Source organism: Sus scrofa, chromosome 1 (genome assembly GCF_000003025.6).
Source record: "Sus scrofa isolate TJ Tabasco breed Duroc chromosome 1, Sscrofa11.1, whole genome shotgun sequence".
Lineage (NCBI taxonomy): Eukaryota > Metazoa > Chordata > Mammalia > Artiodactyla > Suidae > Sus > Sus scrofa.
Window position 1 is genome coordinate 271,231,911 of NC_010443.5, and position 55,601 is coordinate 271,287,511.

At 57.6% G+C, this 55,601-nt stretch overlaps 2 protein-coding genes and 3 long non-coding RNA genes across 7 annotated transcripts; 3 read left to right on the plus strand and 2 right to left on the minus strand.

Moving 5' to 3' along the window:
• Positions 2,807 to 12,665, plus strand: LOC110256424. 2 transcript variants are annotated; one of them, XR_002337903.1, is made up of 3 exons: positions 2,807 to 6,101; positions 6,511 to 9,808; positions 12,109 to 12,665. It is a non-coding gene; the product is annotated as an uncharacterized LOC110256424 (long non-coding RNA). The 2 variants fall into 2 exon arrangements; XR_002337906.1 differs by having other exon boundaries at positions 2,964 to 6,101; positions 7,707 to 9,808.
• FAM78A (family with sequence similarity 78 member A) lies at positions 10,402 to 25,929 on the minus strand. Its single transcript, XM_013993942.2, has 2 exons — positions 24,698 to 25,929; positions 10,402 to 13,501 (listed from the first exon to the last, which is right to left on the minus strand). The coding sequence occupies exons 1-2, from the start codon at positions 25,018 to 25,020 to the stop codon at positions 12,973 to 12,975; spliced, it is 852 nt and encodes a 283-aa protein (XP_013849396.1). The 5' UTR covers positions 25,021 to 25,929; the 3' UTR covers positions 10,402 to 12,972.
• LOC102166638 lies at positions 28,327 to 39,458 on the minus strand. 2 transcript variants are annotated; one of them, XR_002337907.1, is made up of 3 exons: positions 38,498 to 39,458; positions 29,965 to 30,247; positions 28,327 to 29,877 (listed from the first exon to the last, which is right to left on the minus strand). It is a non-coding gene; the product is annotated as an uncharacterized LOC102166638 (long non-coding RNA). The 2 variants fall into 2 exon arrangements; XR_001306667.2 differs by having other exon boundaries at positions 29,965 to 30,137; positions 38,498 to 39,456.
• PLPP7 (phospholipid phosphatase 7 (inactive)) lies at positions 36,933 to 51,747 on the plus strand. Its single transcript, XM_021070388.1, has 2 exons — positions 36,933 to 37,953; positions 50,451 to 51,747. The coding sequence occupies exons 1-2, from the start codon at positions 37,503 to 37,505 to the stop codon at positions 50,813 to 50,815; spliced, it is 816 nt and encodes a 271-aa protein (XP_020926047.1). The 5' UTR covers positions 36,933 to 37,502; the 3' UTR covers positions 50,816 to 51,747.
• LOC110256425 lies at positions 39,841 to 41,523 on the plus strand. Its single transcript, XR_002337910.1, has 2 exons — positions 39,841 to 40,409; positions 41,250 to 41,523. It is a non-coding gene; the product is annotated as an uncharacterized LOC110256425 (long non-coding RNA).

Sequence of the window (55,601 nt, forward strand, 5' to 3'; positions counted from 1 at the left end):
TTTTTAAGAATACATTAAATTTATTTTTGCGTAGTATGAAAATCCTACAAAGTATAAAATATGGACACCAAACTTGAATTACATGTGGCCTTTTTCAAAACGTTATTTAAATACCATAATTTTTTTAATGGTGTTATGTTACCCACTGTTTATTTTAAAACCAGGTATTTTCAAATTGCCACAACAGGACGTATGATAATATAATCACCAACTATGAGAAAACATTCTGTGATTTGAAGAACTTCAAAGCCTAATTAAAAATTCTGACTGGGTCATTTTACTGTACAGTAGAAATTTGGCAGGACACTGTAAACCAGCTATAATGGAAAAAAATTCATTAAAAAAATTAAAAAAGAGGAGTTCCCGTCGTGGCGCAGTGGTTAACGAATCCGACTAGGAACCATGAGGTTGCAGGTTCGGTCCCTGCCCTTGCTCAGTGGGTTAACGATCTGGCGTTGCCGTGAGCTGTGGTGTAGGTTGCAGATGCAGTTCGGATCCCACGTTGCTGTGGCTCTGGCGTAGGCCGGTGGCTACAGCTCCGATTCGACCCCTAGCTTGGGAACCTCCATATGCCACAGGAGAGGCCCAAAGAAATAGCAAAAAGACAAAAAAAAAAAAAAATTAAAAAAGAAATATAAATCACACTCTGCCACTCCTAAACTTACAACATATTAATAGCTTCTTTTTAAAAAAAAAAAAAAATTCCGGAGTTCCCGTCGTGGCACAGTGGTTAACGAATCCAACTAGGAACCATGAGGCGGTGGGTTCGATCCCTGCCCTTGCTTAGTGGGTTATGGGTCTGGTGTTGCTGTGAGCTGTGGTGTAGGTTGCAGACACGGCTCAGATCCCGCGTTGCTATGGCTCTGGCATAGGCTGGCAGCTACAGCTCTGATTTGACCCCTAGCCTGGGAACCTCCATATGCCTCGGGAGCGGCCCTAGAAATGGCAAAAAGACAAAAATAAATAAATAAATAAATAAAATAAAATAAAAAATTCCTACATATTTTATTTGCAAGTAATGGTAGTTATCCATGCATCAAATTGTGTTTGAAAGATGAAACAGTTACTGGTTTCATCGAATCATACTTTCGTCTATATCCTTTGAATTTTTTTTTTTTGCAAGGAACTTTTTTTTATTAATAAATTTTTTAATACTAATTAATTTTTTTCCCACTGTACAGCAAGGGTATTTCATTTATTTCTGCTCTGATCTTATACTATCATTCCCTCTAATAACCCTGGGTTTTCTTTGCTCCTTTTATTCCTAGTTCTTTCAGGTTAGGTTAAAGTTAGATTTATTTGAGATTTTTCTTGTTTCCTGAGGTAGGCCTTTATTGCAATAAACTTCCCTTGTAAAATTGCTTTTGCCATGTCCTATAGATTTTGGTTTTTTTTTTTTTTTTTTTTTTTCTTTTTAGGCTACTCCTGTGGCATATGGAAGTTCCCAGGCTAGGGGTCAAATCAGAGCTACAGCAGCTGGCCTGCACCACAGCGACAGCAATGCCAGATTCAAGCTGCCTCTGCGACCTACACCACAGCTCACGGCAACACCAGATCCTTAACCCACTGAGCAAGGCCAGGGATTGAACCCGCAACCTCATGGTTCCTGGTCAGATTCGTTTCCACTGAGCCACGACGGGAACTCCTCCCACAGATTTTGGATCACTGTGTTTTCATTTTCATTTGCCTCCAGGTATCTTTTTTATTTCTTCTTCGACTTCTTCAGTAATCCATTGGTTGTTCAGTAGCATATTGTTTAACCTCCACATGTTTGTGTTTTTTGCAGTTTGTTTTTTTTTTTCTTATAGTGATTATAGTCTCAGAGTGTTGTGGTCAGAAAAGATGTTTGGTAGGATTTCAGTCTTCTTAAATTTGTGGAATTTCTTCTTGTTTTGTGGCCCAGCACGTGACCTATCCTGGAAAATATTTCACATGCACTTGAAAAGAAGGTGTATTCTGCTGCTTTGGGATGGAATGTTCTATATACATGTATCTATTAAGTCCATCTGAGCTAACGTGTCGTTTAAGGCCAGTGTTTCCTTATTGATTTTCTGTCTGAATGACCTGTCCGTTGGTGTGTAAGTGGGGAGTTAAGGTTCCCTACGGCTAGTGTGTTACCATCGGTTTCTCCCTTTATGTCTGTAAATATTTGCTTTGTCTTTAGGTGCTCCTTTGTTGGGGGCACATGTGTTTATCATTGTTATTTCTTCTTGGGTTGATCCCTTGGTCATTATGCAATGTCCGTGTCTCTTGTTACAATCTTTGTTTTAAAGTCTATTTTGTCTGATATAAGTATTGCTAACCCCCAACTTTCTTTTGATTCCCATTTGCATGGAATACTTTTTTCTATCCCTTCACTTTCAGTCTGTATGTGTCTTTAGATCTGAAGTAAGTCTCTGTAGGCAGCATATATATATATACATATATATGTGTGTGTGTTGTTTTTGTATCCATTCAGCCACTCTGTCTTCTGATTGGAACATTTAGTCCATCTGCATTTAAAGTAATTATTGATAGGTATGTACTTATTGCTGTTTTGTTCATTGTTTGGGGGTTATTTTCACACTTCTTTTTAATTCCTTTCTTCTTCTTTTGTTTTCTTCCCTTGTGATTTGATGACTATCTTTAGTGTTATGTTTTTATTCCTTCTCTTGTTGTGTGTGTACCTATTTTAGGTTTTTGCTTTGTGGTTACCGGGACGTGTGTGTGTGTGTGTGTGTGTGTGTGTGTGTGTATGTGATTTATTTTTCTTAATAATATATAATATGATTACCTTAAGTTGCTGATCTCTCTCTCTCTCTCTCTCTTTTTTTTTTTTTTTTTTTTTGTCTTTTTGCCTTTTCTAGGGCTGCTCCAGTGGCATGTGGAGGTTCCCAGGCTAGGGGTCTAATCAGAGCTGTAGCCGCCAGCCTACACCACAGCCACAGCAACGCCGGATCGTTAACCCACTGAGCAAGGCCAGGGATCGAACCCGCAACCTCATGGTTCCTAGTCGGATTCATTAACCACTGCGCCACAACGGGAACTCCAAGTTGCTGCTCTCGTAATTACAGATGTCTCTTAACAACCTTGCGTTTGCAGTCCTCTCCCCATGATCACTAATTTTGGCAGCCTATTTTACAAATGTTTTGTGTGTATCCTTTTACTACTTATTGAAGCCATAGATGACTTTATCGCTTTTCTTGACTTTTAACCTTCCTACTAGTTTTGTACCTGGCTGGTTTACTACCTTTACTGTTTACTTGCCTTTACCAGTGAGCTTTTCCATTTCATAATGTTCATATTTCTAGTTGTGGCCTTTTCTTTTTTGCTTAGAAAAGTCCCTTCAACATTTCTTGTAAAGCTGGTTTGGTGATGCTAAACTCTTTTAGCTTTTGCTTTGTCTGTAAAGCTTTTGGTTTCTCTAAGATACCTGAATGAAAAGCTTGCTATATAGAGTATTTTGGGGTTTTAGGTTTTAGCTTTTCATCACTTTCATCACTTTAAATATAGCATGCCACTCCATTCTGGCCTGCAGATTTTCAGCTGAAAAGTTAGCTGTTGGCCTTATGGGAGTTCTTTGGTACGTGACTGGAAGCTTTTCCCCTGCTGCTTTTAGTAGTCTCTCTTTATTTTTTGCCATTTTAACTGCAGTGTCTTGGCGTAGTCCTCTTTGGACTGATCCTTTTTGGGATTCTCTCTGGCTCTTGGACCTAGAGGTCTGTTTCCTTTCCTAGGGTTAGGTAAGTTTTCAGCTGTCAGGTCTTCAAATATTCTCTGCCCTTTCTCTCTCCTCTTTCTGGGACCCCTGCAATGCGGATGTTCTTTTCCCGAGTTCTTTGATCATCTTCACTGGCATCACCTTCAGCTCTCCGTAGGGTCGGTTTTGCCTGTCTCCCCTTCACTTAGTTTTTCTTCTGGGGTTTTATCTTGTTTGTTTGGAACATGTTCCTCTATTGCCTAATTTTTCCTAATTTTCTTTCTTTCTTTGTTTCCTTTTCTAGGGCTGCACCCACGGCATATGGAGGTTCCCAGGCTAGGGGTCCAATTGGAGCTGTAGCCACCGGCCTACACCACAGCCACAGCAATGCCGGATCCTTAACCCACTGAGCGAGGCCGGGGATCCAACCGGCAATCTCATCGTTCCTAGTCGGATTCGTTAACCACTGCGCCACGACAGGAACTCCTATTTCTGTATATCTGATAGCTTGGTTACATGTCCCAACCTTGGAGAAATAGCCTTTTGCAGAAAATGTCCTATGACGTCCCAGCACTGCATTCCCCTCTGGTCACCAGGGCTGCATGTTCCAGGGATGTCCCCTACGTGGGCTGCATGGGTTCTTCTGTTATGGTGGGCTGACTACTTGGAGTGGTCTTGTAGGTCTGGCTGGCCCCAGATCCAGTTGGTATCCAACCTCTGCCTTGTGTGGAGGCTGCCAGCCACTGGTTGGTGTCTAGGTCACAAAGCAGCTGGCTGCAGAACCCTAGGGCTCCTGGAGCTAGTGCTGCTCACTGGTGGGCAGAGCCAGGTTCTGAGGTGGGTAGTTGTAGGGCCAGGGTTCCTGGATCTCTTGTCACTCTCCTGATGGGTAGGGCCAGTTCCAGACATGACTGGCTGCAAGTTCTGGGGAGTCTCAAAGCTGGTACAGGCCCACTGGTGAGTGGGGCTGGTTTCCAGGGTGGCTTGCTGAGGAGTCCTTGGTGTCTCAGAAGTGGTGTTGGCATGCAGGTGGGTGGGGCCCAGGCCTGGAGGGTCCAAGGCTGCTGGTGTGTTGACTGGGTCCTGACAAGGCAGGCTTCAGGGCTGCAGTGGTCCCGGAGCTGGTGACCACCTGTTAGCAGGTAGGTTTGGTGTCCAGGAGATCCAAGGGATAGTGCCAAGCTCCTGGTAGGCAAAGCCAGGTCCCGGGATCTCTGGCTGCAGGACCCAGGGGTCCCAGAGCTTGTATCAGTCTACTGCTGAGTGGGTCTGAATCCCAGGGCAGCTGGCTGAGCGGCCAAGGTGTCTCAGAGCTGGTATTGACCTGCTGGTGGGGGTGCTGGCCTGCCAGTAGGTAGGCTGCATCCTTCTATGGCAGGTTGTGGGTTGTTTGTCTTCAGGCTGGGGTCCTCCTCCCGGTAGGCACACCAGGACTCAGGGTTTCCTGAGCTAGTGCTTGCCCACTTATCTATGAAGCTGGTCCCGAGACTAGATCCGACACACTTATGGGAAGGCCCAGGGCCCAAGGGATTCTGGTGGGTGGACCTGGGTCCCAGGAATCTCTGGCTGCAGGGCCCTAGAAGTCCTAAGTCTAGTGCCTGTCCACTGGTGTGTGGGGCCAAGTCCTGGGCCTTCTGATGGAGAGGGCCATGTCCAGGGATAGCTGTAGGCTCAGGGGGCCTTAAGGCAGCCTGTCCACTGATGGGTGGAGCCGCGTCCCCGCCCAGCTAGTTGCTTGGCCTGAGGTGTCCCAGGACTGGCGCCGGCAGGCTGGCGGGTGGGGGCAGGTCCTGGCCTCATGAGCGCAAGGGAGGATTCCTAAATGGCGCTCGCCAGCACCAGGGTCCACGTGGTAGAAGGAGCGGCCAAAACAGCTGCTGCCGTTGTGTGTGTCCCCAGGGTGAGCTCCAGTTGCCTCCTGCCTCCCCGGGAGACTCTCCAGGATTAGCAGGTGGATCTGACCCGGGCTCCTTTCAAACTGTGGCTTCTACCCTGGGTCTCAGAGTGTGTGCACCTTTTAAGGGCGGCGCTCCTATTTCCCACAGCCCTCTGGGTCCCCCGAACATAAGCACCTCTGGCCTTCAGAGATCGATCTGCTGGGGGCTCATCTTCCCGTTGCGGGACCCCGGGCTGCAGAGCCTGGTGTGGGGCCCAGACACCTTGCTCCTTGGGGGGAACCTCTGCAATTGCAATCATTCTCCCATTTGTGAGTCGCCCCCTCCGGGCTGGGGATGGGTCTTGCCTGTTCCGTGGCTCTGCCTCTCCTTCTCAGAGTCCCTCTTATCTTTAGTGCCAACCTCCTCTGCTGGATTCCAGTCTTTCTCATCCATGGTTGATCTGCTACTAGTTGGAACTTTGGGGTGCCCGTGGGAGGAGGTGAGCTCAGAGCTGTCCATCATCACCACCCTGGACCAGAATCTCGGTAAGCAACCGTTCCTAGCCCCATTCTCCAGACCCGTGTCCCCACACCCTGCGCAACGCAAGGTGGCACAGCCAGCAGGGGTGGGGGGGCGCGGGCCTGCAGCCCCGGGTGAGCTCACCCCGACTCTCTCCTGCCTCTGCGGCCAATTGTGTCAGAAGTAACGGGCACTGCCGTCTCGGAGGCCCGAGAGCTCCTACTGCCAGGCAGGGGCCCCTGTGCGCGGCCTTCCCGGAATCGTCCCTCAGTCATTCACCTGTAACGGGCACCTTCCAGAGATCCGCTGCCCGCCACCGCGCGGCCCCCACACCCCCTCCATCCTTCTCCTCAAAGACCCTCAGCTCCTCCAGCCGCTCGGATCCGCCCCAGACCCCCTCCCTCACTGGCTCAGACTCCCTGGTCTCATCTCCAGGAAAAGGCCTCCTCCTCCGGGAAGCCCTCCCACCCCCACCCCAGCCCCGCGGACCGTCACCGTCGCCCAGGTTCCACCCCACGTCTTCTCCTCAGGGCTCTGTGCCCCTGCTGCTGCCTCTGAGGCACCTGGTGGCCGGGACACGGCAGGTAGGCAGGGTAGGTCTGTGCGGAAGGAAGGCTGGCGCGTCCAGAGACGCGCTCCCTGAGGACCCAGACCCACCAGGCCCCGTGACCCCTGCATCCATTCGCACCAAAGGACCAGAGCAGGGACAGCTGTAGAGACAGAAATTAGCTTCATGGCTGCTGAGGGCTGGGGTGTTGGGTGGGGGTGACAGCTAACAGGTGGAGGGTTTCTTTTTGAGATGAGACGATCCCTGAAACGACTGGCGATGGCAGCGCAGTCCGTCGCCACACCAAAACCAGGGAACTGCACACTAAACGGGTGGACGGCGGTCTGTTAAGCACGTCTCAATAAAGCTGTGAAAAAAATGTCTAACAGGCTTGTCTGGCTGACGGGCCGAAACGCGATGTGTGTTTGCCGAGGATACGCAGAACCCTGCATAACAAGACCCGTGGTCTGGGTGTTGCAGCGACTTTTAGCCGCATGGAAAGAGAAGTCTCTGGTCTCTAGCATAAACCCAACCCAGAGGGGTCGGCCTCAGGCAGCCCCCCATGCACGTTTAACACTGAGCCCAGCCCCTCCCCCTTGGCTGGGTCCGCGCAGGAGAGGACTCGCTCGCTCGGGTGTGTGTCCCTGCTTGCAGACTAGGAAACGCAGGCAGGCGCGAGGTCAGGCGACCGCCACCCTCGCTCAGCAAGACAAGTGGCAGCCAAGAATAGCGCAGGGCTCCTGACTGCGCCTCCTTTGCCGTAAACAGCCAGCCTCGCCCCAACCCCCACCCCCATCTGAGACCATGGACGGACCCCACACACAGGATTTTTAAAGGGACCATCAAGCACGACCCCCGGGCAGTAACACTGAGACCTGTGTTGGGGCCAAGCCGAGGGAGGAACCAGCCCCGTCTCTGCATTCCCGTTTGCAGAGACAAGTCGGGAGGGCCCGCTGGGTCGGGCCGGGCTGGCTCCTGCCAGGACCGATGTCAGCTGTGCGGGTGGGCCTCTCTGGACACAGGCGCAGAGCCCGAGCTGGTCATCAGATGTGTTGTTTTGCATTTAATGATTTCCGTCTTCTAGGGCCAGCGGGACCACTGACGACTCGTGTCAAGCCTCATGCTCGGGGCCTTCTGTGCCCGTTAACGAAGGAACGGTTACGGACGGTGTGGTAGAAGTGGGATGTGGGAAAGCCAGGGACGAGGTAGCCAAAAAGGCAGTGACAGAGCCGGGTCAAAGGGCAGCTATTCGGAACCAGCCCAGGTCTGCAGCTTCCCTGCCAAGCGACCTTCAGCAAGGCCCTGGCTCTTTCCGAGGGTCAGTTTCCTCATCTGTGAAAAGGGGGAGCCGGCTGATGTATAGGGAGAGGCAAGGGCCATGGCAGCACCAAAACGCTCCCTGTTCGGATGCGTGTCATCAGAGGATTTCGCGGCGCTGATGAGCTGACAGGTCGCTAGGGGACGGTGTGTGCGCAGTGGCCTGCGGCTGCCTACAACATTCGCCCTAATTGAGGGCCTGGCCCCCAGCCAGGTGGGAAACAGTTTCCATGGGGCCGCTCAGGCCGGATGGATGAGGACCAAGAGGCAACTCTCAAGCCGGAGGTGAGAGAGGGCACCTGGGCCGTGGGAAGTGGCCAGCGGCCTGAGAGCCCTCGCCTTTCTGCAGTTGCCCGTAGGCTGCCTCCCTCTTGGACCCAAGTGGGTTTTCTCTAGGCCTCAGGGTTTGTCCAGCGCAGAGGTTGGGCTACACCCACAAGTGGCTTAAGAGGTAGAAGGCAGGCTGGGGGCGGGGGTGGGCCCAGGGCACCTGCTTCTCCAAGACATCTTGGGGCAGGTGGGCTTGGCCCAGCCCGGACAGCCGGCTCCCCAGGCCTGGGCTCCTGGGGAGGACCCTGCAGCAGCTGCTAGAGCCTGGGCTCTGTGTCTCGTCCCAGTCTGGGGCTTCTAAATTTAACCTGCCGTCAGCTAGAGGGGCTGGAGGGCTTCCACAGGGTGATCAGATGCCACTCGGAATCCACTTTACTCATGACCCCCTGCCCTCTGCACACATTCCCCTCCAAGCACTACCCCCAAATGCAGGCAGCCGTCCTCGCATCCTTGCATGTCTCCAGGGTAAAGATTGAAGACCCGAGCCGCCCTGGATCCTGATCAGATCCAGCTCACTTTCTTCCTGCCATTGGCCAGGGTTGCACCCTGTTCTCTGTTCACACGCAGACGCACACACACAGACACACACCCACCATGGTCCCAGGGGCAGAGCCCAGGAGCTGACTCCACAATTGAAAGCCAAACCACGACAGAGCTGCACCACCCATAAGCCATCTGGGTGGAGGGCGGCCAGCCGAGCCCATTACACAATTTCCTGCTTTGGTGTCGCAGCCCCAGGAGACAGGATGCAGAATGCCGTTGGGTTGCTGCAATGTGGGAAGCCCAGAGAAGAGACCAAACCTCCCATGCCCAGAGTGGATAAGGCCACCGCCTGCCCAGCAGATGAGCCTACGACCTGCAGCTGCCTGGACAGCCCTTGAAAGGAATGAGCAGGCCCCCCATGGGCCACAGAGAGCTGAGAGCACAAAAACCTTCCTGTAGGCAGAGGAAGGCGTTTCCTGTGGGGGGAACCCAGGATAGAGTGAGCCACAGGCAGGGGGCCGCCTCATCATTAGGCACCATTAATTACTGCGCCGGGAGTTCCCATCATGGCTCAGTGGAAATGAGTCCGACTAGCATTCATGAGACCCCTGGCCTTGCTCAGTGGGTTAAGGATCCAGCACTGCCATGAGCTGTGGCGTAGGTCTCAGATGTGGCTCCGATCTTGCATGGTGGTGGCGGAGGCGGAGGCTGGCAGCTACAGCTCTGATTCGACCCCTAGCCTGGGAACTTCCACACATGAGTGCGGAGCTAAAAAGACAAAAACAATGCAAAAACACTACTGCACTGAATGTGTGACCTTGCGACTGAGAGCACGTGGAGGGAAGGTTTGGGTCCCGGGGCGGCAGTTCCGATCCTGTCTCTGCCTCTCCCCAGACGCATGGCTTTGGGCGGCTTCTCCCCTCTGTGAAGCGGGGATGAGGAAAACCCCTAAACCTCAGGATTCAGCAAGTTAACACCCAGAAGAGTAGAATAGCCGTGTTGTCGCTGCATCAGCCAGGAGGCGGCTGCTCGGAGAAACCCCATCTTCCATACAAGGTAAGTGGCTCGGTGTCTTGCCCAGACTCACAAAAGCGGCCTTGGATCCGTGGTCCACCTTCAGAGGCCCACACCCACTCCAAGACCTCTGGCTGCCCGACCTCCCATCCTTCCATAAGGAAGTTCTGATCCAAGGAGGATGCTTACTCTCAGCGCTCTGACCCCACACAACCCCTTCCAGCAGCCGCAGGCGAGGGCAGGGCCAGGCTCTAGGCTGACGCGGTCCTAGCATCCACATCCATGTCTCCCTGTGAAGACAGGTTTGCAAGTCTCTGGGGAAAGACTCAGTCTACACACCAACCCTCCTTGCCACACCCCTTTCTGCTGTTTGCCACAAAGCCAAGCTGTCCTGGTCCCCCGCCCCTCCTCCCCGCAGGGCCCCAGCCAGGGGGCACTGTGGGTGGGACTGAGGTCCCAGGGCGGGGACCGCAGAGGAGGCATCCTTGAAGGGGCCCGCCTTCGCCTTCCCAGGCCCTCAGCACAGGATCCCCACCCCCAGCTCCCACCACACGCCCACCCCGCCCCCCAAACACATGCATCCTTAGAGCCTTCATCCACCCCCCCCAAGAACCGCCACTCCAGAAACATCCAAATCCTAGCCAGGCCTACTTTAAAATTACACTTTATTTCTCTTTGTGAATATTCCTTGTGGTTTTATTTAAAAAGGTTCATTTTACATTTTTCTTCAAGAGTCTCGCGCCTCCTGGTAAGTGCATTGGTTTGTTTTCACAGTACTCTCCACGACCACGGACGGTCCTTATTGCTGGAGGAGGGTGTCCATGCTGCACAGCAGGACACCAGAGGGCTCGGGGCCCCAGGCGAGGCCTGGGGTCTGTGCTCCTGACATGAGGGAGAGGCCGGGGGACCAGACCCAAGCTAAGCCGAGCATCCTTAGCCAGACCTGCAGCCTCCCCAGGGTCTTCCCAGGCCTGACTTCAGAAAGGCCGGGAGGGGCAGAAAGAAAGGGCCAGGGGTTCGGGGGGGAGGGATGAGCCAGAGAGCAAGGTGAGCTGGGGGCCCAGGCCTGCGGCAGGTGGGGGGGGGAGGCATCCAGAGCAGCGTTGCCCCTCCAAGTGGGCACAGCACTGGGCCCCTGCCGAGGGGACCAGCTCACACGCAGGAGACAGGGCCCCCTGACAGCTCCAGGCCACCCCCCGCTGTTCCTTCCCGCTCCCACCCCGACCCCAGTGAGAACTCCTTAGCTGTGACCCAGCCCGGAACCCCAAGTCCGGATCCTGACCCCTCGCTCAGGGCCCTTTCTCCTTTTTAGTGCAAGAAAAGACCTGAGTTCAGAGAAGGGCCTTGCCATCAAGAGGCCAGGTCCCACCAGGGCAGCCGCTGCCACCCAGCCCCTCCCCAGCCTGTCCCCAGAGGAGGTGCCGGGACCCCTCAGCCCCCTCACTTGAGGCTACAGCCTCTCTGTGGGGTGGGCCTCCAAACACACCCAGGGGGCCTGGCACTTCCCAGGGGGAAGATTCTGGGCCTGACAGGGGTTCCCCCAGCACCAGGCCAGCCGCCGGCCACACCAAGCCCTCTCCTGTCCAGTTGTTCAGGATGGCTGCACGCCTCCCATCAGGAGGGGCTCAGGAGACGGCGGCACGGTAGCACCCCTTGAATAAATACAGTGTCTCATGGGTCAAGGAGCAGAGCAAGGATTTAGTGACCCACACCTGCCCACGCTGTCACTGGGACTCCTACACGTGGCTCATCTGCAGCAGAAATGGAGTTTGTTTCGTATCGGACAGTTTTCTGTGCTTGATTATTCTTAGTTCGAATGGGGGGCCCAGGTGATGTGGCTGTGGGTTTGGCAAGGCTGGAGGGAGGGGCTTCTGTGGGGTGTCACCTCTGCACCTGCAGGCAGCCCTCAAGACAGACACAAAAAGCTCCAGGCTCCGGGGGGCCCAGGCCCTGAAGGAGGGTGTCCGCAAGGACTGGCCCACCGGTCACTGTCTCAGACCAGCCCTGGGCCCTGGCTCACTTCCTTGAGGGCAGGCAGCCGGGTGGGGTGGGTGGGGGTCTGCCTCCCACCTCCCCTGCCTTCCCAGACCCAGAAGTGCCTGCTCTGGGTGTCCTCGCCTCCGGTGCCTGGCACTCAAAGCCTGTCTGTGTCCCCTGAGAAGGTGCATGGAGGGAGGGAACTATGGCTGGTAAAGCAGCTGGCCCTCGGGGTGTCTGGGACCGGTGCGGGGGAGACAGAGAAGCTGCACACTTCGACGTGCCAGTAGACCCCCCGAGGACGGAGGCGGTGGATACTCCCAGGGCTCGAGCTCGAACTCAGGACCTTCCCTCTCTCCTCCTAGACCCACCCGAGGCTAGTTCCAGCTGCAGAGAAGAGACAACAGAAGCCCCTGGCAGACCTGCCCGGACCCGCGCTCACACAGGCAAGGGTAGGGCAGGGCTTCCACCCGGGGTGGAGAGAAGGGGCCTTTTACGCGCCGTCTGTCTGTGGTGCCAGCTCTCTGCTAAGGAAAGAAGGAGCAGCTGGTTTTCGATCGCAATTGGTACCCGGGCCCCCTCGGCAACATGCAGGTGGGGGGCAGGGGCAGAAGCATCTTCCTCTCGTCCCTGACCCGGCCCCCTCCCCCCGCACCTCTGGCAGAAGATGAAAAGTCCAGTAGAAAAGAGATCCTGCTTTCTTTGTTTCGGGTTTTTTGTTTTTGTTTTTCCTTTAAATTCAGCTTAAGGCAAAAGTTTGGCAAAGCAAGTCTACGTAAGGCCGCGTGACGGAGGACGAGGGGAGCTGCCACGGCAGGGGCTGCCGCGCCTGCGGATCAGCCCCCGTGCCAACCAGGCTCATCACCAGCTCCTGCTCGTCCCACCCCTGAACCTCATAAAAAGGCGGTTTAAAAAAAAAAAAGAAAAAGAAAAAAGAAGAGAAAAAGCAGTTGTTTCAGGGAGTCTGTTGCACGTGAATGACTGAAATGATGAGAAAAGGAGAGGGAAGGCGACCCAGGGTGACACCGAGGGCGCACGCGGGGTGGTGGGTCCGCCTGGGTCTCCCCCTCCCCCGGGAAGCAGGTCCTGGGGGGGCGGGGCGTTCGCACAGTGAGATCCGCCCGCTGGAGAAGGTAGAAAGGTTGTATTTTGCTGGATGACCGCAGAGTCCGTGTGGGTGGTCTGAGCAGTGCTCTGGCTTGGACGGAACCTCGAGGGCGCCCCGGCTGTTACCGGTGCTTGGGCGGGATCACCACCAGCGGCTGCCCATACTTGGGCCGCCACATGAGGACCTGAGCGTCGTTGGCGTTGGGCTTGACCAGGGCGCTGGGCGGGATGGGCTCGTTCTTGCTCAGGATTTTGGGCTGGTCCTGGGCGATGGGCTCCCGCAGCCGGGCGCGCTGGCCCAGGGGCCGGGTGGGGTTCACCTCGATGCTGAGCTGCATGCGCCAGTGCAGCGTCTGCAGGACAATCATGTCATTGGTGGAGGTGTTGGTGGCCACCAGCCACGTGGTGAAGCTCTGGTCCCGGTAGATGTTGGTCAGTTTGGCCACGTTGCTCTCGCTGACGGGCACGGCCCACGTGACGCTGGGGTAGAAGTTGTCGTTCATGCTGATGATGAACTTGGAGTCTCTCTTGGTGGGGCCCACAATGGTGCAGGTCTCCGTGGTGTTGCCGTACCAGGGGTAGTTCACCCCGTCCGAGTCGCTGATGGCCTCGATCTTGCCTTCCTGGAGGTCCGGGAGCTCCCAGCTGGACCTGGAGATGGGAAGGCCAGTTTTACTCAGCCAGCCCCCCACAGGCTCCTCTGCGTCCCTTTGTCCCTGGGGTCCAGCGGCATGTGGGGGAATGGGGCTCCCCTAGACACGGTCCCGCTCTCTGCATCAGCTCAAACGGGTCTCCCCCCAAAACCACTGTCCACGGGACTGGACTCCAGGTGGGCTTCAGGCAGTCCCAGAGGCCCTGCCCTGGGGGGGGCGCTGGGAGGGGCCTCATGGTGGTGCACAGAAATGGGGAGCCCTGGCATGCATAGTGCCCCCACCCCGTGTCCCAGCAGCTGATGGCCTGGCCACATACACCTGCAGCCAGGTGACCTTGGTCAGGGTGGAGGCCAGTGGCTCCAAGAGGCTGGGATGGGGGGACTCTCCTGGTCACACATGCGTCCAGGGGGCCTGGATGGGATGCGAGGGGCAGTGAGTCTCCTCCTCTTGGGTGAGGGGCCTACAGGGGGCTTCAGAGCCCAGTGGCCAGTGGGGGCGGCATATGTGGGAATGATTCAGGCCCCGCCATTGATCAGCATGTGCCCTGGGTCAAGGCAAAGGCCCGCCCTCTTGGAGCTTCCGCGTCTGTCCTCACCTGTGATGGGCGCTGCCACCTGCTCCCTCCACACCCCCACCCCACCCCCAGCACTGGAGGCACAGGAACCAATGCCCAGAGTCCCCCCTCAGACTCGGGCCCCTCCCTCCACCTCTCCTCCACCACGCACGGGTCCGGACTCCCTGGCCCTCCATCCAGCCACAGCCAACACCATGGGTGGTGCCCCTTCTCCCTACCACCCACTCTTCCCCTGCTTTCTGCTCACGCCCACCTAGAAGAGGAGGCACAGTGCAGCCAGAATTGCTCCTGCCTGGTTCGCCCTGTTTTTGGAGCAATAGAGCTAGTAAAACCTAACCAGCCCCTGTCTCAATACACTCTACTCCGTCCCAGCCTTGGGACCAGCTTTGTAACTAATGCCTCCTGGCCTTGATGCAGCTGCCAGGGAACCTACCCTTGCAACTTTGGGCTGGTCTGAGTACCAGCAGCGCTTGGTCAGCCTGACTTGCTTTCAGAGGCTCAGCCTTCCTGGGGTAGAAGCAGCATCTGGGCTGTCCAGAGCTTGGACTCGGAAACCTACTGTCCTTGCTACAAATCTCAGCCACCCCTCACTGGTGAGACTCTGGGCAAAATCCCAACCCTCTTGAGACCCCAGACTTACCGCACACATCCCACCCAAGGTCGCAAAAGGACTGGGACAGGAGCATGCCAGCCTAGGGCAGGGCACGAGGCAAATGCCAGTGCCTGCTGGCTGTTAGCGCCATTGTCATCACCACTGTTGCTATAATAGCAACTCTCAGACAGAGGAGGATGCTGGCCTGTCCCAGGTTGCTCTGAGGACACAAGTGGCTGGGGGCACAGCAGCATCTGGGGAGCCCACCCCTTAGAGAGTCGTCAGCAATCACATCCACCCCACTAGACAGATAAGGGAAGCTGCAGGTGGGGGTCTTTTTTTCCCAAAGTGAGTCAGCTAAGCAGTGAGGCCTGGGTACCTGGTGTACTGAAGCTCAGGACGACTTGCCCCCAGAATTCTGCACACCTGCGTGCACTGGCAGTGCGTGCCAGCACATAGTGCTTTACAAAACATGGTCCTGTTCATAGCAGCGTTATTCACAACAGCCAAAAAGTAGAAGCAACCCAACTGGCCATCAACAGATGATGGATAATGTGGTCTCTCCATACAATGGAATAGTATTCAGCCTTGAAAAAGGAAATTCTATAATACCACAACATAAATGAACCCGAAAACATGATGCAAGGTGAAATAAGTCAGACCCAAACGGACAAAAGCTGTATGATTCCAGGCCAATGAAGACCTGAGAGCCGTCCCATTCATAGGGACAGGAAGTAGAATGGTGGGTGCCAGGGGCTGGGAGCGGGGAATGGGGGGTCTGTGTGGAGTGGGTGCAGAGCATCAGCTGGAGAAGGTGCAGAAGTTCTGGAGCTGGATGCACAACAACATGGAGGTACTCGGGGCCACTGAGTTAAAAATGTTAAAAATGGTGAATTTGATGTGTATCTTATCACAGTTTAAAAATGCATCCCCCTGCTGAAATGCAGTGTTTAATGAGAGCAGTTAGCAAATTTGGGGCCCCTACAGGAAGAATGATTAGGAATGTGATTTTGCACATTTTTCTGTTTATCTCCTTAAAAAGGTCACAAATTAGGGTAACCCCTGCCGCGCAGGCCATCTCCTGCCCTGGGGCCTTGCGCTCATCAGACTCCAAGGAAGGAGCGAACAGCTGTGAGCTTGCGGACCCGGCTCCCCCTGGGGGCGGGGCAGGCGCCCTGGACCAGAGAATGGGGTCAGGGTCCCTGTCCTGAATTTCTCAGAAGCCTGGGCCCCACCCGTGCCCAGCGTCTTGCCATGGAAGGTGCCCGCTCTGCTCTCTCTCGGTGGTTACACTCGCTTGTACAAGGGCTTTTTAAGGCGGAAAGCCATCTTGCCAAAGGACTTGGCTTTAGCCGCTTCCCCCCTAAGAGCTGGTTTGTTTGGGGGAGTGGGTCTTGGCACAAGAATGCCCCCCCCAGCCTCTGACCACCAGCTTCGGGTTTCCTTTCTCCCCTCCCAGCCCCCAAATGCCCCAGCCCTGGCTCTGTCACAGACGGATGACAGTCCCCATGAGCTGGCAGACAGCCGTGTCTCATGTGGGGTATTACTCAGAACCAGGGCCCAGGGCGTCTGTTTTCAAATCATCACAGGCCAGCTGGACTGGCTCTGGTCCCCGGTCCGGTCTCTGGGTCGAGGCGATGGGAGGGAGCGCCCTTAAGGGCGCAGCTTCTGAGGGATGGGGCGCAGCACCCGGCTACTAGCTCTGAGCAAGTCAGGAATCTGAGCCCCACTCTCTCATCAGCTCACCATGGTCATCACAGCCACCTTGCAAGGTTTTGTGATGATTAAATGCGTCGATACACACCACCTGGTACGCAGCAAAAAGCAATTATGTGGAAACTTCCAGAGACCATCAGAGGCAGGTGTGCCTCTAACACAAATGGATTTGCCAGCCCTGATGTGACCTGACGCCTTTCTGACCTCATTTACGTTTTCAGGATTCCATACAGTTCCTGCCTCTAAGACTTCCTGTTTGTTCTGGAATGACCTTGGGCTGACGTCAAGGCAGACCCTCAGTTTTCAGCTCCCAGGGTGGAGGGGCGAGCTCGGACCCCCGCCCCGCACACCCTGAGCCTCCTTGTTTGCACAGTGGGGACAGTACAGGCTCTGATGGGCAGATCCCACCAAAGGGTGTCGGCGAGGCTCCCAGCTCCGTGCCCGGGACACGGTGCTCACACACCAGATCGGGGTGCAGGAGGGGGGCTTTGCGAACATACGCAAATGCCCGTCCCTTTTTTTTTTTTTTTTTTTTTTGTATTTTTGCCTTTTTTAGGGCCGCTCCCTCAGCATATGGAGGTTCCCGGGCTAGGGGTCTAATCGGAGCTGTAGCCGCCAGCCTGCACCAGAGCCACAGCAACACCAGATCCTTAACCCACTGAGCAAGACCAGGGATCGAACCCGCAACCTCATGGTTCCTAGTCAGATTTGTTAACCACTGCACCACAACGGGAACTCCGGCAAATGCCCGTTCCTGCTCCAGCATCTTCTCTCCAGACCTCAGGCGTGGTCGTGTCAGGCCCCCCCACAGGCGAGCAAGAGGCACTGGTCTCCCCCTTTGCTCGCTGGCTTGCGCTGGGCTTCGGGGCAGCACTGGCTACAGAAATTGTGGCCAAAATGCAAAGTGAAAACGTGAGGCACCTTGTTCAAAAATTAAGAACTTTAGGAGTTCCCATCATGGCGCAGTGGAAACGATTGCAACGAGGAACCATGAGGTTGTGGGTTCGATCCCTGGCCTTGCTCAGTGGGTTAAGGATCTGGCATCGCCATGGGCTGTGGTGTAGGTTGCAGACGTGGCTTGGATCTCACGTTGCTGTGGCTGTGGTGTAGGCTGAAGCTATAGTTCCAATTAGACCCCTAGCCTGGGAACCTCCATGTGTGGCGGGTGTGGCCCTAAAAAGACCATGGAACAAAGAGCATGGAACCACGCAAGGGGCCCCTCTGACCACAGGACCCAGTGGGACCACCACTGGCCTCTTCCGTGTGCCCTGGACACTGCCGCCCTTGTCCCAGAGGTATAGAAACCCATAAGACAGCAGGCAAGGCCAGGCTTGAAGCTGGACCTCAGAAAGCTTGCTGGGCCCCCACAGCATGTCTGAAACAGACTCCTCCACGTCCCTCAAGGCCCGTCCTTCTGCAGCCTCAGCAGACGGCTGCGGGGACCTGCCATTGACACTGGCCATGGCACCGTGGAAGGGATTGTCAGAGCTGCTGACCTGGTTGTCAGGGATGCTGGGAGTGGGGGTGGGTGGGCAGCACTCTCAGGGCACCCAACACCAGCCCTGACTCTCCCTCTCGCCTCGAGACCACCCCCTCACCCCTCCCAGGTCTCTCAGCCGCCTGCAAGCTTCTCCCTAAAGCCTGAGTTATCTTTCCCCAAATCTGATGGCGCTGTTCCTCCCTCCAACCCGTTAAGCCTTCCGTGGCTCCCCATCACCCTGAAAGGTGGCTGCAGATGAAGCCAAGGGCCCTGCGTGTGCATGCAGAGGCCAGAGGGGGACAGAGGCTATGCTGAGGGCATCCACAGGGCTGGGGAGGGTCACCCTGGGGCTCCAGGCCCAGCCACCAGCCAGAAATGGCCCCACTCACAGGCCTCCCAGCGGAGGGGGAGGAAACCAGGGAAGCCCACTGGCCAGAGGTGTGTCTGGGGGGGAGGCAGGGGGCTTGCCCTCTTCGTGACCTTGGACCTTCAGGAACGCACCGTTCCCGGCGGCCTTGTGCCAGGCCAGGTGGCAAGCCTGGGCCTGGGCTCTCCTGGGCATGGAGGGGCCCTCGTGCCTCTCCCAGGCCCTCTGACTGCATTTTGAGTTCTGGACAACAGCGCTGGGCCATGCCAGCCCGCCCGGTCCCAGAACAGAGCTCCCAAACCTCACACGACTTTCCTCATTTTGGTTCTGGTCTACGTATCTCCTGTGGTTATTATCCACTTACTGCTATTCCTTAAAATTAACCACTTTAAAAAAAAAAAAAACAACTCAACTAAGTGTTTCCTAAGAAACACCTTTGAAATAATGAGTTGGACATGCTCATATATATGTATATAGCGCATATATGTTTCTAATATACATTAGAATAAATGTTGCTTTAAATTGCAATTCCACTTAAGCTGAAACAAGGTCACCTAAATATTAGTTCATGTCCCACACGTGGCCCCCTCGGGCACTCTGAGAAACATGTTTACAGATGGCGACTTGGGGCTCGAGGGCTGCCCGGGGCACAAAACTCTTCTGCCCGGAGCAGGTTTCAGTGTCCTTGCATCGGCCAGATGGCACTTAGGGGTTATCTTACCTGGTCCCCAATTTTACAGAGTTTACTGTTCTTTTACCACCTGCAAAAAGTTCAAATTCGGTAAAATTGTGCAGTTCTGCAGGAAATGAACCCAAGAGCCCCCTTCCAAACCCGACTGGGCCCCTCGTGTCCTGACTCCCGCCCCAGACGGCCGCCCCCGGGGCTTGGCCCAATCCCACCGGACAGGTCACTGGGCACCCATTCCCCCAGGGAGAGGCTGGAGGTGTCCCCTCCGTGTCTGCTCCTGGGGTGCCCCCCAAACAACATACACCTCTTTTTCCTCCCACCTCATCCACCCTCACCCAGGCCACAGCCCTGGGGCCTGACACCCCAGGGGGGGAAGAACCAATAGCGCCTGTTTCAGCTTTGAGTCATAAAAGCTGTGTTTTTGTTTAAAAAAGAAAAAAAGGCAAGCCATAGAGAAGTACATAAAGTGAGAAACGAAAGTCCTGTCTTCCTGCCTCCCCCTCCCTTGCCGACGTTACTCACTCTGGTAAACATCCTTCTAGAGCTTTCTCCCTGCACAAACACTCAGTGTCTGTTCCGGTTTTAGCGTTTTCTCTTCACCGAAAATGCGTCCCCCCGCCACCTGTTTTACCCCTTTGTTTAATGCAGCGATGAGAAAATGATCTAGAATCTCTAGGTCCTCCTCCTCGTGTGGAGCAGCCACGTCACACACGGCCCTAAACACAGACGGGAGTTTCACCCCCTATGATGGGCGCTTGGGTTGTTCACGGCTCTTTGCGACGGTGAACAGCACTGGCTTCTGTCCCCACGCTGCCATCCATCCTTCTGCTTCTCCCATTCATGGATCCGTCAATTCATTCGTTCCGTCAGTTATTTTTTGTGTGCCTACTATAAGCCAGGCACCGGGCCAGGGGCTCCCTTGCTGCAAGACAGACTCTAGAAGCAGAATGGTAGCCTTGGAAGGTGTCTGGACTTGAAGTTGCAGTGGATGCAGCCACGCTCACCTTCCAGAAGCTGCCCAGATTGTACCCCCACCCCCAAACAGTGTGGGAGGCTGTCCTACCGCCTCCACCCAACGCCGGGCATTATTGGTCTTTTTCATGTTTATCCTGATCTGATCAGAAAAAAAAAAAGCAGCAGCCGCCGCCTGTCCGTATTTAATTTGCCGTTTCCCCGGTCACTGCAGCTGTCTGTGCTTCCCTCAACATCTCGGGGGGCCGCCAGCTTCTGTTTTCCGTCCCTCGGAAGGTGAGGGCAGGCGGGATGGCTTGGCCGGGGCGGCCCAGGGGGAGTTCTTTGGGGACTGGGCTACCCCTCTCCCCCACCCCCACCCCGTACTTCCTCCCACCCCAAAGCCTGGAAGCGAGGACTTCCCTCTCCTGCCTCCTCCAGGGCCCCGCGGGTGGGGGAGGCCGCCTTCCGGGCACAGAGAGGAAGCGCCATCCTCAATTGTTCTGCTCAGCCCGCCTCAGGCCCAGGTGCAGGAAGAGGCCACGTGGTCACCAGGGCCATTCCTCCTGGCCCGGCCCCAGATCCGCTGGAGCAGAGCAAGCGGGGCAAAGCGGCCTCTGGTCTCAGTGGCCGTGGCTTCATCATAAAATGAGGACCTCATGGGTCCTTGGGAGGCGAGAGCGTGGACGGGAGCCGGGGCAGCCACGCAGCTGTGCCCATCACCCCAGCTCCAGCATCCCTGGGCCAGAGGCCTCAGCCCCTCCACCCCTGCCTGGCCCCCTCTCCCCAGCCTCCTAGTCCTGTGACGGCAGATGTCACCGCAAGTTCTGGCTGGAAAGACCCCCGGAGGTCTCATGCTGTGGACGGGAACATGAAACCCAACCCGGGAGAAGAAAGAACAGCAGCTATTCCAACACAGCCATCTCATGCCCGCTCGGCCGGGTGCTGGGCAATTCGTGATGGATTATTTCAAGTTATGACATGGACAGTGACCACACACCCAAGGTTTCTTGCGCATCAGGCTCTGTGCTGAGTTCCCGCCATGGAATATCTCATTTAATCCTCCCAACAACCCCGGGAGAAGGCACTGTTCTGCCCCATTTCACAGATGGGAACAGTGAGGCTCAGAAGAGTTGAGAGCCCGGCACAAGCTCACCACACCAGCATATGATGGAGCTGGGCTCCATGCCCCGCTGGATGAGGGCACAGGGAGGCCGCCCCGTCAACTCAGAGAGACCCCGTCGTTTGAGCTGCTCTCCTTCCCTCACCCTGCGCCTGCCCTTTGGCAGAACCCTGAGCCAGAAGCTGGCCTTGGCCTTGGCCTTGGCCATGGGCCAGATTCCCTGGGGGCTCCAGGGAAGGGCAAACCGGGGATAAGGTGAAGCGTCTCCCACACAGGCGAGAAATTGTGACTTGTCACTTGGAAGACTGTGCCAGCTGACAGGTGGCGGCTGAGGATTGCGGAGGATGGGGGTGTGGGGGCAGGCATCTCCAACAGTTTTGGGGGGGTGCCTTTTACAGCGATGTGGGTTGGCCCCCAAGCCATATAGAACCCTCTCAAGCTGGCACAAGAAACTCACCATTTTCTAGCTCTCGTCTAAGTTGGGGCATGACTGAGGTGGCGTGTGGCATTGTTCCACTTCAGATCATTCAAACCCAGAATGTCATTCAGAAGAGTTCTCCTCCTGGATTAGAGATTAATTTCAAGCCGGGATAACGTTCCGGGGTATTATGGGTTTGGGTTAAGTATCTGGAATTAATATTTTTAATACAAGCCCGTTAGTCAAGAACGGAAGCCCTAACCTAACCTTTGCCACCTGGCCGTTCCCTTCCCAGGCCACTAAAGCCCAGTGTGTGGGTTTCATTTTAAGGGTTCAAATCGTTTGGGTCTCAAGCAGGGGTGACTTCACACCCCTCCTGGGGACCTCGGGCAATGGCTACAGATAGTTTTGGTTGTCAGGCCTGGGGGAGGGAGGCTTCTGGGGCTGAGTAGGAGGAGACCAGCGACGCTGCTCCATGTCCTGCAGTGCACAGGACAGCCCCGGCCCCAGCCAAGTTAGGGGACAGTTGCAGGCAGCCTGAGGTCACTGGTCAGGCCCACTGCCCACCGTCCCTCACATTCTTACACATCATGGGGCTAAAAACATGCAGAAGCCGAGTCCCCACAGGAGGCTCGGAATGGGGAGGACGGGAGGGGCTTTTAAAGCCCCTCAAAACGCTTCTGTTGACATGCAAGCAGGGGCAGCTGTCCAGCTTTTTCTAGATGGACTTTGTGGACTACAGAGCCTCCCCACGGCCCGAGGAACCACGCTATCTGGTGATTCGGTTTCTTAATACAATTTTGTTGATTAATAACCAATCGGGAGCAGTTCCCGTCGTGGCGCAGTGGAAACAAATCCGACTAGGAACCATGAGGTTATGGGTTCGATCCCTGGCCTCGCTCAGTGGGTTAAGGATCCGGCGTTGCCGTGAGCTGTGGTGTAGGTCACAGACAAGGCTCAGATCCTGCGTTGCTGTGGCTGGGGTGTAGGCCAGCAGCTACAACTCTGATCCGACCCCTCGCCTGGGAACCTCCATATGCCTCAAGTGTGGCCCTAAAAAGATAAAAAAGATTTTTAAAAAACGGAGAGCCAAGAAAACAGCTTTTAACCACTTGAAAACCCCTATCATTCATGACTTGTACACTCTCGTTCAATGTTTAAAAGTCAGAGAGTGGGCCTGGTGTGAAAGAGGAAGCCCTGGGCTGGGGAGAAAATTCCATGCAAGGGGTGATTTACGTCCGTCCCAATTCTGTTGTTTCAGCCACGATGCGCAGCTTGTTACAGATACCATCGCCCGCTCCCCACCTGACAGAACAAAGATCACAGCGACAGTCCCTTGCAGTAAGTGTCCACCCTGGGCTTGGCACCGTGCCGACTGCCTGACCAATGTCACCTCCCGTCATTCACTCAGCCCTGGTGCGGGGACTGTGACTGGCCCCAATTTGCAGATGAGGAAACCGAGGGCCAGAGTGGCTGAGGTCGCACCTGGGAAAGTGGCAGAACCTGGACTTGCGCCCAGGCCTGCTCGACCGCGGTCTGGGTGTGCCCTGGGTTCCTCTCGCCAGGAACCAAGGACTGGCGCAGACGCAGAAAGGTCATCTCAGGTCTCCTGACCCAGGCCTGCCACCAGCCCTAGTGCCCGAACACGAACACAAGGCCTCGAAGGCTCTTAAACCCCTTGCCCTGATGGGGAAGCTGAGGCTTCGAGCCAGGCCTGTTCCTTCCCGACCACACACCGCTTCCATCTCCTGAGAACTCAGCCCCTTGAACGCGCCCCAACTGTCTTCCTACTGGCCCTTGGATCTTTCCAAGTTCAGAAGGACCCTCTGGCTTCCCTACCCTTTCGAGGGGAGAAAACAGGCTTAGCCTAAAAGCCCTAGAGAAACCTTTGGTCTTGCAAAGCCTGAGAAGACTGGGGGCCTAAGGCTTCTTAGGGAAGCTCCACACCAATAACTAAGCATGGTGTTTCCCTTCTTGGAGTGGAAAGCCAGCCCCCAGCCTGGTTTCACGGCCCCCCTGAGAGGTAGACTTGGATGTCGCATCAGGCTGAGGGAGGGGGGCTGACGGGCTCCGGACCAGCCCCCTGTGCACCCCTGGGGCAGCCGGGTTCCGACTCGTTTTCAGTTTTTCCGTGATTCTCCTGTTCCCCTTGTAATTTCAGAGTCGTTAAAAGGAGAAACCACAAGATGTGGGACCCCTCTCCACCCTCTCTAATTTCGGGTGGCCTGGGATGTCTTTAAATCAATGACAAGGCCTAGGTCCTGGGGAAAGTCCCTCGGTCCCTCATCTGCAGAGTCGGGAAGGGACACTGCACAGGGTGGCCCCCGAGGGGCAGGCCGTGGCTGAGAGTCCGCGCCACGGCCCAGTCTCGGGGGGTCAAGGTGGGGGGGCTGCCCGCTGGGCCTGCCTGGCCCTCTCAAAAAGCTCCTCGAGCTCCGAGACAGCTATTGTCACCACCCGTCTTAGGGCGGCCCTTCAAGTTAAGTCACTTCCCCCTGCGTCTGCCACTGCTCTTTCCACACCCGGGATGGCCATCTCTAGGAACAGGGACCATGCCAGGGCCCCAGGTGCCACACCAAGAGCCACATTGCTCTGGGGACATTCTGGGGCCCAGGCTGGAGAGAAGAGGCCAGCGGGCTCCTCTCAGCTGTTAGGGGCCCACCGGCACCTTCTGGGCACAGACACTGGATGTCTACAGAAAGCGGCCTTCTGTCTCTGAGACAGAAAACACAGCACCGCAAGGCCAAGCAGGTCTCTAAAACAAGCCATCCTCTCAAACACAGCTCAGAGCATTCCCCCAGGTTCCCATGTGCCTCTGAAAACGCCGGGGGACAAGTTCAGGCCTAACACGAAGCCCTGCACGCTGACTCCGGAGGCTGCAGGGGTCCGGCCCTCCTTCTCTGAGTACCCGTGGGCGGGGGCCTGAGCCTGGCCGAGCCCGGCCAAGCCTCGGCCTCTCTAGGGAGCCAGGGCAGCCCGTGTGCTTTGCCAGAGGCACCTGGCGGGCATGTCCCTCTCCTTTCCGGGCCTCGTGCAGGGAGGGAAGCAGGAACCCCAGGGGCCAGGGACAGTGGAAGGGAAGGTCCTAGAGCCAGGACCCCAGTGTGAATCAGCAGACAAGCCCTCTAGTGCCCCTGGCCAAGGAGGCTTCAGAGGCCACTGCCATGTCTGCCTACCGCTCCCCTCTGGCCTTGGCGAGACCCCTCTGGAACGCCACCCACACCCCGGCCTCCCAGCTCCCCGACCCCAAGCGGCCCCTGGAGCTTGCTCCTAAGCGGTACTCACATGCCCTGCTCCCCATACTGGTTGTAGAACTCCATGTGGCTGCACGCCTGAATCCAGCCAACTATCCAGGTCTCCTTCTTGGGGATGGGTGGCATGACCACCTGGGCAGAGGCACGGAAGTGGGGTGTCCGGTAGCGGAGCACCACGCTGGAGGACTCATCGATGCTGGTGGGGATGGGGTCGATAGAGGCCTTCACGTCAATCACCGTGATGCCTTCCCGGAAGACTCTGGCTTTGCCCCCGATGCTCTGAATACAGCCCATGGCACACAGTACCGCTCTGATCTCCAGGGAAGGCCAGCAGTCCCAGAGGAAACTGGGCATTGAAAGGACGGAGGCTGCGGGACCCAGTGCAGACGGTACTGCTCTCCAGTCTCAAATCTCAAGGCCGATATCCATAGGATAGAAAACTCACTGAGCAGAGGGGCTTTGCATATCACTACCTAGGGCCTGTTTTTATAAATAAGGATTTTGCTGCATTTCAAGGGCCTTGGGTTCTCTCTTCTTCTGCTAGCAGTGGACAAAAATCACCGATATTCTTTGGGTTAAAAAAAGGAGAGTTTGGAGGTTAGTGGATAATCATATTGTTCAGACATCCAGCCCTTCCGTGCCTCACGCGTGGGGAACGCAGCTCAGAGACGCTCCCTGAAGTCTTGGGAGAAGAAGGCAAATGCCGGCAGACACATAAATAAGGAAGGCTCCGGCGGTCCCCTGCGCGGTGCCGCCACCCTCGCTGCACAAGATCGACTTCCTGCCCTTCTGCCTTCCGCACGCGCGCTCGGGGCACAGGCAGCCGGCCGCTCGCCCAGCCCGGCCGAATCAATGGAAGAGCGGTAGATACTGTTCAATCCGCCGAGGTCCGGGCGCCTTCGGGGGCTTCCAGGAGGCGAGCTCCCGGCTCCGGTCGCCCGCAGCGTCCCCGAGGAGAGCGCGGCGCTGCGCGGGTCCCCGTCGGCGCCCACTCGCGGGCGCGGGCCGAAGCCCCCCACGCGAACGCACCGCGTCCCCTTCGCCGCTGGCGCTGGCGCTGCCCGCCGCCGTGCGGGGACCCGGGGCTGCGATCGGGCCGCTGCCTGGTTCGCCGCGGCCGCCGAGGACCTGGTGGGAGGTGGAAGGGACAGGGCGTCAAGGCCCGCCTCAAAGTTGAGCCGAACTTTGCTGCGGGGGGCCCGCGGGGCGGCGACGCGTGTGCGCAGGGCGCGGGCTGCAGAGCTGACGGCGCAGCTCTGGGCGGTCTCCCCGGAGGCGGCGCCCCCCCCCCCCCCGCTCCCGCCCCGTCAGTGGCGGGCACACCACCGCGCGCACCAGCGAATAATCGCCGCCCGTGACATCTCCGCTGACACCTCTCCGTCCGGAGGCGGGGTCGGGGGGCGACCGGCTGGCACTGCAGTGAGCCTTGTGGACTTTCAGGTCCTGGCACTGTCCCCACCGCCCCGCCGCCGGCGCAGCCGCCCCTTCCCCGTCCGGGCCCTTCTGGGCCCCTGGGGGCGCAGTGCCTCCCCGCAGGCGGGTCTGATCGGGCTCACGCCCCTTCCCGGGCCGGGGTCCCCCGACTCCGGAGAGTGCAGTGCCTCAGCCCCGCCGCGTCCGGCGCCTCTGTCCCCACCTCGCCAGCCCCGAGCGGCCCCCGATCCCCGCGCGTCCGGCGCGCTCGCCACTGCCGGGGAACTTTGGCGCGCACGCCCCCACCCGGGCAGCGCAGCCGACTCACCTGCCCCTCGGGCCGCTCCGCGTGCCAGGGCCGCCGCCCTCCGGACGCGCCTGACCCCGCCGCAGGCACGTCCTCCGGGCGCCCCCACCCCCTTCCCCGGGCAGGGTCCTTTAGCTCTACTGGGGTCCGGGGCCGGCGTGGGCGCCCCCGGCCCCCACGTTCTCCTAGCTCGGGCTGCTGGGGGGTGGCCGGGGGCGGAGGGGTGAGGCTGGTGGCTCTCTCGTCCCCACCCCGCGCGCCTGCTTTTATTTTATGATCATTGTGAGCATGCTGTCGCCGCTCAGCCCCGCCGCCGCGCCGCAGCCGCCTGGCGCGCCCCGCGCTGCCTGCTCTGCTGCAGCATCGGAAAGGCAACCAGGTCAAACTTTGCAGAAACTCAGCCCCTGCACCAGCCTGGCCCCGGGTCCGCCCGCAGCCGCCGGCCGGAGCGCAGCGCACGCAGGGACCGCCGCCCGCTCGCCGGCCCCGCGGGGATGCAGGTCCGCAGGCGGCGGCGGCGGCGGCGGCGGCGGCGGGCGGGCGCCGCCTCCTCCTCGCCGCCCGCCCTGCTCTCCACCCTCGCTCCCGCACTCAGCCCGCCTCCCCCTGATAATCCTCTCCCCCTCTCCCCCCTCTCGCTCCCTCGCTCTCTGCAGCTGCTGGGGGAGCTGAGCCTCTCCTTGCAGAAACGACATTTCCTTTCTGGCCGCCCCGGGAATTCTGGGTAGTGTAGTTCGGCTTCTGTCTCGGGTCCAGGTGGGCTGCTCCTCGTGTCCTTTGAACTCGGCAGGTTTTGCGGGGCTCAGGGCAGGCGGAGAGGGGTTGCGCTTCCCTGGCACTCCTGGCAGCAGTGGGGCCTGGCTGGGTGAAAACGGTGCAGGGCTCTGGGAGGCTCCAGGGCTGGGACGTTGGGGGTGGGGAGAGAAGTTTGAGGAGAGGGTCTCTGTGTTGCTGTGCTCTGTGCTGGGCATCTTGGCGCCCTGGCAGATGGTCAGGCCTGTTGGGCCCCAGCCGTGATGGGCACTGTACAGGCTTGATCATTTCATCCACCATCAGCCACCCCTGGGTAGGAGGCCTATCATGTGTATTTCACAGAGCAGGACTCCAAAGCTAGAAGATTCCGAGACTTGCCCAAGACCCCACCCAGGCAGGTGTCCCAACTGGAGACTGGGATCGAGGCCGTCTGTGTGCAGAGGTTCAAAAGGAGTGTGATCCTGGAAGCGGGGAGGGGTCCCTGTTAACCTCTCTAAGCATCCTCTATCCAGTAGCCCCACCCCCACCTTGCACCCCCACCCCCACTCCACCCGCCCACCCAGGGAAAGGCCAGGTGGTTTGTGACATCAGAAACCTGTAGCCACATTAGAGCCAGGATCTTCTGCCCATGACTCTGACTTCCAAAGCTCCCTCAGACGGACAGGTGCAAGGCAGGTGGTTCCAGCTGCTCCCAAACCAGAGCGTCTTGAGCGCCAGTGAGGGCAGGATCAAGGGAACAGAGGATTCCGGCCACACTGAGGTCTCTTCTTTGAGAGGTATTGAGCCAGCCTAATGCTCCATCTCACACGAGCACCAGCTCAGGCCACAGGCAGGAAGTAGCCTGTTAAAGTGGCCACTGCCTCTTGCCCAGCTCCACCCCTGCCCTCGCCCTACTCACTGCCACAGGCCCTCTGCCTAGTGAGGGGCCTTCCCTTCCCAGGTCAGCTAGTAAGTGGGTTATTCCTAGTCCTGCTGACTGAGGCCAAGGTGGAAGGGCCCTCATGATCTGCTTACCGCTAGAAGGCAGAACACCAGGCAGCACAGGTCTCCCAAGGCCCCCGTGTAAATTTCCGTTTCTGGAAAGAAGCTTCCCCTGGCCTCTTAACCCACAGTGTCCTCTCCCGGCCTTGAACGCATGTCCCCGACAAAACATTCTGCTCCCCTGGACACACTTCAGCCTTCGTGTAATTTTTATGCTATTCAGTTTATATATAGATATTAATTGGGGGGATGTCCATCACCCCAGTGTCTGGAACAGAGCAGACCCCAGTGGCCGGGGTGCCCCCTGAGGGCAGGGACACTGTCCTGGTTACGAGGACATAGGCGCTCCAGGAACCGGTGCTGAGCAGTACATCTTGTTCATCTGATGCGAAAAGAACAGAGTTCAGAGCCCTAACCTGCTTGCTAAGCGGCCAAGCCCGTGGAGGTGGTTTCCTGGGGTCATGGCCTTGATGCCTGTTGGAAGTGAGGTTACACCCTGCAGCCCTGGGCTTGGTGGGCCCGGGTTTGGGATGGTGGTGATAAAGCACCCACTATGTGTCCACACTGCTGAGCAAACATTGTCTCCTTTATCCTCCTTGACCCCCGCAAGTGGGCTATACAGAGACACCCAGGGGTCAGGTGACAGTGGCTTTCCAGAGTTTGGATGCACACCCAGATCTGGCCAAATGCAAAGCCCACTTATCTCCTCCTCCAGGCACACCACCCTGCTAGCTGGGGCCAGCCCCTCCAAGCTCAGATGGAAGTAACCAGAGGGCCTTGTGTCTGATAAGTCCCACCAGAAGACTGCTCTGGTGCCCATGGGGCAAGGAGTCTTGCAAAATAAAAGACCCTGGGCCCCAGAGCTGCTTCCTCTTTCCTCATTACCTCCTGTGCGGTACTTTGTCTTTGGCTCGTTCAAGGGCCAGTTCTGTGAAGGGAGGGCGCAGGCAGTGTCATGGGCCTGTTTGCAAGGCTCTAGGCTGGGGACCAGCTTCCGCAGGACCAGGCCCAACAGATGGAGGGTCTGAAAGGGCTCAGCTCACGCCTGCACCCCCTGTCCCAGCTCCCCACGGACCCGCCAAGGTTCTGGCTGCATCCCCAGCTCTCGGCCCCTGCAGCCCTCCTGCCTCCCCACGCAGCCCTTCTCCCTGCTCAGCATTTTCTGGAGGTCTGTGGGTGTTGGGCACAGACCCACGGCTGTCTCAGCATATGTGGAGGCCCAGGATGCATCCACCCGAGAGCGAAGTGCTGGCGTCTGCAGAACAGAGGAGGGGGACATCTGTTTGTGACATGCCCAGCACCACGGAGACACTCACAGGACCCCCCAGACACAGCCCCCGCCCTCAGATCTGTCTCCCCAGACTCCTTTGCCAGGATGTCACCAGTGAAGGGAAAGGGAGGGGGTATCCAGATGCATAGCCCCAGCCCCTCCTTAGTGTGGCCACTTGGGAGCTCCAGGTGCTGTCAGGGGAGGACAAGATCCCTCAGTTCCCGGCATGTTGGCCCAGGGAGGTCGTCGTAAAAGCCCAAAGTCACACAGCAAACCAGAGGTGGAAACAGTATGACCCCATCCAGCCGGGTTTTAACACGCTGCCCGAACGTGTCTTCCAGGTCTGCAAAAAGAGCCGGCTGCAGCGTCTCCTTGCTGAGCACCGCTGTGGCCAGGGCCTTGCCAGGCATCACCTTCATGGCGCTCCACAGTGACCCCGAGAGCCAGTCCTGTCACCATCCCATTCCACAGGTGAGGACACCGAGCCCTGGGGAAGAGGGAGGTGTGCATTGAACCCGGCCGCCTGGCCCGGAGACCCCGAGGCCGCGAGAGCCGATGTAGCAGATGCCCTCACCGACATTCTCTGCAGTTGTAGGAACCTCATTTTTATGGCCAGTGGAGACAGACGCAAGGTTCCTCGTGGGCCAACATCCAGGGCCATAGCCGGTCTTCCAGGAGCCCTCGGCCTCCCAGGGTGCAGTCATCCCGAGACCAGAAAGGCATTTCACAGGCGGGAAAACCCTGGTTCTGCAGACGGAAATGTTAGCGCTGGAATTCTGTTGCCCTGGGAGACGTGGTTCTCTCCTTAACTGTTTAGGACCAGCCTGGAAGCCAGTGGTGAGGCTCGAAATGTCCACCTGGGAGACGAGCAAGCAGGGCTGGAGGGCCAGGCAGGTGGCTGGCAGGGCTGCCCCGAGAGTCAAGGAGGCTGCAGAGCCCAGCCGGCCTCACTTTCACCTGACCTCCGCAGGGGTGGGCTCGGCCTGGCCCGGCCAGCAGGGATCTCAGAGGGCTGGCCCCACAGCCTCCCCTACAGATGGGGAACACAGGCTCTGAGACTAGAACCCAGGCCCCCTAGCCCCCAGATCCATGATAACCTCTCTCGCTTGAAGGGGCAGCAGTGTGGCAGGGGGTGGCTGGGAGGCCCAGAGCCCTGCGTGAAGCCGGATGCCTGGGATGGCCACAGCGCTTTCCAGCCAAAGGTTCAAAAGGACATTTCTTCCAGGTCGTGTTAGGTTTGGGATGGATGGGCTGCCGCCCGCCCCCTTCTCACGCCCGTGCATTCCTTCCCCAGGATTGCCTGGACACCTGGGCTGGGGGCTCAGAGGACACCAGGGAACACAGCCAGGACCCAGGCAGATGGCAGGTGAGGTCCGGGCAGCACTCACTTCCTCGTGGGTGAAAGGTGCCAAGGGATAACTCAGAGAATGATGACGAGGTATTAATTAACATAAATAATAAATAGGTACAATTTCATACTCGAAACGGTTATGCATAGGTATCGATTGCTATAAATCAGGCCAAGTCTAAGCTGTCTTGATGGGTCTGTGTCCAGCACTGAGCTTGGGGAGGGGACAGTGAAGGATGCCTGTCCCAGGGGTGGGAGGGGTGGGGTGGCGTGTGAGGTTACAGTGGTGATCGTGTGTTTAAGTGAGTGTGCGATGGTGTGAGTGTGTGACCAGTGTGAGTTTGGGTTGTAAGGATATCGGTGGCAGTTGCGTGTAACAGGGTGTAGACTGTGTCTGTGTGTCCCTGCGGGTGTGTGTCCGTGTGGGTATGTGTATGAGTGTGTGCCTTGTGTGAGGATGTGTGTGTGAGTGCAGACGGATGTGTTTGTGTTCATGTGTGTCTGTGAAGGCGGATATGAGTGTGTATGTCTGTGGCTGAGTGTGTGTGTCCTTGTGAATGTGTGTGTGACAGTGAGTGTAGGTGGGCATGTTTGTGGGTGTGAGTGGCCGGGATGTGGGAGTGTGTGTGGGTGCGCGTGTCTGTGCCCTCCTGTGTGTGTGTGTGTGTGTGTGTGCGCGCGCTATTTGGGGCTGGAGGGGCTCCTTAGTGCCTGCGAGATGCAGGAGATTCCTGGCTACAGCAAGGTCAGGGAGGCAGGGGACGGCTGCTTCGCCCAGCCTGGCTGAAAGGGCGCTCTCTCTGCCGCTCTTCCCCATCGGAAGCCCGGCTTCCCCATCGGAGCCCAAGTTCTGGGCGAGAACCGCCGTCTCCTGCCCCGACGGCCTCTCGCACGCACCACCGTCCCGCTGGCGAGGAGCGAAGGCTCAGCCTGCAGAGAGCACAGGTGTCCCCCTCTCCCGCCGGGTCCCCTGGCGCCGCCCCCAGCATCGTCGGGCACCAGGATCCCGCGTGGGGCAGATGCGGGAGGACCCGAGCGCGGCGCCGCCGAGGCCGCCCCTGCGCGGGGGCCTCCCCACCCGCGGCGCGCCCCGCGGCCGGGGAAGGACGGGGACGGCTGGGGGCGGCGTCAGCAGGCTGGGCGCGGCCCTGGCGCGGGTGCGGCGCTGGGAGTTCTCCAAGGTGCTAAAATAAACCCAGGGAAGGATCAGGTTTCCCGACCGAAATAACCCAGGAGCGGCCTTGGAAATGCGAACTGAGAAAGCGATCCGGGCGGGCGGGAGCCCGCGGGGTGGGGAGGCGGGGAGGAAAAATGCTTTCCGCGGGGCTGCCTCGCTGTCCTGGCAGGCGACCCGCCGCTGTCCCTCCATCCCCGCCCCCGCCCCCAGCTGTGTGTCTCCCCAGAGCGGAGCTTCTCAGCCCCTCCCCTCCTCTTCTGGGGTCATTACCCCAAATAACCCGGCCCCTCTTGGCCTGCCCTCTTTGAGGGCAAGATCTGTAGCGGATCAGAGCCCAGGCTTGGGATGAGACATGGCCATTCATTCAATAAATACTTATTGAGTGCCTACTAGGTGCCCAGGTGGGCATCTGCCACGTGGGCTGACACTCTGTTAGGAGGACACAGGCCCTAAGCGCACGCGGAGTAAGTGTGGTCTGTTAGAAAGACTACTGACCCAGGAAAAAGGAGAAGAGTGGGCGAGGGTACGGGGTATTGGGGTGATGTTCGAATCCCGGGGTACCCTGCTGGCACAGTGGTCCCAACAGAATCCCTTCACCTCCGAGCTTTGGTGCTCATTTGTGCCATGAGAACAAAAGCCTGTCTATGAGGTCGCTGTGACAGTTAAGGGACGTGCACTTAGGTCCGAGTCTGGCACAGAGCAGTGTTTAGTACAAATGAATGATAAACATGCTAGTGGTGGCGGTAGTCAATTGATCTTAAATGTTTAAAAAAACAACACATAACAAGTGCCTTCAATGTACAAACGGCTCTGGGACAAAGGTTCCGAGAAGCTGCCTGAAAAATCTCTCCCAATCTCAAGTGGGACGCAAGTATATACAAAGGGTTGGGGCAAGAGCTTTAGTCTGAGTCACTTCGTCCCCCACCGCAGCCCTCTCTCAACAATGGATAGTGCTAGAACAGGGGAGCTATGTGGACCAGAGGCCAGGTGGGGCAATGGTTCAGGGAGACCAGGTGATCTGCAGGCACAGGGCCACCTCAGAGCCATCTTTACCTTTCCCCCTGGTCCTCGCATGAGGAGGGGGCTTGGCACACAGCAGGTCTCAGAAAATATTCCAAGGGTGAGCGAACAAGGAGTGAACGACAGATGAGGCCAAACGGGATCAGAGAAGCCATGGGACACATGGCCAGGAGGAAAGCCTGAGGGCTCAGAGTTAAGGGGACCAGCCAGCCCACATCCTAAGTCTGGCCTTGCTTGGCCAGCTCTGTGGCCTCACAGATGTTGTCACCACCCTAGACCTCTCTTCCTTGACTCTAACATGGAAAGAGTGTGGCTGATTTGCCCTGTTGCCTAGATGTGTCTCCAACACTGCTCTTCCCCAGTGTCCCCTGTCCTGCTCTTCCAGGTAAGGGCTCTGCAGTTGGTGACTCAGGATGACCCATCCAATCTCACGGGGATGCATCTGAGCTGCTTCACTTGCTACCTGCCACTTTAGCCACTTATTTATACTCTGCTTCAGCACACGGGGGTGTATTATAAGGATGACTATGCCAGAACAGTTTTGAATAGTCACAAAATAGAACCAATCAACACGTCAAATTGTAGGGAATTGCTTACGTAAAGTATGGCTCATTCACCTGACAGAACGCCAATCCGTTATCAAAAAATGATGGATTGTCATGGAGACATTGCCAGGTTCATACTGTTAAGTTAAAAAAATGTAGGTTATTTTTGGAGTTCCCATCATGGCTCAGCGGTAACAAACCTGACTAGTATCCATGAGGACTTGGGTTCAATCCCTGGCCTCCCTCAGTGAGTTAAGGATCTGGCATTGCTGTGAGCTGCAGTGTAGGTCACAAATGTAGCTCAGATCCAGCGTTGCAGTGGCTGTGGCATGGGCCAGCAGCTGCAGCCCTGATCTGACACCTAGCCTGGGAACTTCCATATGCTGCAGATGCAACCCTAAAAAAGATTTTTAAAAAAGTAGGTTATTTTTTAAAAGAGCAGGTAATACAATCATATTTTTAAATGTCTGTTTGTTTTATATACACATGATATGCATAGATATAGTTGTTGGGTTTTTTTGGCTGTGCCTGCAGCAAGTGGAAGTTCCCGTGCCAAGGATCAAACCCACACCACAGCAGGGATCCGAGCTGCTGCAATGACAACGCCAGATCCTTAACTCTCTGCACCACAAGAGAACTTCTAGATATAATTTTTAGTAGAGGTGCTTTTTGATTATTAAAGTAACACTTGGTTGTTGTAAAACATTCCAGTATTTGGAAATGAGACAAGTGAGAATCCCTTCGTAACCTGACCGTCCTCTTGTTAACAGTGGTGACCTCCAGGCAGAAGGATTGCACCTATATCATCTGTATCTATTGTATTTATTACAGTGAGACTGTAACATTTTGACAGTAAGAACAAAAAAAGGCTCTTGGTAAAAGTATATCATTTATAAGCCGACTAGTTGTTTCTTGGGTGTGTATGCTATCAGCCCAACTATACTGCACGAAGAGGTCAATGAAAGCATCACTTCAATGAATGAATGGATTCTAAGACTCTTTAGAAGTGGGACTGTGTGGCCCATGGTAGGTGCTCATAAAGAGATGGTTCCTGCTTCTCAGCTGCTTGAGAATATGAGCAGGAGCACCGTAACTTACAGATGGAAGATCAGCCCAGTGCTCCCACGACGCCACTGATCCCGTTGCACCACAGTCAGAGTGAACCTTCACATCATCCCCTCGCCAGCCCCCTGAGGGGAAGACTGAGGCCAAGAGTGCTGGCGGGACTTGCCTGCAGTTGCTAAGGTGGAGATGGTTGAGCCAGGGTTTGAAACCAGGGTGGTTCCAGTCCAGAGCCCACTTGTCACCACTCCTGGGCCAAATCCCAATCCGACTCCCTGGCCCTCTCCAGCCTGGAGCCCACCATAGCCCTCAGAACCAGCTGGCAGCTCTTGCCAGGCCAAGAGGCTGACACAGGCCTCTGGGTATTAATAACAACTATCTGGGCGGGGTTCCCCTGTCCCTCCTGAGGTCAGCCCAGGTCACGGTCCCCACCCAGGGAGAGTGGGTGAGCGCCCTGATGGAAAGCTGAACAGGCACATCCAGGTCCCTGTAGTCTGAGGCCCATGTATCCCACCCCAAGGTCTTCTTGGGAGTTGGGCCTCACCCTTTTTGGGTTTCACCCCTCTGAGCCTCAGCTTTCCCATCTGTAAAATGGGGATGAGATCATGACTTCACAGGAAGTTTGGTTAGACGGTGTCAATGAACTAAAGTACCTAGAGAGTGCGGTACACGGCCCACTATCCATATGCTCAGGGTACAGTTCATGTGCGTCTCCAGGGACCAGGATGAGGCAGCATAAGCCATCATGGCCACACCCAGAAGACGGGATGGGACATAGTCTGGGTCGTCCTTCTCCGTGGCTGCATGGTCTGAGTGGAACTCACTAGAAGGGGAGTGCCAGGGAGTCCACAAGAATCAGACTGAGGGCTCTTGGTGTCGGACTTCACACCAGCCAGGCATGGAGTGGGCGCCAGACCTTCGGGGTGGGCCCTTTGGGAGGGGTACTTGGGGGGAAAGAGGACTTTGTCTCATTTGTTTTTCATTTGTTTGGTTTTGTTTTATTTTTGGCTGCCCAGCACGCAGCACGTGGTGTTTCTGGGCCAGGGATCAGACCTAAGCTGCAGCTGCAGCAACACCAAATCCTGTGCTAGGCCAGGGATCGAACCTGCATCCCAGCGCTCCCAAGATGCCACTGATCCCATTGCACCACAGCAGGAGTTCCACGTTTCATTTGTTAAACAGCGTCATTCCTAACCCACAGGCTTGGAGACTAACTACGTGGCAGGGACCCTAACCAGCATCTCATAAACATGATCTCATTGACTTCACGACAGCTCTTGGAAGATGGACACCGGTCCTCTCTTGTTACGAGTGGAGAAATCGAGGCCCAGAGAGGCCAAGTGACGTGTTGGAGGTCCCCCAGCTAGTTGGTAGCAGAGCCCCGGGTCATCCCCCACCTGTCTACCCCTAGACAGCAGTCACTCCCAGCCCAGGTGGCGTCCTGTCCTTAGGAAGCTCTGGACCTGCTACGTGGGAGGCTGTGGGGTGGGCCTGGGTCTTCATGGGGGCCTGCAAGCTTGGAAGCACTCCTGCCTTCACCCCAGCCAGGCAGGCAGGCCTTGGCTGCCCTGAATCATGAGATGGGGCGGTCACTGCCGACTCTGCTGACTGCCCTAAACCAGGGGCTTCCACTTGGACCCAGGCCTAGTCAGCCCTGAAAGGGCTGTGGAGACTTCGGGTTCACACAGTCATCCTGTGGGTGCAGGTTGGCCCGAGTCAAACCCCAAAGGCTCAGCTGGGCCGTCTTGGCCTGCCCCTCTCTGGGTCTGCAGCCTCTGTTGCCCCCTGGCTCCATGTACCACCACACAGGCCTCCCTAACCCCACTTGGGGTAGGCGCTCCCCCGCCCGGGACCTCTCGCCTTCTCTTCCTTCCAGGGGAAAACACATCGTAACTCCCCCGCCAGGCCGGGGGCCCTGGTCTGCGATCCCACAACACATCAGCCCACTTGCAGTCATTCCACGTGTCATTTGCTTAACTCCCGCTGAACGATGAGCTGCCCGGGGACCCGGACACAGCCTGTTCCGCTTACTGCAGTATCCCAGGCCCCGAACGCAGGGCCCGGAGCTTGGTGACTATTTATGGGTTGCCTGAAGCTGCTGGAGTGCTCCCGTCCTTCGCAAAACTCTGGGCAGTGGAGGCAGCGGCCTCCAAGGGGCAGATGCGTTACCAGCCAATTAATTACCCCTCCTTCTAATGGAAATCAAATCTTACAGATGGCCATTTGATGAAACTGTAAGGCACGGAAGCCAGATCTGAGACTGGCTGGGAAAAAAACAAAGAAAGCAAAAAACATAACAAAACCCCAGCCTGCCAGCTTAATGACATGCTGTCACGGAGGGGAGGGGCTGGGCCGGCCCCCGAGGACCCGAGATGATGCTTTCAGTGACGTCATTCACTCCATCTGGTGCCCGGAGGGGCCTTTGGCCTGGACTCCCCGGGTCTCGTCTGCGGGACCAGGTCCAAGCTGTCCCAGGCCAGTGGGGCCGGCAGGCCTGGCTCACCGGAGGTGTGGTCTGCTCAGAGGGAGGCTGGTCAGAGCAGGGGTTCATCGGGGGCCCACATCTGGGCCTCTAGCCCCGGGCACAGCCAAGGCCAGAGCAGCAGGAGGACTACATTTCCCAGCGTCCCCCAGGCCCTGGGAAGGAGCCATTGGAAGATTTAAATAGCCAGGCCTGAGGCAGCCAGGCCGCAGCTGTGGAGTCGTCCGCCTCCCGGGTGGCTCCATTGGCGCTGGCCCGCGCTGGGGGGCTCGATTGGCTGCCCAGCTGGCACTGACACTCCCTGGGCGCCTGGTGGCAGCCGGAGGTAAACAGCCATGTGCGATCCTGCTCTCTATATTTAACAGCTGCCGCAGAGCAGGCAGGGAGGCAGGGAGCAGTGGCGGCTCCTGGGCTCCCGTCTTGGGGAGAAGGCCCTTGCAGCCAGGCTGGCACCGGCCCTCGCCCTGTGATCGTCACCATGCCTGCCTCCCAGAGCCGGGCCCGGGCCCGGGACCGCAACAACATCCTCAACCGGGCCGAGTTCCTGTCCCTGAACCAGCCCCCCAAGGGAGCCCCGGAGCCCCGAGGCTCGGCCAGGAAGGCCTCCGGCCCCTCGGCGCAGCCCCCACCCCCTGGCGACGGGGCCCGTGAGCGGCGCCAGTCGCAGCAGCTGCCCGAGGAGGACTGCATGCAGCTGAACCCCTCCTTCAAGGGCATCGCCTTCAACTCCCTGCTGGCCATTGACATCTGCATGTCCAAGCGTCTGGGGGTGTGCGCCGGCCGGGCCGCGTCCTGGGCCAGCGCCCGCTCCATGGTCAAGCTCATTGGCATCACCGGCCACGGCATCCCCTGGATCGGGGGCACCATCCTCTGCCTGGTGAAGAGCAGCACGCTGGCCGGCCAGGAGGTGCTCATGAACCTGCTTCTGGGTGAGTGTGCCCACCGGCCGCGACCCACCCTGCCAGGCCCTGGAAGGGAGCCTGCCCGAGCGAGGACCAGCCGGACCCTCAGAAGCCGGTTGGAACAATCGAATGAGGTTAGGCAGGACGGGTGCCCCAGAAACAGGCAAGGCTCTGGCTTGGGAAGGAGTGAGCTGGGGACGCGCAGACAACTGCCCCCTACAAAGTGGGGGCCTCAAAGTGGGGGGCGCAGCGGGAAGCTCTGAGAAGGGCCTGTGCAGGGCCAAGTGCACGGCCGCCCCAGAGGCAGCTTGAAGTGGGGGTGCTGGGGGCTCTGGCCAGGAATCTGGGGGGTTCTCGGCAGTGGGGTAGTGAACCCTGTAACCCACATCCCGTGGCTCGGGGTCCTGGAATGGAGTTCCCAGGCTGCTTGCAGGCCGCACTTGTTAGCTGCCTCTCCCTGTCCCCCGCGCCCCCACTTGGCTCAGGGACCCTTGAAGCTGCCTAGGATCCTCCCACAGGGCCTGGGGGTTCAGGAGCCCCATCTGGGGCTCCCACCCACTCGTGGCCTTACCTGCTGCTCCCCTAGGTGTGTCGCTGGAGGAGAGGGCCTGGTGAGCTTGGGTTGGTTTTTGCAAAGTCTTTGCCACCAGCGTCTTTCAGTTTAGCGTTGCCCTGTGCCAGGTGCCACGTGGGCCCCATGTGGAAGGCAGGCCCTCCCCTCTCCCCAGAGGAGACGCCCAGCCCCCATCCGGCCCACCCTCCAGGCACCTCCAGATCCCCAAGGTGCTCGGGGAAGCTCCGCTTCCACCCTCCATGTTGATCTCCTGGCCCTTCCCCCAATAGACAGCATTTGGGACGCAGGTGCGGGGCCGCTGGGGGCCAGGGAGTCACAGGCTAAGCCAACACTGACAAGGGGTCCCAGTTCCAGAGGGAGGTCAGTGGCTGTGAGCACCAAGAGCTGCCGTCCCAGAGGAGGTGACAATAACGTGTGTCTCCCCACTTGGTCCCAGAGTGTCTGGGGCTGGACGCCCTATGGGTGGGACGTGGGGAGGGGGAAACAGCAGACGCTCCGTGCAGGACAGAGCTGGGCCTGGAACCGTCACGTTTTCTTGTTCTTATTATTCATTTATTTACATCACTGGTTATTATCCCAAATGAACAGTCCCGTGTGACTGGTGCTGTTATCATCCCCACTTTACAGATTAGGAAACTGAGGCTCCTATAACTAGAGCAACCTGGCCAAGTCTTCAGAGCCGGAGATTTGCACCAGGTCTGCCTGCTGTCCAGGCCAGTGCTCTTTCCAGGCACCCAGCCATGGGCTTGAGAGGGACGCACACAGCAAGGCGGCCCCAGAGCAGGGCTGGGGCTTTGCGGGGCAGAGGCCTGGCCTCATTACCCACAGTTTCCCCGGTGCCTGCTGCAGCCTCACACAGAGCAGCTGCTCAAGAAAGCTGTGCTTGGGGTCAGGTTGCCTGGTGTCCAAGGACGGGGTGGGCAGCGTCCTTGAAGCTTCCTCTCAACTCCTCCCCGAGGCGAAGCTGGGTCTGCGGTTTGTTCAGGGCTTACTCTGTGCTCGGATTTGCATCAGCCGCGGTTCACCTCTCACCCTCACCATGACCCCACAGGGAGAAGCTGTTTTTCTTCCTCCTTTAAAGAGGGAGAAAGGCACAGGGAGACGAGTTTCACCCAGCCATGCAGCTAGCTAGTCAGTGAGGCCGGGATTAGAACTGGGGACAGCTCTGGCTTGTTAAGATGAGGCTTCTGGGGAGTTTGCCTTGTGGCTCAGCAGAAACAGATCCGACTAGTATCCATGAGGGATTCGGGTTCGATCCCTGGCCTCACTTAGCAGGTCAGGGATCCGGCGTTGCCACGAGCACTGGCGTAGGTCACGAATGTGGCTCAGATCTGGTGTGGCGGTGGCTGTGGCACAGGCCAGCAGCTATAGCTCCAATTCAACCCCTAGCCTGGGAACTTCCATTTGCCGCAGGTGTGGCCCTAAACAACAATAGCAGCAACAACAAAGACGAGGCTTCTGGCTCATTCCAACAACCAGATTCTGTGGACACAAAGGTGTTTGCTTCATAGAACAAAGAGCAAGATTCCAGATGCCTCCCCTCTTGAATGACAGTCATTTCTAAGTTTTTAAAACATCATTTATTGGTCCTCATTATGTACCAAATATTATGCCACGGATGTTCTGTATTTCATGATTTTAAAATCTTTTGAATGACCACATAACATAAATATTAAAACACCCACTCTACAGATGCGTTAACTGAGGCTCAGGGGCAGTCGAGAGACTTGCCCACCCCACACACCTCTAAGTGGTAGGTCCGGGAACCAAACCCCAGTCCTCTGGGCTTCAAACCCCTCAACTTCCACCTCACTGTCGGTCTGCAGGTTGGGCGTTCAACCCAGTCTTCGCCAAAGCCCGTGAGGAGCGAGGCCGCTGAGAGGTTTCCCGTTTCCCAGCATCACTGCAGGTGCATCGGGTACCGAGACCAGGGAGTGATAAGAGCCTGGTACAGAGCAGCTGCTCAGAGCAGGGGGGGTGGTCTGTGGGGCCCGGGGCACTTTGTGGGGGTGCAGCTCCCACCCCTGGGCCTGGTGGGGGCAAACTGCAGCAAGTGGCCAGGGTGGGTTAATCCCACAGCTCTGGACCGACCCACACGGCTCCCCTGGGGAACACAGGCCATCCACGAAGCGCATGGTTCTATCCATTCTTTAGTCTTTGGGGACCTGGGGGGCCTTTCAACCCTCGAACCCCAGGCTGCTGCGGGCTTTGTCCAGGTGCTTGTCTGAACCTTACTTGCTCTGTGAGCCTGGTCTAGTCAAATCCATCTCTGAGCCTCCGTTTCTGGATCTGTACCTGGGGATTTGGGGCTGTGGTGGGGATTGAGGGGGGCATGGATAAAGCACTTGGCACAATAGGTGGCAGGCAGACATGGACACGGTGGGGCCCAGAGAGGTGAGGGGGCCCCCACCCGATCCTACCGCCCACTCTGAGCACCAGAGCACCTGGCAGATTCCTGGGGGTGGAGGCTGCCACCTGTACAGTGGGCCCTGAGGTTTCCTCAGCCCCAAAGGGAAACTCAGCAGCCTTAGGAAATGGAGCTTCGGCGGCTGGACCAGCTGCTCCCTGCGTCCCCTCCCCAAGGGTGTGCTGCCCAGACTCGGGAAACCTCAAAGCTGGAAGGGGTCTTAGCAGCCGGCAAACGCCTGGCTCCTGAGTCGGCCGGACCTGGGTGCAGATCCCAGCCCAGCTGTGGGGACTTGGGCAAGTGACTTGGCCATGCTGAGCCTCCGTTTCCTCATCTGTCAAGTGGGTTCAGCTGGGATACTTCACGAAAGAATTACACATCGACTGCCCTTGGCACAGACCGACCAGGCAACGCGCGTACCGCAGTGTCGCCCTCCTCCTCGCCATTGCCGTTGTCAGAAGGGCTCCCAGGTCCGGGCTCTCCCACTCCCCGCCAGGCGGCAGACACCTGCGAGATGACCGGTCCCCTCCTTGGCCCTTCCCCTGCATCATCCAGCTTGATCCTCCCAAAGAATGTTGACCAAAATTCCCTGGTTATAAAAACTACACATTCTTTATTTTTCTATGTCATTTTTTATTTGGGGAAAACATAAGTAACGTGAAGCCATGTTAACTGTCTTTATGTGCACACGAGCCTCGAGGGCTCGTTGTTGTGCACACACCACCACCATCAGCTCCAGCATCTTCCATCCTCCCCAACTGAAGCTCTGTCCCCATCAAACACCAAAGCCCGTTGCCCTCCCCTGGCACCCGGCACTCACCATTCTTCCGGTTTCTGTGATTCTAATGCGTCTCAGGGTCTCCCATGAGTGGCATCATGCAGTATTTGTCTTTTTGTGTCTGACTTATTTCACTTAGCACCCTGCCCTCAGCGTTCATCCATTGCTGTAGCAGGGGCAGCATCTTCTTCCCTCTTTTTTTTTTTTTTATGGCCACACCTGTGACCTAGGGACGTTCCCAGGCCAAGGATTAAGTCTGAGCCACAGCTGCAGCAACACCAGATCCTTTCACCCCCTGCACCGGCCAGGGATCAAACCCATGCCTTCGCAGCAACCCGAGCCACTACAGTCAGGTTCTTAACCCACCATGCAACCATGGGAACTCCTTCCTTGTTAAGGCTGAGTAATATCCCATGGGGTGGATAGATCACATTTTGCTTATCCATTATCTGTCAGTAGACACTGGAATTGCTTCTACTTTCTGGCTACTGTGAATGATGCTGCGATGGACACGGGAGCACAGATATTTGCTCAGGTCCCTGCGTTCCCTTCTTTGGGGTGTAAACCCAGGAGAGGAATGGCTGGATCAAATGGTGATCCTGTGTTTGATTTTTTGAGGCGCACCCCAGTACTGTGTTCCGGAGCAGCTGCACCATCCTATCTTCCCACTGGCAGCGCACAAGGGCTCCAGTCTCCCCACAAGTGTGTTTGGCCAGGGCTTATTTTTTCAATGTAGCAGCCGGCCCGATGGGCAGGATGAGTGGTCCCTCCCTGCGGTTTTGACTTGTGCTTCCCCAGTGATGAGTGATGTGGAGGCTTTTCATCATACATCCGTATGGTAAGGAAAATTCAAACAAGGACGGACGATGAAAAGAGGGGCTCCCTTAATCCCCTTCCCCAGGAAGGACCCCCATTGCCGTTTGGGTCACTGGCCTCTGGATTTTTCTCTGCGCTGATAGTAACCAACCGTGGACTTCTAAAAATGGCCTCCTGCAGCGTCTTGCCCAGCTTGGCCTCATTCTCATGGCCCTGCAGGGCCTGCTGGGCCCTGTGCCTCCCACCTCGGCCCCCAGCATCTCTTCCCATCAAGCACGAGGGTTCCAGAGCCAGAGCCAGCTTCCCCAGCCTGGCAGCATCCTGAGCCTCTCACAGCATCCCCTCCCCCCACGCAGCCCCTGCTGTCCCCCCTCCGTATAATCTGTTCTGTCAGCTCTCCCACCCCCGCCCACCGGCTCCTGCTCTGGGGGACAGCTTAGGTGACAACCCCTCCGCAAGGCTTGTATTGTCCCTAATTGATGGATATTTAGACTGATCCCAAACCTTCACGGTCAGGTGCCCTCCTGCTGGAGATGCCAGCTCAGCTCTGCAAAGGTGGAACCTTCCCCAGCTTCCCTTATCACCATCTCAGTGGGGGCTCAGCCAAATGGTCCCTCCAAGTGGCCTACGGCCACCCACAGCGCAGGTCAGGGCCCCCATGCCCTGTCGTGGCAGCTGCCCCTGCGGCTCGTACAAGAAGAGAAGTTGGGGGGGGCACCGCCTGGGGGAGGGTCCTCTTCTGCATCCCCTCTCCCCAGAGCCCATGCCCTTGGACTTCTATGCCAATGATTTGGATGTCCTTGCACCTGACAGTCTTCAGAACTAGACCGAGACACTGTAGCATCTGGATTCTTCAGGTGAGACCTGTGCAAGTTATAGAGCTCACCCAGAATCACGCAGGCCAGGGTTTTAGGCACAGATCGGGACTCTTGTGTGAGCTGTCAACGCTGAAGGCAGGGCACCCTGGTCAGGAGACAGGCCAGGTATGGACACACACACACACACACTCACATGCACACGCGCCCGTGTGCGCACACACTGCTCACACCAACAGAGCAGAGGTCCCAGTGCCCAAAGTCTGGAGCGTTCCTGCCTCCTCTCAGGACTGGCCTTCCACCCAGCCTCTCTGCTCACTGCACGCCTCCCGAGGATCTCTGTCCTTCTAGAACCGTGCCCTGGTTTTTAACATAGCTGCGTGTATGCACGAAAACACACATTGTATAAATTCTCCACATCAGCATTTCTTTTGGCGGCACCCACGGCACACAAAACATCCTAGGCTTTGGATTGAACCCGCACCACAGCAGTAACAATGCCAGGTCCTTAACCTCTCGGCCACCAGGGAACTCCTTTTTTTTTTTTTAATCTTGTTTAAGTGTCCAGTTCAGTGGCATTAAGTACATTCCCAATGCTGCGCAACCAACTCCACCATCCATCCATCGCCAGAATTTCTTTCTTCTTCCCCAACTGAAACTCCGCTCCCATTAAACACGACCTCCCCATTCCCCCTCCCCAGCCCTGGCAACCTCTAATCTACTTTCCCTCCCTGCGAATCTGCCTCCTCGAGGGACCTTGTAAAAGTGGAATCATGCAATATTTGCCCTTTTGTAAAAATAGCTTTTAAAAAATGTGCACGTTCATGGTAAGAAAAAAAATTTTAATGCGGAACTTCAGAAAGTCAGCAAAAATCACCCTCATTCTCCCACCCAGCAAGAAGCACTGTCAACAGTTAGTGAGGTGCCTTCCAGACTTTCTTCTCTGCCTATAAACACATGTACATCTTATTTCACAAAAGCAGCATCCTACTGTAAATCCGGTTTGGTAGTTGGCCTTTTCCACTTAGAGCCCATAGCTGTCCTTCGGTGGCTATAAATACACACCGGCTTCATCATTCGCAGTGGCCCCAGAGTGCTCCATTGTCTAGACTTGGCCGCGGTCTGTCCCATCTGTCTCCGGCTCAAGGGCATTGGGTCGGTGCGGGGTTTTCAGCATCCTGAAGCGTGCCGCAGTGGACATCCTTGACCGTGAGTCGTGGTGCACCTCGTTCTTTCCCAAGGAGATATTCCTACAGATGGAAGAGCTGACTCAAAGGAGGCCTGTGCTAAAGCCTCTGCGTCCGAAGCCAGGTGCCCTTGAGAAAGTTTAGGCCATTGTACACCGCTCCAAGCACTGCCGGCTCGTGCCAGGCTCCCGGGAGGCAGGATGGGGGATCAGAGGCCAGGAGAGCTGGGACCCCTCCGCCCAGCCCCAGCCAGTGAGAGCTATGGGCTCTCAAAGCTGCCCCTTCACCAGCCAACGGGGAGCCCCTGAAAGGCCCGGACTTTGCTCCCCGACCCGGCTGGTCCTGCAGGGCAGCTCTGGGAGGAGGCGGAAGAGGCTGAGGCCAAGGGGCTGCACCGCAGGGGTCGTCCCAGCCCCCTTCCCAGGTTGATGGAGAGGAGTGCTCGTCACCAGCACGGCGGGGCCTGGAGACTGGCTGTGCTTCCTGCGAGGAGGCTTCCGTGTGGCTGAGACGGGCGGCGAGGAGCCTTGGGAGGAAGGCGTCCGCGGTGGCTGGCGGGTGACGGCCTGCAGCCTGGCGCTCTCCCTTTTCCTCTGCGTGGCCCTGCGTCGCTTCTGGAATGATCCCCACTTTGTCCTCAAAGGAAGGAAGGAAGCTCGGAGGGCGGGATGCGCCAAGGTCACAGACGTCGCAAGCAGCTGACTTCGGGCCTGTCTCTGATCCCAGAGCCCCGGTGCACAGCCTCTAACCTAGTTGACGGCGGTGAGCAGAGGCCCGGGGAGGTTCGGTGACCTGCCAGGTCACAGAGCAAGTCGGGGCGACAGGGCCTCGGCCCCTCCTGACTCCAGCCCCTGAGCCGGCTGCCCCCGGGGCGGGAGCACCTTCCTCCCAGGCTGGGAGGGAAAGTAGGTCAGCGAACTGGGGCCATGTGAGCGGAATTCACGGAGCCTTGAGTGATGGAGCCATTTGCTTCTATTTCTGGGCCCCAGATTATGCGCTGACAGTGTCAGAATGGCAGTCACACGAGGGCTGGCCACCGTGCTGGGGGAGGGGCGCGGCCTGCGGGCGGCAGGAGGGGGCGGGGGAGGAGGGAGCCCCCCCAAGCCGGCGGCTCTGCTGGGGTTCCACCCCCGCCCTCCTCTCCACGTCCATCCCTCAGAACCGGACAGTGGCAGGTGAGGGGGAGATCGCAGGCCATCACACCTGCAAGGAGCTCCCTGTATACCTGTTGCTCCCGGCCCCTCGTCCCCTCAGCCTCCTGGCACACTGCCAGCCTGGTGCCCCAGCCCCAGCCCTGGCCCTTGCCTGACATGCTCAGGACCCTGGAGGTCAAGTGAGTGAATGAATGAAACAAGCCCGGGCTGGGCTGGGCCAGCTGGACAGCCAGGCTGGCCGATGGTCGCGAGAGGCCCAGGGCGGAGGGGTAGTCTCCATTACAGGCCTCAAGACACAGACCCAGCCAGAAACAGCAGAGTCTCAAAGACCCAGATGTGGGGTTTGCAAATCATGGCCCACAGCCAGCCTCTGGGAGGGCAGGGCAGGGTTCCCCGCCCCCCCCCACTCCCCCAGCTTCAGCCACGGGGCAGCCTCTCATCTGCTCCCTATACCGAGTCTTACAATGGAAAAATGTCCTGCTGCTAAAAAGGTTTGAAAGGTGTGGGCCTCGCTCAGTTCTTGGCCTGTTGTCCTGATGGCTGGACACCTGCGGAGGCCGAGGCCCCAGCCGCCTTGCCTTCAGCCGCCGCATCAGAGGGAGACCCTGAGCCCAGCATCCCACTGGGCGGCCCCTGGAGGTGTGCCAACACTGGCCCTCTCCCGGAGAGCCCTCTGGAAGCCAGCAGCTTTCTCTGGGCCCCTCTGCTGCAGTTTGCACATGTCTGGGAAGGCAACCTTGAACCAGCGAGAACTTGCCAACTTGCTGAGCCCGTTTGGCTGAGGAACTTGGTCGCCAATTGGGTAGATGGCCCACATCTTTCCAGTGGCCAGTGTCATGGTCTGGGCTCCCTTGGGGCGTGATCCTGGTCCCCATCAGCCCCCAGCCCAGGATGCTCTGACTTTGGCTCAGGTGCTGAAGGCCTCGGGACGTGGGCCAGGTCATTTTGACCCTGGTGGGACCTCAAAAAAGGAAAGCCTTTCACTGATACCCCTACTTGATGCCACCTGGCCTCCAGGGTCTGAAAGCCTTAAATACCTTACCTGGGTCAGGCCAGACTGGGGCTGGGTACCCGTATCCTTGGTAACCACAGTACTTCCTGTGGTTTTGGTCTCTGTCTTGGTGGGGGGGGCTGGGTAGCAGTGATAACGGCAGCGGTGCCATTGACCGCCACCTACCTACCAGGCTGTTCTAAATACTTCACGGACACTAAGGCGCTCATTTCACCCGTGATGACCCCTGCTACAGGTGGGTAGACTGAGGCTCCGACAGGTAAAGGGACTGAATGAGCAGAAGAGCCAGGACTTGAACCCTACCTGTGACTCTGGAACCTGCAAGTTTAACCCCCACCCATGAACTGCCTCCTCCTCAGTGGAGAGATCCTATTGTCACCAGGGGAGGGAGTGGCCTCCCCGGGCTGGAGAGGACCTGCTGTCTCCTCTGGGCCTGGCCTCTTGCTCGGTGACTCCGTTAGGTTCAGGGGCCCCAGGGTGAGAGGCAGCCGCCTCCCTCCAGCTCCCTCAGCTCTGCTGGTCCCTGTCTCCTGCTGGGACCATGACCTCCTACGGTCTCCTGATGGCTCCCAGCCTGGGTCAGCAGCACCTGGGAACTCGTTGCCATGGAAACACGAGGGTCCTCCCTCCTTAGGCTCCTCCCCTTGTGGCCTGGCAGCCCCTCCATCACCACTTCCTGCTTCTGCTTCTGTCCCTTGCTGGCCCAGGGTGGGCAGACATCAGCTGGCCCTTTGGCTAATGAGAGGGGCAGGCCCCAGAGAGGCCAGGGGTTCAAATGCCAAACCAAGAGCCCAGACAGCAAGCAGCACCCCTGCAGAGGGCAGGAAAAGAGAAGCTCCGCCCCAACCAGGGAGCCCTGTGTTACCTAGGAGCCATCTGGACATCCAGGGCTGGGACAGGCAGGTAAATTCGCCAGGATGCCTCGGACCCTGCAGCTACAGGGATCTGGGGGCGTGTGACATGGCTACTTTCAAAAGCAGGTTACAGAACAGCATGTATAGAGCATGTCACAGCTTTTATTAAATCTACGCTCTATAGATGGAGAGAAGGCTCTGGAACAGTGGCTACCTCTGAGTGGCAGGATTACAGGTGATTTAAAATCTTACTTTTGTTTTCTGGAGTTCCTGTTGTGGCGCAGTGGAAACGAATCTGACTAGGAACCATGAAGTTGCTTGTTCAATCCCTGGCCTTGCTCAGTGGGTTAAGGATCCGGCGTTGCCGGGAGCTGTGGTGTAGGTCGCAGACACGGCTCGGATCCGGCGTTGCTGTGGCTCTGGCGTAGGCCGGTGGCTACAGCTCTGATTCGACCCCTAGCCTGGGAACCTCCACATGCCGTGGGTGCGGCCCTAAAAAGACAAAAGACAAAAAAAAAAAAAAAACCACAACTTTTGTTTTCTATTTTGTAAGTTTTCTACAGTGAACATCTATTGGGTCATTCATTTTCTAAAAGTTTTTTTGTTTGTTTCTAAACAAGAGCAGCTACAGGCCACCAAGCTTCTAGAAATCCCCCAGCGTCAGGCTGCATTGACCTGTCATTTGGTGAAAATCCTCCATCCTCCCCCGCCCTCTCGGTGTGCCAGGCATGCAGGGGACCAACCTGTCCGCTTTGCTGGGACTTCCCTCTTTAGCCATGATGGCTTGTGTCCTTGGAGCCCCTCTGTCCCAGGCAAACCCTGGGACAGTCAGTCCCTCTGCAGGCGTCGTGCCAGGCCCCCTCGGGAGGCAGGTGTTTGTGATCTCATCTTACAGGCAAGGGAAGTTAGGTGACTTGTCCAAGGTCACAGTCAGGCGGCTCCACGGCTGGGACACAAACCCGGGTCTCTGTGATACTCGTGAGTCCCCACCCGTATTGGCTGATTGGGTGCCCCTGCGATCTGCTGGGTGAAAATGAGGCCTTGATATAAGGGTACAGAGAGGCAGAGCAGCCTCTCCAAGGCCACACAGCAGGGTGGCGGTGGAGGCAGGATGGATGGAGATCCAGGTCTCCCGAAATGGAAAAAGAGCCCACTGTGCCCCAGGCCAGTGACTCAAGCAACATTCAGAGGCTACCGTTGTGTGTCTGGCCCCGGACATGAGCGTATGAACAAAGTAGGCTTGGCTCTGTCTCCATGAAGTGATGGTGCGAGGGAGGAAGCAAGGAGCTGACCCCGACCTCTCACCAAGCTGGCAGGTTCCCTAGGTGCCCCTGGGCAGGTGAGGGGGCTTGGGTGTCGGAAATGCGCTGCCTGACCTGTTGGGAGGGCAGGGAAGGCCTCCCTAGGGACGTGATGTGTAGGCTGAGACCTGGGGATGATGGAGCAAAGGACAGAGGGAGGGAAGGAGAAACATCCAGAAAGAAGGAGGAACGGGTAGCGCTGCTCCAACCTCCAGGGTTTGGTCTCATCCACTGTATCATGACGACGTGGTTCGGCTGCCACATGGAAAACGGTCTGGCCGGTCCTCAAAAGTGGCACATAGCAGAGTGCCCCCTGTGGCGCAAAGGGATCGGCAGCATCTTGGGAGCCCTGGGACACAAGTTCGATCCCCGGCCTGGCACAGTGGGTTAAGGATCTGGCGTTGTTCTGCAGCTGCAGCTTAGGTCAAAGCTGTGGCTCGGGTTTGATCCCTGGCCCAGGAAATCCATATGCCATAGGGTGGCCAAAAAGGGAAAAAAGAAAAAATGACCCATCGTTACCAGGTAATGGACAAATTCCATCTGGAGGGGTGTGCCCCCAAAGCACTTGTGTACAGCTTCTTGTACACAAGTGACCACAGCAGCCAGAGGTGCAGGCAACCCAAATGTCCAACGGGAGATGAATGGATAAACAAACTGTGGCGGGTCCACATGGGGGAATAGTAGCCATAAAAAGGGAGGACGTTCTGACACCCATACAGCATGGATGAGCCTCAAGGTGCGTGAAAGAAGCCAAGACACACAAGGTCATGTATTGTGTGATTCCATCGATGTGCGATGTCTGGAAGAGGCAGGTCCGTGGAGACAGAGAGGGGAATGGTGGTGGCAGGGGCTGGGGAGAGGGAGGCCGGGACCCATTGCCTAATGGGTGCAGGGCTTCCTCTTGGGGGATAAAAAATGTTTTGGAGCTTCATCGAGGTGTGGTTGCACAATGTTGTGAATGCGCCAAATGCCACGGAGCCACACCCCTAAAAATGGCTACCTGGGGAGTTCCCATGGTGGCCCAGCAGGAATGAACCCGGCCAGTATCCATCAGGACGCAGGTTCAATCCCTGGCCTCACTCAGTGGGTTAAGGAGCCCGTGTTGCTGTGGCTGTGGTGTAGGTTGAAGATGCGGCTCGGGTCCTAAGTTGCCGTGGCTGTGGTGTAGGCCAGCAGTTACAGCTCCAATTGGACCCCTAGCCCGGGAGCTTCCATGTGCCACGGGTATGGCCCTAAAAACCAAAAAAAAAAAAAGGTTAATTATATGTTATATGAATTTCACTTCAACGTAGAGCAGAGGGCAATGTGGCTTCCTGCTCTCAGGACTGATGGGGGCTTCGGTGAAGTCCTTGGAGAAAACCTACCAGCCTGAGGCCCTGGTCAGGGTCCCCCGAGGTGCCTGCAGTGGCCCAGGAGACCCCCTGGCCACCCCTCTTTCCTTCCGCACCTTATCCGTCTGAATGTCCCAGGAAGGCCCTTCCAGGTAGAGGGAACAGCACAGACGAAGGCCCCGAGGTGGGAACCTGTCGGAGGTGCGCGCGGCTGCTGTGAAGACGGGGCGGGGGCGGGAGACGAGGTGGGAGGCGGCACTGACAGCCCCTGGGGGCCCCTCTCGCCCGCCCGCAGCCCTGCTCCTGGACATCATGACGGTGGCGGGCGTGCAGAAGCTCATCAAGCGGCGCGGCCCGTTCGAGTCGAGCCCCAGCCTCCTGGACTACCTCACCATGGACGTCTACGCCTTCCCCGCCGGGCACGCCAGCCGCGCGGCCATGGTGTCCAAGTTCTTCCTCAGCCACCTGGTGCTGGCGGTGCCCCTGCGCGTCCTGCTGGTGCTCTGGGCCCTCTGCGTGGGGCTGTCGCGGGTGATGATCGGCCGCCACCACATCACCGACGTCCTCTCCGGCTTCGCCATCGGCTACTTCCAGTTCCGCCTGGTCGAGCTAGTCTGGATGTCCTCCAACACCTGCCAGATGCTCATCTCCGCCTGGTGAGCTGCCCGTCCGCGGCCCCGGGGCCAGGGGTGGCCCGAGAGGCGGCCGGAGGACAGAGCCCCGGCAGGGGAGGGGGCCCCAGGCAGCCCCGGTGCATCTTCCCATCTTGGAGGCTGGTGACCGCAGGTGTGGCCCTCCAGTGACTGGCACACCCCTGGGTGCTGGGTGCCCCTTTCATGGGATGCTGGTCCCTCCCCAGGCAGCCTGGGGCCCGGCCTCGGGGACAGCGCCACTCGGCTTCCGCTCTGAGATACTGGGAGAGAACCAGGGTGGCGGGAGAGCGGCCCAGCCTTGTTTCATCCTTTCATCGTCATGACTGTTGAGTTCCTGGCTGTGCCCACCCCACCCCGGCACGACGCCAGGCAAAATAGCCACCACCCAGACAGGTGCCATCACCATTTGACGGGCATCGCTAGCTTAGGGCAGCGCTTTCCGAAGGGTGCCTCACTGGACACCAGCCTGCACGATGCTTTGGGAGGAAAAATGGTTTTGTGGTCAAACACGTTTGAGAAATGCTGCATACTCTGTTGGACATTCGCAAGGGCCCGTGTGGTCGTAAAGGCTCTGACAAGTCCTGTAGGAAAGCTTCCATCAAACCTTGTTGAACCCCTGTCTCCTAAACTTATTTGACCTCAGAACCCTTTTCTCGAGGAACAGCTACGAACCCTGCAGGGAACCGCATTTCCCCAAGCGTGTTGGGAGATGCTGCCCGGGAGCAGAGGGGCCGGAGGCCTGAGCTGGCCTCTCCCCACACCGGGCCCAGAGCCTGGGGGAACCAGGCATCTGCGGCATGCCTGCAGAAAGCCCCCAGCCCAGGGCATCGGTGCCGCTTTGGCCCCCAGGGGCCGGACTCCGTGTGACCTAATAGGTCGTTTCCAAGTCAGCCGTTTTGAATGTACACTTCCTGTGACAATACAGATGACATGCAAGCAGCCCCTCTCCCCTGCGTGTTCTTTTCCTCATGCAATGCGATTTCCAAGCAGGAGAGTCGCTGTTAACATGGGGCTGGGCGTGGGAGGGCAGGGGCTGTTTTCTTTACCCCTCAGCCAGGCTGCGGCGTCAGGGGTCAGGGGGCGATGGGCCCCTAGACTTTTCCAGGCTGATTGGTCCCTTGCCTCGGAGGTCCCTGCCGGGCCCCCTCCTCCTCCATCCGCAGACCCTGCAGCGGGCTCCCGCTGGGGGGCCCCGGAGCTCTGGCCTGGGAGCTGAGACCTTCTCACTCCCCGCTGACCAGACCCTGCCACCCAGAGCGGGAACAGTGACCAGACAAACACGATCAAAGCCTGAGGGGAGCTGCAGGATGTGAGAGAGCTCGGCCCCGCTGTGGGGCGCCAGGGCGGGGGTCCTGGGCCAGGGGCATGGGGGCGGGGAGTGGAGTGAGCCAGGAAGGAGGGGAAGAATGTTCTAGGCGGAGGACGGGTGGCCATGACAGGTGAGCAGGATGCTGCGAGGGTGTGGCGGGGCTGGAGACCGTCCTGCTGAGGCTGCAGCAGAGGCTCGGGCTCCCTGGACGAGCGCTTTGTGCAGGAGTGCCCATCACCGCCTCGACGGTCTTCTGGTGTGGCGTCATCAACGTGCCTCCTGACGGATGAGGAAAGTGAGGCCCTGGGAGGGGAGGGGACTGGCCCGAGGTTGCCCAGCACAGGGGGGCGAGGATGGGCGTCAGCCTGTCTGCAGCGGCGCGTGGCCTGGGTCCCCCGTCAGCTTCCCTCACAGGCTTTTCACGGTAGGTACCAGGATGGAGAAGACAGGCCATGGATTCGCTTCCTGGGCTGCCGTGACAAAGAACCACAACCGGGAGGCTTAAAACAACAGCAGTGGGAGCTCCCGTCGTGGCTCAGTGGAAGTGAACCTGACTAGCATCCAGTTTCAATCCCTGGCCTCGCTCAGTGGGTTAAAGACCTGGCATTTGCCTTCCGAGGCCCACATCCCTGGCAGGGATGCGGGCTCCCAGGGCCTCCGCCTCTGCAAGGATGGGGGGGTGGTCTCTGGAGTCTTTGGGACAAGGAGGAGGTTTCTGAAGACCGGAGGGCTCCCAGGAGACAGCCAGCCCCCCAAACTCAGGCAGGCAGTGGAGTCCACGTGCAGAACAGAGATTAGGAGGAAAATGTCCCTGGAGAGGTGTATCCTGTCCTGCGAGGGGTCAGTAACGTGGCAGCTGGGGAGCCAGCTCAGTGCCAGCATTGACACAGTGGTCACCCGCCCTCTTGAGCCTGGTGTCCTCATGGCCAGAGAGGAATGATAGTGGCCCCTGTAGTGTCCTGTGTGTCCAGGGGTGCTCCTCACATCTGGGCGCCTGGCATCCACCCGGCTCTGCCGGATGGACCCCACCCCAGGGTGGGGGGCAGAGAAGAACCTGGGGGGTAGGGGAGGGCAAAGGTAAGTCCCTCACCTGCCTCAGCCCTCTGAACCCTCACAAAGACAGTTACCCCATTTTTCGGTGAGGCTCAGAGAGGGAAAGTCATTTCCCCAAGGTCAGCCCACTGGGACGCGGCGGAGACAGGATTGGAACCCTGGCTTCGGGCTGCAGGTGGGCACAGGGGGTGTGACCTGGGCCCTCCCCACCCTGAACTGTCACATTTTCCCTCCAGGCTGGCCAAATCCTCTTTCCCGCCAGCGGGGGTTCAGGGCTGAAGGGGGCCCCCCCAACCTGGCTCTGCATCGTCGCAGAGCCTCTGGCCCCCAGCAAAGTTCTCAGTTGTCAGTATAAAGAGCAGGAAGTTGGGGCTCTGGTGATCCCCAAGCCTATAACCTGGTGAGGGTGGGACTGCGATGGGAGAAGCTGCCTCCCAGAAACATGCTGTGTGGGTGTTAACGGGCTGGATCATGGCCCCCCCCACCCAATTCACATATTGAAGACCTCAGACTGTGATTGCAGGTGAAGATAGGGCCGTTAAAGAAGCAATTAAGTAAAAATGAGGTCATTGGGGTGGACCTTAATCCCATAGCACAGGTGTCTCTTTTTTTTTGGCAACACCCAGAAGTTCCGGGGCCAGGGATTGAACTTGAGCCACAGCAATGATGACACTGCTGGGCACCAGGGAATGCCACAGGTGTCCTTTTAAGAAGGACATTTGGACATAGACACACAGAGGGATGACCACGTAAGACAAAGAAACGGCAGTGGTCTACGAGCCAAGGAGAGAGGCCGCGATCCCGGACTTCCGGCTTCCAGAACGGTGAGGAAACACATTTCTGCTGTTAAAGCCACCCAGTCGGTGGTCCTCTGTGGCAGCAGCCCTGGGAAACTAAGACCAACTTAGTTGGTCTTAGAAACTTCTCAGGTCAGCTGGCCATCACCTGTCACCCCTGGAAGTGCGAGGCTCAGAGGACAGTCGGACCCAGGTAGCTGGGGGCAGGTCTGCTCTGAGTCCCCGCCACCTCGGGCTGCTTCTGGGAACCATGCAGGACCTCCGAGCTGGGTCCCACCCAAGTCACCATTGCAGTGTCCTGAGCCCCTGCCAGGACGGGGGGGGTGGGGAGCCCCTTCCCTGCCCGGGGAAAATGTCAGAAAGAGCAGGAGAAGGAGAGGGCAGGAGCTAGAAAAATGCGCGAACTCCCGGATCCGCTGCCATCTGGCTCCAGGCAGAGATGGAACATCTGGCTGCAGCTCCGGGCCCCAGCGTTTACGTAACCCACGTGCAGGCACACGTGGCTGGCCAGGCCCCGGTGAGGCTGTGGCCCCACCACGCTCCCCGTGACCTTCCCCTGAGAAATGGGCCTTCTAAGAAAAGGGCTGTTGTGGCGACACAATGATGCTGGACTGCAGTGCCCAGCACGAGGTGCCAGAGAGCCCCCCCGAGCCTCTCCAGAGCTTGGGCTCACTCACACATGTGTGCATGTGCACTCACACATACTCAGACTTGTGCACGCGCACACACACACACACACACACACATGTGCACGCAGCCTGGCCAGCCTCAGTGTTCTCACATGTAAAGTTTTGTTTGTTTGTTTGTTTGTTTGTTTTTGTCTTTTTGCCTTTCCTGGGGCCGCTCCCCCAGCATATGGAGGTTCCCAGGCTAGGGGTCAAATCAGAGCTGCAGCCTCCAGCCTACGCCAGAGCCACAGCAACACAGGATCCAAGCCACATCTGCAACCCATACCACAGCTCATGGCAACGCTGGATCCTTAACCCACTGAGCGAGGCCAGAGAACGAACCCACAACCTCATGGTTCCTAGTCGGATTCTCTGAGCCAGACAGGAACTCCACGTGTAAAGTTACACGTGGGAGATCTCCAAGCTTCCTTCCAGCTCTAATATCCTGTAAAGTGCATGTGGGTGGGCACTTCCACACCCGACGCTGCATGAGCTTTGGTGCACACACACGTAGGTGCAAACAGGGGAACGTATGCATGACCAGCTTTGCACACAGATATGTTTACACCCTCCCTTACACACACCAAGTGTTCCACAGCCATGCAACGGCTCACACACCCCGTGCATCATCTACACCTTCGTTCTGTCGTGCACTCACCTTGGGGTCTAGGTACACACCTGGCCTGGCATGGTTTACACACACACGCGTGTGCTCTGGCACAGTGTACGCACTTAGACACTTGCAAGTTCTCTGCAGGCCCATATGTACATGGATCAGCCTTGCCAGATACAGCAGATAAAAATACAGGATGCAGGAGTTCCTGTTGTGGCTCAGCAGGTTAAGAACCCAACTAGAACCTACAAGGATGTGGCTTTGATCCCTGGCCTGGCTCAGTGGGTTAAAGGATCTGGTATTGCCGCAAGCTAAGACGTGGGTCCCAGACTCAGCTTGGACCTGGAGTTGCT

Excerpts from the sequence above, each read along its gene's own strand:
- FAM78A (XM_013993942.2), bottom strand. The coding sequence starts at position 25,020 with ATGCCCAGTTTCCTCTGGGACTGCTGGCCTTCCCTGGAGATCAGAGCG. Across the intron at positions 13,502-24,697 it reads CAGTATGGGGAGCAGGGCAT|GTCCAGCTGGGAGCTCCCGG; the intron begins GTGAGTACCGCT and ends TCCCATCTCCAG.
- PLPP7 (XM_021070388.1), top strand. The coding sequence starts at position 37,503 with ATGCCTGCCTCCCAGAGCCGGGCCCGGGCCCGGGACCGCAACAACATC. Across the intron at positions 37,954-50,450 it reads GCTCATGAACCTGCTTCTGG|CCCTGCTCCTGGACATCATG; the intron begins GTGAGTGTGCCC and ends GCCCGCCCGCAG.